Genomic DNA, 72089 nt, shown 5'->3' on the forward strand with positions numbered 1-72089 from the left:
TGCGAGCTTGGCACCCACTTTGCAGCCAGTCCAATGTCGGGGTCATGAAGCCCGCCTTAAAATTCAGCTCTTGTTCACAATGCAGTGCTATAGAAGATCATAGATGCAAATTTAATCCATGTATTTAAAATGAAGATAAATATTGACTTGAAAGGAGTACCAAAGAATATGGAGAAAATTCACTGGACTGAGATTAGGAAGATAAACAACAGAACCTACTCATTAGGCGATACAGCCTCTTGTCATTCCCAATGTACGATTGCATTGTATGAAGGGATGAAAAACGTGAAGTACTATATAGGTGGAATTATTAACATATTTATGACTTTTCTAATTGCTCAACTGCAATATTATGTAGCCTTGTTGATGTTTAGGGATTGTTTTAAAGATCAGTCTTATATGCGGGTCTCCTTCCATTATTCTGTTTGTCCACTGTAACGATTTAGCCATGATGTGAAGATGCCGGCGTTGGACCGGGGTGAGCACAGTAAGAAGTCTTCCAACACCAGGTCCAACATGTTTGTTTCAAACACTAGCTTTCGGAGCACTTCCGGGTTCACCTGAGGAAGGAGCAGTGCTCCGAAAGCTAGTGTTTGAAACAAATATGTTGGATTTTAACCTGGTGTTGTAAGACTTCTTACTGTAATGATTTAGACCAGGCCTTTGAGATTGTCCAATTGGAATATGAGTTCCCTGATTAGTGGGCCAATCAGTGAACCTCTTTCCTGTCTATAACAGTGAGTGTCAGATCCTCTGCACTCCCGGTGTAGACAGCAAGCTGAATGCACCTGGTTGTACGGCTGTTGGTTTTGTGAATAAAAGGGATTCTGGTGAAGGGACCTGCCTCTGTGAACTTAATACATCTACCATGCCTCAGCTTTATAACATCTGCTATTACTTCTGCTACCGGCACTTGCTTTATGTCACCGACAAAGCCTAGCCTAGTAACTGGTGGGCCAACATGTCCAGCTGCACTCCCCTTAGCCCACCCACATTGTCAACAGCAGCCTAGCTGCAGCAGTCAGCTTCATGTATTTTTTAAGCGTTAATGATCAATTTAGCGTTCAGCTCCATTTGTCACACTTTTAGCCTCTGTGACACCTTAAATGCATTCTTCAAGTTTCCATCAGACCTTTAAGTGCGTCCCTATGGCTTAAACATTATCTATTTATATATTGATGAAGAAGTCTGCCTGCTCATAATTCTTCCTCACATTCTGGCTTCACTCTTTAAATAAGTAAAAGTATGTCCACGTTCACACCTGTCAAGGACGTCCGGCTAGATATGTGGGAGCCAGTAACGCACTTATACTTTGGGAACTGTGTCAGTACTGGAACTGGGGCTGGTTTAGCACACTGGGCTAAATCGCTGGCTTTGAAAGCAAACCAGGGCAGGCCAGCAGCACAGTTCAATTCCCGTACCAGCCTCCCCGAACAGGCGCCAGAATGTGGCGACTAGGGGCTTTTCGCAGTAACTTCATTTGAAGCCTACTTGTGATAATAAGCAATTTTCATTTCATTTCATTTCAGTATGGTCACATTGAAAATGCATATCCTGCTTCTCTGAGAAATGTACTTCACGTCTTGATCAATACCTAAGTCATTTTAATTATTGTTGTTGTTACTGACCATGAATGAGCCAAAGGCTCAATGAGGGAAGTAGGAATCGTGTGTCACTTGTTCATGCCCCTGTGTTCCTGTGCCCTGGACCTAGGACTGGATGGTATTGGGAGACCAGATGCCGGTGCTGCAGGGGAGGAGGGGCAGCAGCACGATTCAACTCAATGGTTGTGTTGGGATGCCTTTGTGGACTGTTGGTGACTTTACTGTTTTAGACATGCAAACTCTCTCTGACATCCATGCACTGCTTTCTACACGCATTGCTTTTCTATATACATGTTGGACGCTTTTCCATTGATGTGCGGCTATTGTTGGAGTGGTGGGGGAGGGCAGATGCACTGTTTTAGTTGTTGGTGGTTTGCTTCCTGTTGATTATTTATTGTTTTTTTGTCTATGGTGTATCGTGGGTATTTCAGTATATTGTTGTTTGCTCTGTAACTGCAGCCCTGAACTTTTACTCAGGTTCATTCCAGGACTCGAGCTTGTGTGGCATATCCCAGCCAACAGCTCGGAAGTGTATCCATGAAGTCCCGGATGCCTATTTTGCCCGGGCAGCTGACTATATAAACTTTGACCTGAACCAAGCCCATCAAGATGCCCAGGCAGCAGGATTCTCCGCCATCGCCAGAATGCCCCAGGTCCAGGGGGTAATAGATGGCACGCATGTCACTTTGCACACACTGGGCAGTCCAGGAGCACCTTTCATTAACTCCCTGAACATTCAATTTGTGTGCAACCACCACCTCAAGACCATGCACGTGTGTGCACACTTACCTGGGAGTGTGCATGACAGCTGCATCCTGGGGCAGTCAGAAATCTACAGCATCTTCGAGGGACATCCCAGGATGAGCGGTTGGCTCTCGGGTGTAAAGGAAACCCGCTTAGGTCCTGGCAATTGCCACTGCAGAGGCCAGACACCGATGCAGAGACTTAATATAATGAGGCCCAAGTGGCCATCTGGGCTCAGTGAGCAGTGCATCAGACTGCTTAAGATGCGGTTCTAATATCTTGATCGTTCTGATGTGGAGAGCCGGCGTTGGACAGGAGTGAGCACAGTAAGAAGTAACAAACATGGTGGACTTTAACTTGATCGTTCTGGTTGGTGGTGCACTGCAGTACACCCCTCGTAGGGTCGCCTGCTTTGTGGTGGTCTGCTGTGCCCTCCACAACCTGGCACAGCAGCGGATTGATGTGATGGAGATGGACAAGCAGGAACATGCAACCCCATCAGAGGAAGAGAATGAGAAGCCAGACCAGGAAGGGCTGGAAGACGATGCCGAGAAGGACCCATGGGAGCAGCCGGAAGATGGAGGACAGCTGGCGGTGGTGAGGGTCCTGCATGCCTGGAGGGCCAATGAGGCCCTTATCCTCATCTCAGAGGATGTAGCTTCTTCTACCATCTACTTTCCTCCCCTACCCTCCCCTCCTCTGCCCACCTGATCCGCCCCTCTTCCTCCACCCCTCCCACCATTCCCCTTCCCCAGCCCCCCCCCCCCCCCCCCCCCCCCCCCCCCCCCCCAGCAATCGCCCTTTCCACCCTCCAGGGTGATGGACCTATGTCGGTACTGTCAGCGGGTCAATCTCAACATCAGTATCCGATCTGTTCTCGGCCACCTCCCAACCTCCAGGGCATGTTCTTGGTAGGGAATGAGGACTCAGATGTCCGGCACCCCACTGCCCATCTGGACCATTTCCCGTCTGTTGTGGATGAACTTCTCCGGCGACAGAGAGGGTATGTGAGTCACACGTTCAAGCATCGCGGGGTGGGGAGGGAGGCTATTGGGCCAGGGTCAGATGTGGGTGCCACTACTGGGCATGGGTGTGGTGTGCTGTTAGGTGCCAAGGTTTACTGGGGCACAGGGGCGGTATTGTGCTGTGGGAGGGATGGTGCTGTGCCAACCGCCGAGTCGGCAGGGCGGATAGCCAGGGGGGGTGGTAGGTGGCTCCGGTGCCAGGGGGTTGAAGCCAATGCACCCGTACAGCCCAGTGGAGGTTGTTGAGCCCTGGGGCGCTGGGTTGCCATCCTCCTGATCGCCATGCTGCCGGCCACTGCCTCCAGGTGGCATTGGCCGCCCTGTAGTTGACCCTCCAACCCCCTCGGGGGATCAGGATATCCCGCCTGTGCTCCACCGCATTCAACAGTCTGGCCAGGTTGGCATCTGTGAATTGTGGTGCGGCTCTCCCTGGTGGCATGGCTGTATGCTGTCTGGAGTTTGCAGTGCGGGATCCGTTTCAGTGTTGCTCCCCTTCATTAGCGGAGAGCTGCCGGGTGTGGTCCAGTTGAATGAGCTGGCGGGACAGTCATTTCCGATGTGAAGCCCGTGGGGCACCATTACCGGCCCTAATTGACTTTGGATACCAGTAGCAGTCATGCCGGGTCGGCCATCTGGAAATAGCCGGTAATTTCTCCTCGCAACGACACGGAAGCTGATCTGTTAGATCATTCCCTGTGTCACCAAGACAAGTTCCAACTGATGGCACAACTGTGCCATAGGCTCTTTCATGAAGGCGATGGGTGTGCTCAGGCATTGCGTGAATGCATACTGGCCTTCTCACACATTATCAATGAGGTATATCTGAATGGGTAAATGTAACTCGCAGGCTGAATCTGAGTGGGTGCCTGACACTAGTGGCATCAGTGCATCAGCTATTCTTCCATCAGCCGAAACGCTATCACCCAAATCAATGAGCAGCCACGTTGCCAAGGCCCAGTGCTATGTCAGTTCCGAGTATTATATTTATAGCTGAGGGAGGAAAGCTGGTGAGGAACAGTAGCAATGTTCAAAAAAAAGTCCTGAATTTCAAAGTGGCAGCAAACAACGGAGAGAAAAAAGTGCAAGCGCAGTAATGCTAAAAATAATCTTCCAAGCCCCAGCTTTAAGAATGGGCATTCTTCAATAAAACCAGGAACTACCCAATGTTTATTTTAAAAAAGGCAAGCAGCACACCGAGAGTATGCCTGTGGGAAAAGACAGCGAATTGAATGTGGTACATATTTAAATATATTTACATAAATTTAAGGGGCTGTAATGAGGCCTGTGCACACTGGCTCGTTTTCATGCAACACACAGTCTGAGCAGAAGAGCCATTCCAGGAGCTTAACATCATGGGATCAGTTATTAATGTACATTTTCTTAATGCCAACTTAATTTCAATTCTAATTAAAAGGCAAATATAAAAGGAAAATGTTACCATTGTACCGTTTCTCTTTATTATAACAATTTTCAGTCTCATGCTATCAACACTGTGGATAGCTGCCTTTCAATTTCTCCCACAACGTATCAATGCCAGACATCTGGAACTGGAAGATCAAAGGACAGAATATAAACTGACTCTATCTATAAAAAGGTGGATGCTAGAACGCGGCCTGCTTTTGCGTCGATAATTAGCACAGAATAGTGCATGTCAGCGTCTCGGTTTTCCTTTTGTTCCTTTAGGCACTGCTTTATTATTGTTTAGCAGGCCGAAAGAGGAAACCCAGCGTGTGGGAGGAATACAAGAACAGCAAGCAGACAGAAAAGGGAGAATATTTGGCTAAAGGGTGAAGAAGGGTTTAATAAGTCCACACCGAGTAAAGATCTTAGATTTGCTTACACTACGGTATATACAATGGCCGGTCGCTCCCTACTGGGCTCCTCTCTGGTCGGTGCCTTACATACATTGGTTAATTAGAGTTCCCTCACCCCTAGCTTGCATTCCGCAAGGACCTCAGGAAAGATAATCATTCCCACCCCGTAGGACCTGTGTGGGATAGCACATTCCTCCCCATCCCAAAGTCCAAAGGCCCCCTCAACGACCAATGAGGAAAAGAAGGGGGAACAGATGGAGTACGTCGGCTCCGGAAAATTGTCATTTGCCAGGCGCGCCGGATCAGTCGCGTATACGTCACCGGTGAACGTTGTGTGCGGCAGGAACGGCGTGGTGGCCGATCGGCAGGAGGCGGCTGAACTGTTGATTCGGCGTCAGATGTCAGCAACCTCAGATATCTGTGTCTCCATTTCAGAGCATCCGCATTTTGGCATTGGGAGAGACTGGATGTGTCACAGCAGGCCAGTTCGGCAATGGAGCTGGAGGATCCAAGACAGGTTTCTTCCGATGAACCTCATGAGAGAGCAACGTCTGTGACCGAATGTGATCCAAATTCCATCTCACTAAATGCCCCCAGACCTGAACATGGTAAGAGACTGTCCTGTTTTATGACCCAGAATCCCCGAGAGCCAGCATTGAAGTTACAAACAAACACCATGTCGTCAGGTGCAAAATATCGAAGAGGCCGACGTCGAACTGGGCAACATCCTTTCGAGTCTTAGTTATTGTGCACCTTCGCGCCATTGTCCAGGACAATCAAACTCAGTTGTGTACGAAGCCTGCGACCTATTAACATCTCAGCGGTGGCCACCTCCAGTTACTGTTTGCAGCGTGGTCCAATATGAGAACAGAAAGAATGCCAGCCTGGTGTCCATGGAGACTGAAGTCAATTTCTTTAGCCCGCCCACTTGGCCGTCTGCATGGCCAATCCATTCGATGCCAGATGGTAACGGGGCAGGGCGGACATGCTGAATCCTGTGGCTTTTTTCAAAAGTGCAAAAGTCCTTATTCCTGAAAGAGGCCCCTTTGTCACGAGCATCTCAGGAATTCCATGGGTGGAAAAAGAAATGCTCAACCGCTTGACGGTCGCCCAAGAGGTGATCATCGACATTTTGTGGACCTCCAACCAACATCGAACCTAGGAATGGGCCAATGAAATCACCGTGTGCATCAGCCCAACGGCACCCAATCCACTTCCTAGAGTGTAGAGGTGCTACCGCAGGGAGCTTCTGGTGCTCTTGCGGATGGAGCGCTGTTGGCCAACAGCTCGATATCCATGTCCAAACCCAGCCACCAGAGGTAGCTTCTCACCAGCATCTTAATTTTGGACACTATTTTTGGGAAGGTCTTTCAACACGAGTGCCTGGCCTTTCACCAGAACAACAACCCTTACGCCCCACAGGAGGATACCATCTTCCATGGCCAGCTCCAAGAACTTTGAGTGAGAAAGCCTTCAACTACCCTGGTAGCTGTCAATGCTTGCCACTGTAGAGCACCAGAAGTCGCACTTTGTTACATACTGGGTCGGTTTGTGTCCAGTAACAAATACACAATGCAGTGACGGGCAATGTTTCCATAAAATTCAGGACAGCGACTATTTCGTCTGCCATAGTGTGGTCTGCAGATTTGGTCTGCATGGGATGATGGCTTAATGCATCAGCACACGCAAGCTGTGTGGTGCTCCAATTCGTAAGCAGCCAATAACCAGGCTCAGCGCTGATTCCTTGCGGAAGCTATCAGCGGGATTGCCTTGTTTTCACAGAAGAGGCCAAGCAACAGCTTGTGATCCGTAACGATAAAGAAATGGCGGCTATTGACATACTAGTGAAACTGCTTTACACCAAATACGACCGCTAGTCCTTCTTTCTCAATCTGACCGTATTCTCTCTCAGCTGCAGCTGGCATTCGGGAGGCAAAGGCGATCGGACATTCATGGCCATCGCTTATCCGATAAGACTGGACTGCCCAATCCCATACGGCGATGCATGGCAAGTGATGAACAATGGTTTCAGAGGGTCAAAGTGCATCCTGGAGGGGACAACCACTGTTTCACCTTCTTAAATGCCTCATCCTGGGCCTTATTCTGTTTCCAAGGCTGGTGCTTCTTGAGGAGCAAGTGGGGGCCAGGACGGTCATCACATTTGAGATAAACCAGCCACAGTAATTGACCATTCCAAGAAAAGAGTTACTCGGGGAATCCTTGTTAGTTTCTTTTCCTCCGCTTGTAATATGCTTAAATTCAGCGGGTTGACACGTCTGATCTGAGGTGGTAACGGAAGCTCTTTGGCATCTTGTTGGGCAGGGACCATTATGATGGCTCTCATTTTTTCGGCAAACAGGTGCAGGCCGTCTCCATTCACCCGAGACCCCATACTCTGAAAAACACTTCAATACTGCCTCCAGCTTCTTGGTCTGTGGTCCCTGTGACTATCACGTCAGCTAAATAAACTGCAACACACAGCAATGTGCGCAGGATGTACTGCAGTACTCACTGGAAGGCTGCACCCGCTGAGAATACTCTGAATGGGAGGCGGGTGCACCCATAGAGTCCCTTGTGCATATTGGTGATGATGTACTTCCGTGATGACTTGTCAAGCTCCAGCTGCAGATAAGCGATGTTCATGTCCAGTTTCATAAATGTACAATGATCAGCCAATGTTGCATAAAAATCCTAGATGCATGGTGAATGATAGCGATCCAACCACAAAGCCGTGTTCACCGTCAATTTATAGTCTCTGCAGAGGCGGACTGTTGTATCCGGCTTCATGACGGGGACCACTAGCACCGCCCAATCAGCGAAGCACACAGGTCTAAAGATGCCCAACCTCTCCAAACGACCAGTTCAGTCTCGACCTTCTCCACTAAAGTGCAGGGAACTGGGAAGGAACAAAAATATCAAGACTGGGCCTCTGGCTCCACCTGGCTATTGGCCATGGCTCCTTTAATTGTACCCAAGTCAGGCTGGAAAACCTTGGTGAACTTGCTTATTACCACACTCAGACCGCCAGATCCCACTTGGAGGATATGTTACCAAATCAACTGCAGCTAGTGCAGCCAATCCTGGCCCAACAGGCTCGGCCCACTTCCCTGCATGACAATGAGGGGAAGGCGAACAGATTGGTGCCCATAAACTACTGGAATAAGAGTGGACCCCACAACATTCCGTCGTTCCCCCATATAAGTGGCCAAAAGAGCTGCCGTGTCAGGCAAGGTCAAAGTGTGCACACCCTGTTTAATAAGATCAATGATGTTCTGCAACACCACAGAAATGACAGCTCCCTTATCCAACTCCAATTGGCGCATATGACCATTCACTGTAACGGGACATATTAGGGGCCACAGGGGTGCTGCCCAAATAGTTCAGCTGCATCCCAGCCTCATCCTTCTGGGTCATCCAGATGCAAGGCTTGGTCCCAGAGCGGATGCCTACCTCAACCAGGGTGCCTGGAGTGCTGGCCCTCCTGCTGCCTGTCGTTACACCTAGACCAGTGCCTGCACATCACACCCGGGCCAGAATCACCTTCAGCCAAATCCAGGGACATCTCACATCCCAATCACCGGCTCTTCGCTCAGAAACCAGAGTCACCGCGGCGATCAATCCAGGCCTTGGGGATACCACGTGAGGAGCGACATCCCAAAATATTCACCTCTATCCCTTGTATCTCTTGGATGCTGCGTTCCGCACTTTCTTGGGACAAAATGATCTGCAGTGCCTGTTGAAAAGTCAGGAAGTTTCACCCAACAGTTTTCCTTATGTTTACACCGCAGCCCAAACGATCGCGGAGCATATCCGATAAAGCAGTTCCATACTCACAAAACTCGGCTATCTTCCGTAGCCATGATATTAACTCAGTGACGCACTCACAAGGAGTCGTCTATGCCATATTGAACGATACCTTTGAATGATCACTGATGGGGTCAGGTTACAATGTTGTGCCACAAGTGCCGCAAGTTGTTGGAACAAATGCACATCTGGCGCCGCCGGGTACGTGAGACTCCAGATCACCCCAAACGTATGCATGCCATCAATAGTATGACCGTCTGGCGCTCATTCTCCGTGATGTTGTTGACCCAGAAGAAGTAACGCATGCTTTCTGCAGACAGGTTTCAATCTTCAACACCGCCGCCAAATGCATCTGATCATCCAGACAGAGGCACGGCAAAATAACTTGTTCCAACCTGGTTCCAGAAAATAGGGAGGTGGCTCAGCCGAGTCAGTCGCAATGTCAACAGCAGACTAGTTTACTCCTCCTCGTCAGTTTAATAAGGATGCGGGGAATCCACACCGAGTTAAGAATTTAGATTTAGTTACAATACGGTATATACAATGCCCGGTAGCTCCCTACCAGATTCCTCTCTGAATGTTTAGCTTGCTGGTCAGCCTTTTACACGTTGATTAATTAGTGTTCCCCGCCTCTAGCAATGAAAGTCGTACTCCACGAGGACTATAGGGAAGATAATCATTCCCACCCCGTAGGTCCTGTGTGAGATACTACAAAGAGAAAGAAGGCGATTCAGCTATCGGCATGGATAAGGCAGAGTCCAAGAGGATTTGCATTCTGCCTTAATAAATTGTAAATGAGATGCATGATTCGAAACACATCACCTTATCTCCCTTATGTGTTAGTTGCAGTTTCCAACCAATTTAAAGTAGCCAGATATAAACAGTAATCCTCCAGCTAAAACATGTGGGTAAGGGGCGGCAACGAGTCTGATCTGTCAGGTGGAATATAAATAGAGCTCAGAAAGGGTTTAGTTCCAGGAGACTAAGAGAAAGGCAAATATCCAGGAATGATTCAGCGGCAGGTAAGCAAGAAGATAAGGGGCAGGGGGTTTAGATTAGATTTGAGGAAAAACCTCGGACTCTCTGCCTGAAAGGGTGTTAGTGGCGGGAACCCTCACAACATTTACGAAGCACTTAGGTCAGCACGTAAAATGCCAAAGCACATACAAGGCTACGGACAAAGTGCTGGCAAATGGGATTAGAATAGGTAGGTGCTTGTTGGCCTGCGCAGACACGATGGGCTGAAGGTCCTCTTTTTGTGCTATAAAACTCTATGCCTCCATGACTTTAGGACATTGAAAGGCGAGAAAACATTGCAACTTGTGTGAATTAGAGTGAACAAGAAGGATTCTGTTAGACGTGCATTGCAAGACCGTGACATTTTGTTAAACTCCCGCTCTGCTGCCCCCTCTCTGTTCTGTTGGGAAATAAAATTAGTTCAATAATGGCTGCCTGCTGAGAGTCCACATTCGCTCATGGTGTGGTACACAACAGAAAGATCATGGTGGATCAGGTGTGTAATTTTCTTTTATGTTTAATTCGAGAAAGTAAGTGACACATTTTTGGAACTCGTAAAGTTGATTTTGAGAAATCTTGAGCAAATTGAATGATTGCCTTACAATTCGAACTATGCAAATTGTAGCCACCGAAGTTGGCCATTCCCTCAATACAAAATGGAGGAACGCAAAGCTTGCAGGGTAAAATGGACAAAGTTTGCAGCAAAAGCAGGCTGCAACAAGCCACTGTGTATTCTGTCTGCTAAGAGAGCAGACAGCACCGAAACGAACATTCCGCATACTAATGAAGAAATCTCCGGGACAGTTAGCATGGTAATGGAACGATCCCAGGAACAAAGGACACAAATAGGGAAGTGATTGCAACATTGTATGGGAAGCCAGACACCCCGGCACCAGCGGGGTTCGAAGACAAAGCACCTGAAGACCCGCCCAGTAGTCGAGGGACAGCCTCAGTATTGGGGGGATTCAAACAAATCGATTGGGAAGAGACCCAATCGATTCTCCAGCAGATAGAGGGTCCGCCCAAAAGGGCGTGAAGCCCTAGGACCTATAAAAGACAGGTCCCAAACTTAGTTCGTTCTTCTTGACCAGCCCTCCTCTCTTGACCAGCCCTCTCGACCAGCCTTTACCGCAGAAGACCTTGACCGAGAGAGGGGAGAGGTTTGGACAGCAGCCGCCAGCAAGTAAGTGTCTCACAATGATCGCTACCAGAGATAGACACTCCTGACCCTTTTTAACCCTTACCAACCTGAAGTCTGCGGACCCAGTGCAGAGCAAGAGGCCATTGTTCCCCTGATCCAGCAGTTCCTTATTCAGATAAGAATTGGTCTATTTAGTGGTAGGAATAGTTTAGTCATCTTAGCGTGTGCATGAGTAGTTTATAATTGTAATATAATAAACTCATTTGTTTGAACTTACTAATTGGTGTATGGTTTTATTGCTTTGAACTTGACCTTGAAACTTGTGGCGGTATCTTAACAATACCTGGCGACTCCAAAGCTAAGTAACGAAACAGAGCCAAGTCGAGTGTTAAGCAGACTCACCCAGAACGAGCAACAAAATATTATTGAGGTATTCGCTGAGCCAGCACAGTATATCATTGAAAATGACACCAAAGACATATTTGGGGGCAATGGGGGAATTTATCCCTGACAAAGAGTAAACTGGTACAGTATAACTATAAACAAACATTTTACATTTGGCTGAGAGCAAATAAAATAAGAGCTGAGGATAAAGTAATTATTTCCTTCACCAGGATTGGACCAGATGCTTTTGAAGTGGTATCTAACCAATGTTGCCCATGAAACCTCAGTACTATGGACTCTTCTGAAATTAATGAGATTTTATACTCATATTTTGGCGCTAATAAAAATGAGATTGCACTGAGAGTTACTTTGCATGAAAGGAAGAGGGGCCAAGTGTGACTGTTAAAAATTACATCCTCAAATTATAGACTCTCTGTTGCCACTGTGGATATAAAGTGAACTTAGAAATCAGACTTAGATACACATTTATAGGAGGCCTAAAGAACAATAAAATCCAGGCCAAGCTTGTTGGCAGAGACAATAAGCTGACATCGAAGGAGGCCTACAAAGAATCCACAGCTATAGATGGAAATGTTTGAAGGAGATGGCTACTGATTGCAAAGGCGTCCATTTGCTAAGGCAGCAGCGGAGATCCACCAGATTTTGACAAGGTCCAGGCCACACAGCAGCCAGGTTTTCAGTCTCAGAATCAGAAATTTAGGTGGACCACTGAGTGGAAGCCGTCAAGCATTTAAATGCTCTAATTTCCAGTCAAAATGCTATGGCTATGGGAAATCACTCACATCCAGACAGTATGCAGAAGTAGAGGAAACGATAATGTTCCATGGCAAAGCTCCTTTTTGCTGCCAAGCACCAGGCTGAGGTGCAGCCAGATCCAAAGCTAGTTCAGAAGTCTGGAAGTCCTCTAGTGTGTATTTGATGGATGTAGGAACAGAAATGATGTTGCCGAGTGGCAGATCAAGAGTTGTACTCTGTCAAACAGCAAGAAATGACAGCACATGGAAGATGAGAGAGATAGGCCTGAAGATAAAATGCCAGTGTCCACAGTAGGGAGGAAGCACATATGAGTAAGCACTGTTTGCCGGTAAAAGTGAAGGAATGGCAGCTTCCAGGACCAGGAGGACAAGGGAGATTCTGAAAGAAACTGGCTGGAACATGAACCTAACTGTGTCTCGCTCTCTCTTTTTCTCATCCCTCGCAGAGTTCCTTTCAAGAGATCTTGGGATGGAGTCAGTGAAGCTAATCATAACTGCCAAGGGAGTAGAGACTCCAGCAGCTACGAGAGGCTGCACGCAGGGCGAGTCAAGTGCCAGGAGGCCAGGAGGGTGCAGGGCACACTCGAGGGCCAGCTGCATTTCAGGCCGAACAAGGGGCTCAAAGGCAAAGTCGAAGGTGACCGAGGGTTTACAGGACCCTGAGGCTGTCGGACAACATGTGTCGCTGGAGACTCTGCCTCACACGGGAGACAGTGAAGCACCTGTGACACTGTTCAAACTTGGCACCACATGGAGGAGGAGGGCACTCGCTCTCTGTGGCTGCGTAGGCCGTGGCAGCCCTCATCTTTTATGCCACAGGATCATTCCAGGGCTCAACAGGTGACCTTTGTGTCATCTCACAGTTATCCATACACAGATGCATCTGTGACATTATGGATGTACTCTACGGCAGGGCACCTGATTACATTAATTTAGACCTGACCAGGCCCATCAGAATGAGGTGTCTGCGGGACTCATTTCCATCGCTGGTCTGCCAAAGATGCAGGGGGGCATCGATGGCAATCATGTGGTTATACGTGCCCCATCGTATCAGAGAGTCCCATATATGAACAGAAACTGGTTCCACTTGCAACTGGTATGAGATCACCAGATGATGAGCATACACATTTTCAGAGAGTATGCATGACAGCTTCATCCTTGGGCAGTCTTAAATCCTTGGGATTTTCAATGGTCACCCTAGGCTGCAGTATGGCTCATTGTGGGAAAAGGGATACTCGCTGAGGTTTTAGCTGATGATGCCTGTACGGAGGCTTGAGAATGAGGCTGAGACTCATTACAATGAGGCTCAAAGTTCCACCCAGTCTGTGATAGAGTGGTGCATTGGACTGCTGAAAATGCGCTTCTGCTGCCTCGACGGGTCCAGTGTCATTCTGCAGTATAGTCCCCAGAGGATCTTCGTTATTGTCTGCTGTACCCTCTATAATGTCGCACAGTAGCGGGGTGACATCCTTGATGAAGAAGTCTAGGGTCATCACATTGTCCGACAGCTATGCAATACCACCCTCCCCCACCCCCGACTCCCAAAAGACTTTTGCGACCCCTTCCGCGACCAAGGTCTGCAACAAAAACATCTCATCAGGGTGCTGGGCCTGGGGAGTCCTTGAGCCTGCTTAGCCTGTCACTGCAGGAAGGTGATGATCACTCGGAGTGGGGAAAGCTCTGATGCTCCTCAGCTTTTGTTTATGTCCGACTGACTCCCATCTCTCTGCTGCCAGCACGCTGACTCCCCAGCTTATGTGCAAGTGAGGTTGAGGCCTACATCCCTTTGTCCCATAGCACTATGGGACTAGGCTTCACTGAGCACGAAGGGACCAGAGTTCACTGAATTTGCTAGATTCTTTCCATGATGTATGTTGAGTGGTCCTCACCATTAACCTTACATTGAGGGACTGTGGGAAAAGCTGTGTCCAGATGGTGTGAGGGCCTATCCCAGTGGGAGGATGGAAAAAGATAGTGAGACCTCAAGGCTGTGAACAATAAGAGGATTCTGTGACAAATGATTTTGACCCACAGCTATCAGTGTCTAACTTCACCCACTCTGTGCCCAGATAACTCCTTTATATTACGACCTCTTCCATTATGTCTAGGTGTATAACCCAGGATGCACATCGGAACTGGAGATGCCACCATGCCCATGCCCTGTTGCCTGAGATGCCCTTGGCAGGCATCCTCTGGAGAGCCTGGATCTGGAGGGCCCCACCAGGTTTTGGGTGGCTCTGATGTTGTCATATCACCCTGTTCAGCCCGCTGCACCTGAGAAGCACCGGTATCAGACAGATATAGTGAAAATTCAGCACAACACCCAAAGTTATTTTTGTCAAAAGAGGAGAATGTAAAAATGACAGGGATACAGACTTGGGGTTGGGGGAGGGGGGGGGGGGGGGGGGGGGGGGGTGGTTGGGGGAGGGGGGGGGGGGGTGGTTGGAGAGTGGAGTAAAGGGTTAACCACCAGCATACATGATGCTGGTGTAATAATTGTGTCAGATCAAATGACGGAGAAGTAAGAGAAGCCTGAAAGGAGGAGAATTTTTAATGTTGTACCAGAGGCCCAAATGTGTAAATACTTGCTGTAAACAGAAAGTAATTGTTTTAAGAAACTACAGGCCTGAGCAACGTACTTTGGGAGAAGACAATCCCTGAAACCCTCATCTAGATCCCAATGGCTGGAATTCCCCGGCCATTGCGAGTCACTTTTCCTGCCAGTGGCACACGCTCTTCGGCGGGGTTTGAGCAGCATGGGTTGGCTTTAATGGCGCATCCCATTGGCAGGCAGCGGGAGTATAGAATCCCGCCACCCAACGAACGGTGTGCCGTCAAGAAGCATGTGACTGGGGGAGGGGAGAATCCAGCCCAATGAAACAACAGCCTCAGATTGAATGTACGCTGAACAGATTTTGAAGACCTCCCAAACATCAATGTAAATGTTTCTGAGCTCAGTGATGGGCTGAATTTCTAAAAACGATGCTAAATCAGGGAGCCTGTCAGCAGACTAAACAGATGAATTGCATCCTAGCGTTACGTTCTCCTTTGGTGCATTGCAATATGCATTCCGTCTAACTCCTGTCTGCAGCTGAGATCTCATGAAAGTTGCAGAAGGTGATGGAAAATAATACTGCAGCATTTCACAGGAGAAGCTGGAGGGTAGCTGGAGAATTTGAAAAGGACGTAACTATTTTCTGTCGCTTCAGCAATTTAAATAATAATAATAATCTTTATTATTGTCACATGTAGGGTTACACTACACTGCAATGAAGTTACTGTGAAAATCCCCTCGTCGCCACACTCCGGCGCCCGTTCGGATACACTGAGGGAGAATTCTGAATATCCAATTCATCTAACAAGCACGTCTTTTGGGACTATTGGGAGGAAATCCACGCAAACACGGGGAGAACATGCAGACTCCGCGCAGACAGTGACCCAACACAGGAATCGAACCCGGGTCCCTGGCACTGTGAAGGCACAGTGCTAACCACTGTGCTTCTGTGCCACCAAAAACACTTAAAACCACCTTCTGCCACCTTCCAAAGACAAGGAAAATCATAAGTGAATATGTGGGAAAACCCAGTAAACACAGTAAACTAAAATATCCGGGAAACAGTAAAGCGATATCACTTCACTGTTCAATTATTGGACATACGGCATGATGTGAATCTTTGACCAGATTAAAGCCTTATGTTCACTGCAACAGAGAGCTCCAAGTTTACAGACAGAGAATAGCATGAGTTCTGTTATTGCAGCCTTGCAGGTCCAGACCACCATGATCAAATATTCAAATTGCCTCATCCCAGCAATTTGGGATGAGGTCCCGGAAAGGCCAAAGCAGCGGGCAGAAGTCCAATTACAGTGCAGTTTCAGGCTATTTCCAGGTAAGTTAAAATCCTGGGATCTATTATTTTGTTTGTCATTCTTTCATATTTCAGTCCACATATTTTGCCCACAAGTTTTAAGTAGTGTAATAAAGAGGGGATAATGCATCTACACTAAATATTATAGACCACCTTTGTCTCGATCTTCAAACAAAGTTGCTATTTCATTCCTCTTACATACTGTTGTATCATTTGTCCAAACATTATTGGGCCTGTTCTGTGCTGTACTGCTCTATGTTCTATTATTGTTTCTATTTTCAGTGGGTAACGTAAAAATGTATGTGCAACAAGTGACATCACAATTCCCCTACATGATGTGCGACATCTCAGCGAGACTGACAGACCTCAACTAGTATGTACAGAGGCACTCGACAATCAAAGTGAGGCTACTAGTGACTCCAGTGACACCACGTTAATTCAAATTTCATCCACCCGAGCCTCTCCACAAGAAAATGAATTCCTGAACGTTTTGTCTCCGGATGGGGAGCATCAAGACACCTCAGATGATTCAAGTGAACTTGAAATGAGTCCGGATGGGGAGTGTCAAGAAACCAAAGCTGATTCAGGTGAACCGGAAAGGACTCCAGATGGGGAGCATTGACAAGCCAAAGATGATTCCAGTGAACCGGACATGACTCCAGACGGGGAGCGCCAAGGAATCAGAGATGGCACGCTCAATGAAACAGCACATGCCACAAAGGACACTGACACAAGTAACTTTGTGAAGGACTCGACTTATCCACAGAGGGTGGTCATTGAGTGCAACAAACACAACAACAAAACCTACAGAAACAACAACAAAGACAACAGCAAGAAGTGGACCAAAGGCACCAACGTCAACAACAAGCACGACAAAAACAACAACACTGGAAAAACGACTGGTATGACATGGTACAACTCTGAAAATGCAGGACAATGTGACAGCACAGCTCCTAACACTGGCAAGAGTACAGCCATACTATGGCATGACAGCAAATCTCACCGATTCAAGTTTCCTCCACTACAAACAAGCAAACCAGCTTTCAAGGCTGATGAGAGTGCTCCACTACGACCAAGCAAATCAGCTTTCAAGGCAGATGACATGCTGCATCAATATCGCAATCACAAGAAACAGTCCAGGTCGCATCGCTACCACAAGCATAGAAAAAAAGAGTCCAAATCAGACAATGAAGTGATTTGACCATTTGAACACCTCCTGCTAACTTCTTGGTTCCTTAAGCACAGGGGCACAGGAGCACAGGTTCACAAGGAAATGACAACATCAACATCGACACTTCAATAACAAAACAAGAAAGCCACTCAACTATATTAATTCATGAACTTTGGACTCATGCATATTATTTGGTATTGTATAATCATCACTGTCATCATGATTTGTACATATCATCACTTATCTACTTATTTTGTTCAATTTTCTTTGACACAGTACAGAAAATATGTAACACGAAAAAAGGGGGATGTGGTGTTATGCATCACTGTAAATACATAAGGGGTTAACGTAGATACACTACAACTAAGCAAACACTAGAGGGAGCACCAGAAATATCATGACATGCAGACATACAACTAATGAACACATAGAATAGGACACGACCAATGGGCAGTCAAGACACCTTGAGGTGACACTACCACAAGGGGGCAACCCATATAAAAGAACAGGGCACACATGCTCTTTCTCTTTCCACAGGTGACACTTAGTGAGAGACAGGGGCAGATCGGAAGCATCGCACCCATCGCATGTCTCAGAGCAGACTGGTTAGTTAGATTGAGTTACTACGGCAAGATTAACAGGAGAGTCAAACTCAAGTAGGAGAATTGTTAGCTTTAACACATTTATCTAACAGTTATCTCCAAGTCTGAACCTTCCTTTGTCAGAGTATACATCAAGGAAGCAGCTTATGCTACATGAAGAAGCATAACAAAACAGTGGGCTGGATCACTTTTTAGAAAATCTGCCTGTTAGAGTGAGACAACTAGTCTAATCTGCATTCCCATGATCTACCTACCCAAGGCGTGGGATCTAACCCCCTTCCCTTTGAGATCTTGGGTGAAAACCGTTCAACGCTGGTCTCCACAAAGGTGGGGTACATGGAACGGCTACTCATGGGGGGTCTCCCATGGGATTGGAAACCCCCAGGTGCGTTCCCTCTGTCCAGGATGGCACCCTGGCACTGCTGGTGCCACGTGGGCACTGTCAGCCAGGCACCATAGCAGTGCTACCTGGGTGTCAGCCCTACCAAGGTATCAGGCTGACATTTTTACCAGGCTGTGGGTCGGACCTGGGGGCAGCCCAACGGGAGTGGGGGGGGGGGGGGGGGGGCAGGGCAGCCCAAGGACCCACTTGTAGGTGAGTTGGGACTTGGGAGGGTTTCAGGATTGTGGCGTGTGTTGATCTAATTCTGAAACAGAAAACGGGACTAAGTGCGGCCTCAGGCACACATTCTCCGCTGAGGCCCCGCATCTACCAGAATGGCTATTCAATAGCACGGTGTTCCTCCATACGGCAAGCGCCAGGAAACACCCGGCTAATCACGCGCATTACAGGACTCTATTCCCATTCAGGGAGACCACGCTCAATATTTCTATTTTGGAACTGTCTCTTTAATTTAGGATAAATTGGAGGAATGAACAGGTCATGTGACCTGTCCAGAATTCTGCCCAACAACACGTTTGGGGGCTCAGTTGTTAAAGTTTAAGCTGGGGGCGGGTGAGGGTGGGGGGGGGGGGGGGGGGGGGGCTGGTGGTAGGTTGTTCTGCTACAAAGAAGGTGCAAGATGTTCACACCCATGAACATATTGTGAGGCATCCATGATGACTGTGGTTAGGCTGTTAGGACCGGACCTTTGTCTCCCAATGGAGGTGTGGATCAGGTCGCAAAGTGCTGACCTAGTTTTATTTGCTGGGAAAACAATTTCCTTCTGCCTTCCTGACCCGATGTCATTTTCACGTAGCCCTTGCACCTGCCAGGAAGGCCTTGGCCGTGAAACACACATGCACCTCTGCCAAGGTCAGGATCCCCATTGTGAGGACCACAGGAGAGGTATATTTCCTCTCACCATAATTGACATGTGCTGGTATGGGTTTTTGGAAACCCCAAAGAACAAAACATCCACCTCTTTGGAGACTTTGTGACCACTGGGGGAAGCATGCTGAAGAGTCAGGAACATTCCGAAAGCTAAGTTTAAAATGTTTTGACACTTCTCAATTCCATTATCAGATGCTGTATTTTAATGTAGATTTGTGTTTAATGCAGTGATTTACCACAGGGATCTGTGCTGCAACGGTAAGATGACCCTAACATTAACCACCAGTGTGTAAGTTTTGTTATGCATTGCAGTACTTTTGCCATTCAAGAAAGTGGCATAATAATGTCCTGCCAGCCTCCAGCTGTCATATTTTGTGCTGTGATTTAAAATGACTGGTGGCTCTTGTTATTTAAAAGGCCCTACTCCTGAAAGCTCTCAACATTTCTTCCTCTGCTCCCCTCCATTGATAGACAAGATCAACATGGAAATGCAATATTATTCTGTTCTGGAAGTTTCAAGCAATACAGCTGGAAGCTTATTTTCTGACATTGACGGGCATTATGGATGGTTGACTGGGTTTCAAAACCGTAAATAGCCTCAGTTCAGCAGGTGATCTATATTAATGATTTGAACGAGGGAATTAATGTGTTGGGCGGGGTTCTCTAGCCCGCCCCACCAGTTTTTCTGGTACTGCACTCCACCGCCGGCAGCAGCATTCTCCGTCCCACCAGCTGGCCAATGGTGTTTCCCATTGTGGGCAGCCCCACGCCGTCAGGAAATCCTGGACAGGGGTGCGCTGCCGGTGAGTGGAGAATCCAGGACAGTGGAGAATCCAGCCCATTATCTCCAAATTTATGATAATACAATGTTAGGTTGGAGGGTGAGCTGTGAGAGGATGCAGAAATGCTCAGGCGGGATATACAGGCTGAGTGAGTGGGCACACGCATGACAGATGCAGTATAATGTGGACAACTGTGAGCACTGTAAGAAGTCTTACAACACCAGGTTAAAGTCCAACAGGTTTGTTCGAATCACTAGCTTTTGGAGCACAGCTCCTTCCCGACTTTAACCTGGTATTATAAGACTTCTTACTGGGCCCACCCCAGTCTAACGCCTACATCTCCACATCATGGATAAATGTGAGGTTATCCGCTTTGATAGCAAAAATAGGAAGGCCGATTATTATTTCAATGGATGTAAATTGAGAGAGGTGGATACTCAGTGAGACCTTGGTGTCCTCGTGCATCAGTCCCTGAAAGTAAGCGTGCAGGTACAGAAAGCAGTAAAGAAGGTAAATGGTTATGATGGTCTTCATAGCGAGAGGATTTGAGTCTCGGAATAGAGATGTTTTATTGCAATTGTATAGGGTATTGCTAAGACCACACCTGGACTATTGTGTGCAGTCCTGGTGCCCTTGGGCGGGATTCTCCTGTACCCGGCGGGGCGGGGGGGGGGGGGGGTGGGGCCCAGCGGGATGGAGTGGCGTGAACCACTCCGGCGTCGGGCCGCCCCAAAGGAATCGTCCGAACCTCAGGGGCTAGGCCAGCACCGGAGTGGTTTGCGTCCCGCCGTCCGGCGTGGAAGGGCCTTTGGCGCCACACCAGCCGGGGTCGAAGGGACTCCGCCGACCGGCGTGGGTCCGCGCATGCGCGGGAGCATCAGCGGCTGCTGACATCAATCCCCGCGCATGCGCAAGGGGGGTCACCTTCGCGCCGGCCATCGCAGAGGCTTACAACGGCCGGTGTGTGGGATAAGAGTGCCCCCATAGCACAGGCCCGCCCGCGGATCGGTGGCCCCGATCGCGGGCCAGCCCACCATGGGGACACCCCCCCCAGGGTCAGTCACCACGCGCCCCCACCCCCCCAGGGACCCCGGAACCCGCCCGCGCCACCAGGTCCCGCCGGTAAGGGACCTAGGTCCAATTTACGCCGGCGGGACCTGCACAGAACAAGCGGGACTTCGGCCCATTGCGGGTAAGAGAATCACTGGAAGGGCCGCTGTGAGCGGCCACCGACTGACTTGGCGTGATTCCCGCCCCTGCCAATTCTCCGGCGCCGGAGAATTCGGCGGCCGGGCGGGGGAGGTATTCAAGCTGACCCCCGACCCCCCGACGATTCTCCGACCCGACGGGCGGTGGGAGTATCCCGCCCCTTATCTGAGGAAGGATGTTGTTGCTAGTAGGGAGTGCAGCAAGGTTTACCAGGCTGATTCATGGGATGGCAAACTGTCATCTGAGGAGAGACCAAGTCAGTTATGATTATATTCATTTTGAGAGAGGATCTCACAGAAAGGTGCAAAATTCTAACAGGATTAGACAGGGTAGATTCAACAAGAATCTTCCCAATGTTGGGAAGTCCAGAACTAGGGTCATAGTTTGAGGATACGGGGTAAACCTTTAGGATCTGAGGTGAGGAGAAATTTCTTCACCCAGAGAATGGTGAATCTGTGGAATTCACTACCACAGAAAGTAGTTGAGGACAAAACGTGTAATTTCAAGAAGGAATTTGATATAGCTCTTGGGGCTAAAGGGTTGAAAGATTATGGCGGGGGGAGGGGGAGGGCCGGGATCAGGGTATTGAACTTGATGATCAGCCATGATCATAATGAATAGCAGGGCAGGCTCAAAGGGCCAATGACCTCCTCTAGCTTCTATTTTCTGTGTTTCTGTGATCCAAGAGTTATTGAAAGGTTAAAGGGTCTATAATAACAGAACATGCCTTTGATGTGGTTTCTTGTTTGGTTATTTGCTAGCAGACATTAACATATTACAATATATTTTGCACTAGAGTAGGGTTATTTTTTCTTCTTTCCAGTATCAATTTGGTGTATTTGAACTCGGTATTATTTGCATGTTCGAGGCTTATTATTTTCCCAACTGGTGAGGCAGGACTATTTTCATGCCAATAACAGAAGTAACCAGGAGATCCCACAACCAATGAATCAGATCTAAGCTCTGCAGACCTGCCAATCATAAATGGTGGTCGACAATTAAACAATGAAGAGGAGGAGGAGAGGCTCCACAAATATCACCATCCTCAACAATGGGGAAACCCAATACATCAGTACAAAAGAAAAGGCTGAAGCATTTATAACCATCTTCAGCCAGATGTGCCAAGTGGATGATCCAACCTAGCCTCTTCCTGAGGTCCCCAACAGATGTCAGTCTTCAGACAATTCAATTCACTCTACGTGATATTAATAAACAGCTGCAAGCATTGAACATAGAACATAGAACAGTACAGCACAGAACAGGCCCTTTGGCCCTCGATGTTGTGCCGAGCAATGATCACCCCACTTAAACCCACGTAACCCGTATACCCGTAACCCAACAATCCCCCCATTAACCTTACACTACAGGCAATTTAGCATGGCCAATCCACCTAACCCGCACATCTTTGGACTGTGGGAGGAAACCGGAGCACCCGGAGGAAACCCACGCACACACGGGGAGGACGTGCAGACTCCACACAGACAGTGACCCAGCCGGGAATCGAACCTGGGACCCTGGAGCTGTGAAGCATTGATGCTAACCACCATGCTACCGTGAGGTCCTGAATAGGCTCTGAAAGCATTCTGGAAATAGCACTGGAAACTTGTGCTTCAGGACGAGCCACATCCACAACCAAGCTGTTCCCTACAGCTATAACACTGGCACCTGCACAACAATGTGGAAAACTGCCCAGGTGATTACTGTCCACAAAATGGAGGAACCGTTCGATGATGGCCAATTATCATTCTTTCAGTCTATTTTTATCATCAAAAATGGATAGAAGTATGAAGGCGAGATCCGACAGCCATGCTCCGCCGGAAAAGCAGCTTGCCACAGCACAGCATGGCCGTTGAAAGCCAGGAGACCCCACTCCTGGGATCTACCCGGTTCGCAATGCCTCGCGAGATTCAATGCAATCTCGCAAGACATTATGATGTGAAGTTTGCCCACAACGGGCAGGATCACCTATTAGCAAATCTACGTACTGGGGCAAGGCAGTAAGCCTGACTCTAGTGTACAGATTCCCGAGGTACCTGAGGCTTTGGGATTCAACCCCTTTGCCTCAGAGACCTCGGGCGAGCGCCGTTCTGCACTGGTCCCCACAAATGGGGACTAGACAGAATGGCACTCATGGGGATCTCCCAGGGGATCGGAGACCTCCAGCTGCATGCCCTTTGGGCAGGGTGGTGCCCTGGCACTGGTGGTGCCATTGGGTGCCAACCTGGCATTTTCAAGATGCCCAGGTGGCACTGCCAGCTGGCATGGGCACAACCAAGGTGGCAAGCAGGCATTTTCCGCGCACACGGGATAGAGCTGAGGTTGCCTTCCGTGGGTGTTGTGGAGGGCAGGGCTGAGTGGTGTGTGAGGACCCTCCATATTGCTTTTCCTCTGGGTAGAGGCCGGAGATTGTTTCTGGGGCCTCGGAGATCGGGACACCATTTTTAATGCTACAATGGGGATGTCCGGTGAGCGGATCACCCCACTGTACAAAACGGGGCTATGTGCGACCTCCGCTGAGCTGGGAAACATGCGGCTAAACACGTTCGCTAGGGGACTTTGTTCACTTTGGGGAGAGTCACGTCCAGAATGTTTGCTGATGATTGCACAATGTTCAGCACCATTCCCAACTCCTCAGATACTGAAACAATTTGTGTGCAAATGTAGCACGACCTAGAAAACAATCAGGCTTGGGCTGATAGGTGGTGAGTAACAGTTGCGACATACAAGCACTACGCAATGACTATCTCCAACAAGAGAGAATCCAACCACCTCCTCCGCAAGGGCAATTCGGGATGACCTAGCCAGCAATTCCAACATTCTATGAAGGAATTTTAAAAATAGCCTAAATTATCTGCTTTTGTGGCTCTGAACCCAAGTCCTCAGAGCTGTATCATTCAATGATTTGATAACAAACAGTTCATAGATTATCATAGAATTTACAGTGCAGAAGGAGGCCATTCAGCCCATCGAGTCTGCACCAGCTCTTGGAAAGAGCACCCTACCCAAGGTCAACAACTCCACCCTATCCCAATAACCTAGTAACCCCACCCAACACTAAGGGCAATTTTGGACTCTAAGGGCAATTTATCATGGCCAATCCACCTAACCTGCACATCTTTGGACTGTGGGAGGAAACCGGAGCACCCGGAGGAAACCCACGCAGACACGGGGAGGATGTGCAGACTCCGCACAGACAGTGACCCAAGCCGGAATCGAACCTGGGACCCTGGAGCTGTGAAGCGATTGTGCTATCCATAATGCTACCATGCTGCCCCTGATTACAGTTTCCTGATTACAACCAGACCATGACTCTTTTCTTGGCGTGAAAACCGAAGACATGGGAACTGATGCCAGGGGAGTTAAAGTGACCAAAAAAACAGTTTGAAACAAAAATAGAAGGACGTGCACGGGCATACAAGTGAGAGGGGTTCAGGATTGAACAAGGTGGCAACATTTTACATTGAGTGTGAGATCCAATTTCACAGTTCTCAGGTGAGTGGCATTTTAAAGAACAACAAAATACCAACTACTTTGGAATGATTCTGGGGGAATTCAATTAAAGGTAAGCGCAATTAATACCTATATTTCTGAGATTAACAGGCAGGTATGCTGAAATAGACAGGAATGATCCTAAAAATAGAAAGTGCAACAGGAAGTAAGTTATTCCTACAGAATGTGCATAATGATACAAATTAGTACAATTCCTTATAATTTCAGAAACATATTCCAACTTAAAAAATATTATTTTCCAAAATTCATATAAATTGCCGTCAGATCTTGCATAATAATTTTGATGCTTCAACATTTGATGGCCGGTTGGCGTGGCGCCAAGCCCTTCTGCGCCGGCTGGCACGGCGCCAAACACTCCGGCGCCAGCCTAGCCCCAGAAGGTGCGGAGGATTCCGCTCCTTCAGGGCAGCCCGATGCTGGAGTGGTTCCTCGGCGCCGAAGTGGCCTGCCCTACCGGTTCGCAGAGAATCCCGCCGCTTATTTGCTGGTAATACTGAAAATACTAATACCCTTAGTAGAAGGGAGATATCTCATTATGTGATCAAATAAATTCATAATAATAATAATAGTAATCTTTATTAGTGTCACAGGTCAGCTTACATTAAATCAGCAATGAAGTTACTGTGAAAATCCCCTAGTCACCACACTATGGCAGCTGGTCGGGTACATTGAGGAAAATTCAGAAAGTCCAATTCACCTAACAAATACGTCTTTTGGGGCTTGTGGGAGGAAACCGGAGCACCCGAGGAGAATGTGCAGACTGAACAGACAGTTCAATCCGGGAATCGAACCGGGCCCCTGGCACTGTGAAGCACTGTGCTACCATTCCACCCATAAACTAGCTTTCAACCATCACTTGAATCTCAAGGCTAGATTACAGTTTTGAAACATTGCCATAATTCTTAATGATATTGGTGTTTTGACTTTCTCTCTGGAGCTTAATTCCTTTTCAGGCACTGAGAGATATAATGATGATAGCAAACCAAATATACTTTGCATATAACAGCAAAAGTGATCTTGGAAAATGGGCTAGCCCGTTGCAATGATATTGGAAACAGGTAAAATGGAAGAGAGTTTTGATTTCTCAAACATTGCATAAAACATCCCGCAAACCTCTGCATAATTCATCGGCCCTCGATGTTGTGCCGAGCAATGATCACCCTACTTAAACCCACGTAACCCGTATACCCATAACCCAACAATCCCCCCATTAACCTTACACTACGGGCAATTTAGCATGGCCAATCCACCTAACCCACACATCTTTGGACTGTGGGAGGAAACCGGAGCACCCGGAGGAAACCCACGCACACACGGGGAGGACATGCAGACTCCACCCAGACAGTGACCCAGCCGGGAATCGAACCTGGGACCACTGGAGCTGTGAAGCATTGATGCTAACCACCATGCTACCGTGAGGCCCCTAATATTTGTGTTGTCAGAAAGCATCACATTCATATAGTCATAGGACAATATCCAACATCTAAGACGTCAGTGGTAAACTTTGACAAACAAAATATTCACAGTGACAACAGGCTGTAATTACAAACAATTTTAAACTGCAAAACTAGCGTTTCAGCAGAGACTTATGCACAACTCTATGTCACCATGTCAACTGCTGTGGTCAGGTTCCTTCAGGCCCATTGATTAGTCCGTACATGCCTCTACCAGGACTGAAATGGTTTCCACAGCTAAAGATATTGGATCAGTTTATTGAAAAATTGGTCATCTCACATCAATCATTAAGACAAATAATTAATGGATGGGTATTCGGGGGCAATTCTGTAATTATTTTCACATTGATGCAAAGTGGATTGGGTGCGCATCAATGCAATGGTAACCATGTAACTCAGTACGACTGAATTCACTTACAGCCGTGACATGTGAGACACCAGCCTAAAAATGTAATAACATGGCTTGCGAGTAAAAACAAAAGGTCCCTGATAGACTCCAAAACAATGTTTAGCTTTTGATGACTCTGGCTTTCCACACATTTACGGAATAGTGGGTGCCCAATACCTTTAAATTTTATCAGAAATGGATAGCATTGAATAAATTAACCGATAATGCCACCTCACATAAATTTAATTTACCTTCAGATTTGATGCCTAATTGTCTGATGCCAAAAGGTGAGTCTCCCACTCGCTTTCCGGAAAACTGTCCACCAAAGGAAGTCATTATGAAACAGAGGGTGAAGAATCCAATCCCAGCCACAAATATCCTAAAACCAAGCAGAAAGTATGTCACACCAAAATACTTTCAACCAAGATAGTTTATGTCTTATAGTTTCCATTTTAACAATAAGATGATTTATTTTATTATGCGATTACCAGAAATATAACAAGTTCTATGTTGTATAATTAGTTGTACACAAATAATGATAATATACATTCTTGTTTTATTAACCTGCATACTTTGAATATTTGTTTAAATACACAATGCACTTCATTCCAACTGAAAAACAGAAAATAATCAGATGCAATAATATAGATCTACTGTGTGACCTTACATAAGACACTAGTCAGATCTCTGCTGGAATATTGTGTACAGTTTTGGGCGCCACACTATCAGAAGGATGCGAAAACATTGTAGAGAGAGTAGAAGAGGTTTACAAGAATGACTCCAAGGATGAGAATCTTCAGTTATGAGGATTGGTTGAAGAAGTTGGGACTGTTCTCTTTGGAGAGTAGAAGGCTAAGAGGGGATTTGATAGGGACGCTCAAAATCATGAGGGGGATGAGCAGAGTAGATAGGGAGAAACTGCTCCCACTCGTTAAAGGATCGAGAATGAGAGTAGAGATTTGAAGTGATTTGTAAAAGAAGCAAATGTGTTGTGAGAAAAAAAGTTTTCACACAACGGGCGGTTGGGGTCTGGAATGCACTGTCTGGAAGTGTGCTGGAGGCAGCTTCAATCGAGACATTCAAGGGCATTCGATTATTATTTGGATAGAAACAACATAGGTTATCATAGAATTTACAGTGCAGAAGGAGGCCATTCGGCCCATCAAGTCTGCACCAGCTCTTGGAAAGAGCACCCTACCCAAGGTCAACACCTCCACCCTATCCCCATAACCCAGTAACCCCACCCAACACTAAGGGCAATTTCAGACACTAAGGGCAATTTATCATGGCCAATCCACCTAACCTGCACATCTTTGGACTGTGGGAGGAAACCGGAGCACCCGGAGGAAACCCACGCAGACACGGGGAGGATGTGCAGACTCCGCACAGACAGTGACCCAAGCTGGAATCGAACCTGGGACCCTGGCGCTGTGAAGCAATTGTGCTATCCACAATGCTACCGTGCTGCCGAAACATGCAACGGTACAAGGAGAAGGCAGGGGAATGGCAGTAACCCATGATGCTCGTTTGGAAAGCAGGTGCAGACAAGATGGGCTGAATGGCTTCCTTGTACGCCATAACAATTCTGTGATTCTGTAGACATGTTGAGCGGTATATTGTATTACAGTCCCTGGACTTCCGACTATACACATATCAAATTTTAGCAGTTTACATGACATATCAGAGATGGAATCTGTTAATTGGAACAGATTTTACGAAAGCACAATTTATAATTTTATTTTATGTTCAATACAGGCCTTAAAAAGAACAATACCATTTTTTTTCAATCAATACTTGGGCTCAGTTTCAGTCTAGCCTGCCCTTCATTTATATTGCTGGTTTTCAGACAAGGGATGAAGCAAATGAATTATTTAAAACATGAGGGAGATGGTGTAGAAGCACATCCCCAAATTATTTATTCTGACATATACCAGATTCAACCCAGGGTAGGCATAGTAACAGATATAACAATGATGCTATTACTTTTGCCACCATAGCACATGTTGCCAATGAAATAGGATCAAGTCCAGCTCTTAAGTAATATGTCGGTATTGAGTACCTCAAACTGAGTCTGGAAAAGGTGCAGAAACACTCTCTTATTTTTATATTTTGTTATTTTAGAAATATTATCCTTAAAAACAATTCCTAAATTCACAATTTTCAATATCTAGTATTAACAGTCAGGATCACTCCTGCATATTTGTCTACAGTGAAACAAATTCAATTTTCTGTGCTAATTAAGCATGTTTTCTTATATTTCTTAACAACACCCAAAAATAAAATGTCCAGTAAACATTGAAAATCGCACTCTAGAGTATTCTTTTCCAATTAATTCCCCAAGCTTAATGAAGTGGATTTGAAACCCAGGAACAATCTAATCCTTCATTAAATTCACTAATTTAAGAAATAATTCTGTCTTTGCCCTGCTGCATTTAATATTAATGTAATAACAGACAACATGTTAAAATGTTTCCTTTAGCTTTAATGATTCACATATTTACATGGCATTTATTCCATTAATATTTGGATGACTTTTTTGAATGCTATTCGGCAAACATCAAGTAACTTGCAACCACAAAGCCCGCCCTCCCTCCCCCGCCACCCCACCTCGCCAACCTCCCAGGACATATGCTCAACATGATCACCCCGTGGAAATATCTGACAAAAATGAGATCTATCACTGCAGACTGTGTTCTGAAAGGCAAGCAGCAGCTCATAGTGGGAATGTGCGTGATCCCAGTGTGATGAGCCAACCACCTGGCTCCTGCTACCCCCACACTTCACCCATAACTCCACGCCTTGCCCTTTACGTTCAGAACATAACTTTCTGTGAAAGAAAAACATGGTGAAGAAGCTCTCGTGTGTCTCTCTTAGACTCGTCTCAAGCCTGATTGCAAAATTCAATAGAAAGCACCATTTGATTCAGTGTGCTAACAGAGCATTGCGGACATCAACCCTTCGGGTTTGCTAGCTAGAGATCTTTCCTTATTATAAAGGGAGAAACAGTCACCGAAATTCATAACAGTGCAACACAGCACATCAGCAGTTACAATGAGGTTAAAGTGCAAGTTCCGCTTTACACAAACATTGAACACAGGAGTTCCACATTAGTCACATCAATCATCTGTAAACAATGCAAAATAATTTCACAGATGCAACTGAAAAAAACTGAAGATTAACTTACCTGAAAGGCCTTAAGGTGACAAGGAACCTTCTCACCATTATTTTACCATCTGAATTTGCAGAATTTTTCGAAAACAAAAACATCTTTGTGACTGAGAAACATAAATAATATCTAATATAAACTTGTCTAATGTCAAATTATTTAATTATTCAATATCCGACTTTGCTGAGCGTACAGAGTTAGAAATGATTCAGGTCAAAGCAAATAGAATCCATCCATAACTTTTGATTTGCTGATTTAAAATGAATCTGCCAGGTTTTCCATCTCCTGAGTGAGTCCTTGTCCAAGCTGAAGTGATGTTGCTCCTAGCTTAATGGTTAATTTTTCAGAAAGTAGTGGTGAATACAAGAGATCGAAGATAGCCCAAAATTAACAGCTAAACAAGAGTCAAGGAGACCGCAGGTAAAAGAAAACACAGTTTAGTTGCTTGAAGCTTTCCTCCTCTCATGATCAGAGCTTGCTGCTATTCACAGCCATATGACTATTGCACTGGCACACTTAGGCAGGGCATCCTCAGAGTCCCCCGGGGTGAGAATCATACTGATTTTCTGCTCAACCGCCAGGTCTAATACAGGCAGCCACCAACAACCTCGGCAATCAACCCTTTGGACAAATGATTAGGGTTGGGGTTAAGCGGCTGACTGACAGATCACAATCCAACCAGGATAGCTAGAATGCATCAGCCTCTCTATCATAGCTGCTTTATTTCTTTCACAAAGCATGAGATGTTACGTTACCTTGGCGCAAAAATAGTGCTGCAGCATCACCTAGTGTTCTGGGAACAGTTCTGTTGTACATTAGTTCACTTCATATTTTAACTCAATGTGTTCTTACCTAAACAGGTACTGTGTGTTTTCTTTATTACGGACGGTGCTAGAATTCTGAAAAATACAAGGAAACAGGATGCCATAAATGTCCACAGCAACACTATCAAAAGGAAAAAAATCTGAAATCCCCATTCATATTTTATGCAAAAGGTTACCTTTTATCATACTTCATCCAATAAAAATCTTCTCATCTCAGGAAAACAACATTATTTTGAATTTTCTTAAAGAATGGTCCTATTTTATATTTATATATCATTATTTATGGTTTTAAATCCTGGTTCATACTCACCCTCATGCTACCTCTAGTATGTTCCTGCTTCAAACTGGGAAGGAGAAATGATCCTTCAAATAACTGTTCACACTCCACCCTAGCATAGCCGTGGATTAGGTAGAGTAGTAGACACGGTATCCAGCCTATTGCATTTGTCATGGCATTATCAGCTGCCACTGATGCTGAGCAGGCTGCAGATGGCAGTAATGTTCAGCCACTGAACTTCTGGGCCTGAATGAAGAGCAGAAACACGTCTGTTTCTGCACTTCTAATTTTAAAGGTACATTTTTGGGTTTAAAAAAAAATGACCAGTGTGCTTTTATGTTTTATTGGTGACAAAACTTCAATATTATGCTTTATTTATGTGAAACTCAGGCATAGACTCGTGAATAAGATGTCAGCGAGTGGAACATTGTTTACTGAGAGGCACTTTAAAAATAAATGCCAATGCTCCAATTTTTTGAGACCACAAAAATCACTTGTTTGTAATATGCATGTGTTCACATTGGCTGCAGGGCAGGGGCAGGGTGGGGGTTGGAGGGGGAGGGGGCTGTTTCTGACCTGACCCAAACATTTGAAAGGGTCAGTTCCTCCTCTTCATTAAAAGAGGCTCCCTTCAACTGGAAAATATGTGCAGAAGAGGTCTTAAATGGTTGCCACTATGCCCTAAAATGAATCATCTGCTGCCAATAAAATGGAGACAAAATTCCTCCCTCTGAAGATGATTTGGAATTCCCATACAGGAATGCAGCAAGTTCTTTTTGAACCAGAAGCCACCTTCTTTGTAATTGCAGATACATGATGCGTAAAGTCAAGTTGGCAAAGCCCCAGGTAACCACAGGCTACTTTCCCCTTTGAGGAGGGAGAGCTGACTGGTGGTGATTTAACCTGAGGATTATCACACCCCGAATGAGGGACAAGGTTGAGAAGTTGGGCCTTTATGAATAACCTGACCAGGACGGGAATTGAACCCACACGGCTGGCCTTACTCTGCATCACAAACCAGCTGTCCAGCCAACTGAGCTAAATCAGATACTCATGTGTCAGTGGGCATTAGGTCATTGCATCCATGCGTACTGCACATTGGTGCAGGCACATCAAACCCGGGTGAGCAGGTGACAGGGGAACAGAGGTCCGGGGGCATCGACATTGAGAGCAATGCTGGAGGCCAGGATCAAGCTGAGTTAGAGGTAGATGACAAGCTTCTGGAGATGTCCATCAGGCGGAAGATGTTTTATGTCCAGCGGGTGTGCAGGTAGATCTGACAAAGATCTATGAAGGTCTGTGGGTTTAGCACTTGAGCGGGTGACGCGCACAGCTTCTTCCATTGACAGAGTGGCGGCTCTCATGAAGAGGCTGCTTCAGGGACACCCTCAGTGGTTCCAGTGGTCACGCTCAGACCTGCAAGCCAGCACACTAGCTGAGCCCAACGAGACAACAGGCACTGGCAGCCAGAGCATACCCACCAACAATATCACGGCCACCACGCCAGCAAAGTCAGCAGGCTGCCTCCAATGCTGCTTCCAGCGAGGGGGAGGGGCAGGCATTAATAGCATTCAATACTTTGAGGTTTCTGTTTGTTTTGGAATATTTGCACGCTGTTTTTATGTGAATATGAAGTCACATGAACATGTTCCTCAATTCATTGGGCTGAATTGGATGCACGCTTTGTACACTGGCCAGATGTTGCACAAGCTTGTAAGCTGAAGGCTTTGTATGGTGCAGGATTCCTGGGTTGGGTTCTAAAGGGAAGCTTTATTCCAAATGAGACATTGCCGTAGGATTGAGTCAGCCTAGCTGAAGGTTCGCTGAATCAATGTATCCCTCGCATCCCTCACCCCTCAATGTACATTTTATCTGCCTCAAAGTCCTCACCTTGTGCATTCCCAGGCTCATTCCCCAACGCATCACTGGAGCCATCCTCCCTGACCTGTAGTCCTGCCTCGCTTTCCTTAAGTCTCCATTGGATTCTCCCCTTATCAGAGTTAGATTGTGCAGGCCGCAGAACGTAACAACTGTGAGGGAGACATGTTCTGATGGATATTGCAACAATCCCCCGATTGGTCAAGGTATTGGAAGCGCGCCTTGGGCAGCCCCATAGTCCTCTCCACAGCCACTCGTGTATGCATGACTTCTGTTATATCTCTCCTCTGCCTCAATTCCTAGGTGACAGAATGGGGTCATTAGTCACCTCTTCATTACATAGCCGTTGTCACACGGCAGCCATCCATCCAATCTTGCAGGAACCATGAACAGCCTTGGTACCTGGGAATGTTGCAAGACACGTGAATTGTGTGAGGTCCCTGGTGGCGGGCACGGACCTGTAGGGTAGAATTCTCCAAAGCCACCCATGGCTGGTTTGGTAGTGGGCGGGTGTGAAGAATCTGCTGAGAGGCAAGGGGCGCGATTGAACGGCCTCTTCGTGTCTGACTCGGTGAGGCGGTGAAGCAGTAAATCCCTCGCGAGATTTGTGACGCTCAGAATGCCTCACGAGATCTAATGAAATATTGTAAGATGTTGCGACCTGGATCTGCCCGATTCTCTTTACATATGTCAGCGCCCGATTCTACCGAGGCCGGGAAATAAATTCCCAAACCTGGGAGACTTCACCATGACGCTATTTAGCACTAGTCCACACAAACCGAGCATAACCGCACCTGGGGGGGGGGGTCTCCTCGGGCATTGGAAGCCCTAGGTGATCGAGCTCTGAGAAGGGTGGTACCGTGGCACTCTCACTGCCACCCGAGCACCTTGACATTGCCACCTTGGCACTGCCACTTGGGCAACCTGGGAGTGCCACATGGGCACCCTAGTACCACTAGAGTGCCCAGATGACACTATCAGACTGGCTGGGGCACTGCCAGGGTGACAGTGCCAAGGTGTCTGGGTGCCAGGTTGTCCATGCCAGGGATTGGGCCCAAGGGTGTCCTGCCCTTGAGAAGTAGGGTGTGGGGGGGCAGCAAGGAAGCCCTAAGAGGTAGGTTGGGGCATGGGGGGTGTCCAGAGGCTGCGCTGGGTAGTCTGAGGGACAGATCAAGAGATCAGGGCGGGAATTCACAAATGGTGCCCCAATCTCTTCCTGCAGGAAGTGAGCTAAATGAGGCCTTGACGTGGTGTTCATCACTGAGGCCAAAAAACAACACCGTCTCATGTGATAGCGGGATTGTTCTCGGCACCTGCTCGCTTTTAGCACCCAAAACAGGACTTTTTTTGGGGGGTTAAATTGTGCCCAAAAAGTCAAAAACCCGCGGGTGCAATAGCAAGTTGCAAATCACCTAATGGCGGGTCGCTTTTCCTGCTGGTCGGTGGTGCAAATGCCATTTGTGTCCATTTGCATCTCGTGAATGCTCATTAAAACAGCCACAGGAATCTGGTCAGGCCTTACCAATCTTGCGTCACGTCAGCGGGACTTTAAAAATATATATTTAGAGTATCCAATTATTTTTTTCCAATTAAGGGGCAACTTAGCGCAGCCAATCTATCTACCCTGCATATCTTCGGGTTGTGAGGGTGAGACCCACGCGGACACGGGGAGAATGTGAAAACTCCACTTGGACAGTGACTCGAGAACCCGGGTCCTCAGCACCATGAAGCAGCAGTGCTAACCACTGCACCACCGTGCCACCCCTGTGCCAGTGAGAAATTACGCTGCTACTGACTGATGGCCATATGCGTGCAGTCTCTCGCACCCTGGACACAGGAGACCCCAGACATCGCCACAAACCCTCATGCTCTGGCTGCCCTCGTCTGTCTGGTAGTTGATGAAAGTGCTGGTGTGCCTGGAAATGGCATCTGTCACTAGCTTGACACGACCCTGTGCGGCTGCTTGTGAGAAACACAGTGGGAGCGATGCTTTCTTTTCAATTACCTCTTGGTTTTCAAGTGACTTTCATGTAATGTGTCATTGTTGTTCAACGGGGGAATAATCTGTCCCCCAGTTGTTTAAATTGACAATGATTTGGGCTGGTCTATCAGAAACCGTGGCTGGATTCTCGGTCCTCCAGCCGTGTGTTTCTTGCCGGCGCGCAGTTCACTACGGCGGAATTCTCTACTCCCAGTGCTTGTCAACGGCATTTCCCGTTGAACCCACCCCAATCCACTGGGAAACCCATAGACTGGGTGTGCGCAGGATCCCATCGGCTGGGGAATTCCGGCCCATTTTAATTTGAGCTGCCATACAATCCTACTTTAAAAAAATGTTCCATACAAAAATAATTTTAAAGCGTTTAACCTTTTTGTCTATTTTTAAATGACACGCAGCGCACCCTTTCCTCAATGTGTTCTCCCCCATCAGTAAAATAGCAAAATGAGCATTTGTTCTTTGAGTCTGAACCAGGTGCTAGGAGGGAAATATAATGATCTGGTCTGACTCAGCTGTTTCTTCATTCCTCCCTATGCAAAACCATTCAGCCTTTGCTTGTTGCCATTCCTCTGGTGATCAAAATATTTGCTGTGCTTCGCAGGATTAATTCCAATTAGGGTTAATATGAGAGCTTCTGTAAGACTCCTCTGTGAGATATTTCGTGGCAAAGTTTGTATCCGGTGCACACCTTTGCATGCAATAAGTCCAAATTTGCAGCAGCGAACTGAAGCTCTCCATAATTATAAATTTGAGATCAACCTTGGGCTCCAGACAGAAAGATATTTAATAACTCAGAAAAATTCTTAATGCACAAAGCATATATTTTACAATTTTGGTTCCATTAATTCAGTCGGTTTCTATATGGGATGCGGGAAGATCTTCAAACTTTACATTAACATCTGTGATTGGGATGGTAAAATCAATAGCTCATTTTTGTTAGACGACTGGCTTTAGATGGCTCACAGCTAAATATACCGAGACCTGCTGTTCCAAAACAGAAGGGTTTTATGTGAGAGGAGCTCAGAATAAATCAACTTTTCTTCATGGCCATCTAACAAATTGAACCCTTCCACTGCTGAAACCCTCACCCATGCTTTGCTTACTCCCAGATTTGGCTAGTCTAATGTCTCCTCGCCAGTCTCCCACATGCTATATTTTGTTAGCTTCAGCTTATCCAAAGCTCTACTGTCCAAATCACACCCAGTCATAGAACAGAATCTCTAGAGTGCGGAAGGAGACTATTTGGCCCATCAGATCTGCACCGGCCCTTGGGAAAGCACCCTACCTGCTCACATCTCCACCCTATCCCCGTAACCCAGCAACCCCACCGAACCTTTTGGGCACTAGGGGCCAATGTAGCATGGCCAATCCACCTAACCTGCACTTCTTTGGACTGTGAGAGGAAACTGGAGCACCCAGAGGAAACCCACACAGACACGGGAGAAAAGTGCAAACTCCGCACAGATAGTCACCGGAAGCCGGCATTGAACCCAGGTCCCTGGAACTGTGAGGCAGTAGTATTAATCACTGTGCCACCTTGCCGCCCATATCTGTTCACCTATCATCCCAGTATCTGCTGGTTGCTCCTAGTCTGGGAATGTCTCATCTTTAACATTCTAATTCGAGTACTTAATTCCTCTCAAGGCCTCCCCCCTGTGTATCTCTGTAAACTCCTCACCGAGCTTCTCTAATCATAGCCCATTCGCACCTCCGATTCTCATCGCTCTATTAGTGGGCATGCCTTCAGCAGCTTAGGCTCTGGAATTTCCAATGTAACCTTTGGTGCCTCCTATGTAATATTTATGTAGCTCGGTGGCAAATATTGTCCAATAACTTTCTTCAGTTATTATTTGTTTTTTTTAATAAATTTAGAGTACCCAATTCATTTTTTCCAATTAAGGGGCAATTTAGCGTGGCCAATCCACCGAGCATGGACATCTTTGGGTTGCGGGGGCTGACCCCACGCTAACACGGGGAGAATGTGCAAACTCCACACGGACAGTGACCTTGGAGCCGTGAGGCAGCAGGGCTAACCCACTGTGCCACCGTGCTTGCCCTTTCCTCAGTTATTATTACAGTGCTGTAGAAATGCAATCTTTTGCTGTTGGCCAAACAAAATAGTTTTTTAATATTCTGCTGCAAAACTTAAAAAAGATTTCCACTTCCCTTAGCACCCTTATAACAGCAATGTCTGGTGACAAAAGCTTGTGGAGAATCTCAACAGTAAGCGGGAAAACATAACCTTTGAAACTTAGTTTTCCTGCATACTTGGATAAAATGATTTTAAAAAACAATTGTCAGAAACTTGAAACTGGAGGAGTCTTGTGTGCGGAATTTTCCCTCGTGCATTCTGGAGGAAGGAAAAATTTCATTGACAACTGCCAAGATTTATTCACAAGATCGGCAAAAATCAATTTCAGAAAAATTATTGAACTGCTTTGAACCAAACAAAACCAGCCACCTTTTCTGCATTTCACTGGATGCTGATGTTGTGCTTTATCGGTGATTTTTGGAGTGAAATTGTTGAATTTTATAGACTTTTAATATGCCGTTTGGAAAAATGCACTGCGTCAGCTCTAGGTTGGATATTATCACATTTAAAAGATTACAATTTTTAAGGTTTTTATTGCAGAAACAGAGAAACATAGAAAATAGGAGTAGGAATAGGCCATTCGGCCCTTCGAGCCTGCACCACCATTCAATATGATCATGGCTGGGCTGATCCTGCAAATTCAGTATCCCACTCCCACTTTCTCTCGATACCTCTTGATCCCTTTAGCCGCAAGCGCCACATCCAGCTCCGTCTGGAATATATCCAACGAACTGGTCCTAACAGCTTTCTATGGTGCCGAATTCCACAAGTTCATAATTCTCTGAGAGAAGAACTTCTTCCGATCTCAGTCCTGAATGGCTTATCCCTTATTTTTAGCCTGTGAGCCCTAGTTCTGGGCTTCCCCAACATCAGGAACATTCTTCCCGCATCTAACCTGTCCAGTCCCATCAGGATTTTATATGTTGCTATGAGATTCCCTCTCATTCTTATAAACTCCAGTGAGTACAAGCCCAGTCAATCCAGTCTTTCTGTCAGTCCTGCCATCCCAGGAATTAGTCTGGTGAATATGACCATGGCTGATCCTTTATCTCAGCACCATACTCCCATCCTGCCCACCCACCCCTTGATACCTTTAGAGTTTAGAAATCCATCTGTTTCCTTCTTAAATATATTCAGTGACTTTGCCTCTATGGTTTTATTGTACTTACCAAAACATTCTGAAGTTCAGTACGAGTTCAATTAACTCTGCAAGTGAAATGAGCATGTAAGGCAGAGCAAGAAGACTAGGCAGGGAGTGCAGGAATCCCCTGCAATGGTTACTGTTGGGGGAATAAACTCTCAGGGCAAAGCAGCAGCAGTCAAACTGGTTGCACCATGGTTGGATCTACTGTATGGGAGACGAGTAAATAATCTGCTCGCTGTTGCTCAGTTTTGGTTTCAGCTACTGACTTCATTACAACCTCAGTTCAAACATGGACAAATGAGCTGAACGCAAGTAGCAAGGTGAGAGTGACTGCTCTTGACATCAAGGTAGCATCTGATCGAGTACAGCATGAAGGATCCCTAGCAATACAGGAATCGGAGGAAGACTCCGCTGATTGGAGTCATAACCAGCACGAAGGAAGATGATCATGGTTATTGGAGGTCAATTATCTCAGTGTCGGAACATCACTGCAAGAGTTCCTCAGGGCAGTGCCATTGGCCCAACCATCTTCAGTTGCTTCATCAATCACCTTCCCGTCATTATTAGATCAGAAGTGTGTATGTTTGCTGGTGACTGCCCAATGTTCAGCACCATTTGCGACTCCTCAGATACTGAAGCAATCTGTGCGCAAATGCAGCAGGACTTGGACAATACTCAGGCTTGGGCTGATAAGTGACAAACTACAATCGCGCCACACAAGTGCCAGGCAATGACCATCTCCAACAAGAGAGAATCTTGAATGGTATCAAAAACTGTGCACCCTCCTTGGGCTGGCCTGCTAGAGGTATACGGGTGATTGGCGGAGTGGAGGTTGAGCAGCAGTTCACCCTTGGTGTCTTCTCCGATGTAGTTCCCAGTGTGCCTTGCTGCAGCTCCTCCGCTCTGCGGGTGCGCAATGGCATCTGCCTGACTCCTTGAGGAGAGGAGCTAAAACAATATGTTCACCAGAGACCCTGAAGCTCTGCATATAGCTCACAATGGCACTGCTTTGTCCTGCCGTGAATTCTCTTGAGCAGTTCTCTCCAGCAGATTCAGTTGTGAGACCCTAGTCTGTTTAGTCTCTGGCTCGCTCCTCTTTATTACCAAAAGGCCCATCTTCAGTTATTCACAGAGTACTCGTTGCTTTCTTGCTGGCAGCTATGAAATGGAGGAATCCCTGCCCCGTGATTTGACCCCTAAACCACGGACGTGCAAGGCGTGTGACGTCAGTGTAAGTGCCGGGCATGTGACATGCTCTCTGCCGCCACTTCTGACGGGATGACTCCATATTTTGTATTTAAAGGCCGGTCGCGGACATTCTCAACTTAAAAGCCTGTCCTGGCTGTTGGGCGCTTCTCCTGCGATTGGGAACACAGTGGCCTATCGCTATGCGACCCTCCCGTCAGCCACCCGTGGCCCATCCATTTTGTCCCGCAGAGTGTTAACGTGGGTTTCTGCTTTACTAGTCCAGTGGTATTACTAATCCACCACCATCTCCCTCAAATGCTCAGTGTATAAAATGAGAATAGAAAGTGGTTTGAGAATGCTTAGTGAATAAAGTGTTTGGTTCCCCAATTTTCCCCTTACAGTTTTGAGAACCTGTACAATTTGTTTTCAATGGCATTACTTGTTCACGCTTAACCTGTTAGGTACCATGAAAGTTTATTGAATGAGTTGTTCTTGTTCACCAGTTAAGAACACTTGTAACCTGATGGTTTTAAATTTCAAGTTATCTTGCCCTGTGCAATATCTTTACCCATGTTACTTTTGCTGACCAGTTTTCTGTGTCCAATAAAAGTTCTCAGCTCATCCAGTTAGTCATAGGGAGAACAGTTTTCAAAATTCCAGTGGACTTTTCTCGAGCACCACAACCCGCACGCAAATCTGGTACTGTACTTAACCAAAACACATTGTGTGGCTTTTTCGCAAATGGGGCTGGTGGATGATTCATTCTGAGGAAGTAATTATGGATGCAAATTATAAATCTGGGGATGTTGTACTCCAACAATTCTTGAGCTAATGCCCTTCCTGCTCTAAACAAATTCTAGCAAACTAAATACGGAAAAGTAAACAACATTTGTTTGTGAATTGTTTGCCAGTTTGATAGCTTTTTGCATGGTCCTTGTTTAGTTCAAATTGGAATCTTCCTCACTTGCTGTTTTATCCAAACCTTATTAATTCTGGTTAATTATCCCTCTTGTTTCCCCCACCTGTCAAAATTCACTACTGTTACTCGGGCAGAATTTACCCCTCTGTCCTGTGGTGGTTGGGGGGGGGGGGGGGGTAAGTCAGAGCAACTCCCACCTCTGAGCCCAATGGGAAAACTGGCCAAATCACGGTGATGCTGCAATTAATAGTTTCCCTCAAGGTGTCAGAGAGGGGTCCACAGGTATCTAAAGTGAGGAAGATCATCAGACGGAAACCCTGGGACCGCCACTCAAGATTCTCCAAGGGTGTTCCAACATTCTGAATCAACTCTGGGCAAGCTGAGGGTCCACCTGCCCTGGAGCAGGAGACCCAAAGAAGGCCAGGGTCCTCCAGAGGACAGCCGCCAAGGTCATCAATGACAATAGGGCAAAGTGTCCACCCCTGCTGCAGATGTCAGGGAAGCACCTAGATGCAGTGTTAGGATGCACAAAATAAAAAGTTCTAGTTCACTCTGGTAGCATGGGTGTACAATCATTGTAAATTGTTGTACACTTGTAAATACATGTACAATTGCACTTTACGAAGGTGTACTAGATTTTATTATTTCTGTTCCTGTTGTCATCCCCACCCCTTTCTTTGGAAACATGTTTTTAACATAATACACCTGCAATTACTTTTGAAAGTCACAATGTTATTACTCAGTATAAGTTCATGTATAGCATATTTCATATGTTAATAAATAAGACTGAAGCCAAGGATGAACATATAATTCTCTAGTCCGGAGATTGTTTGCAATATTTTTGTTCTGTCGAAACATGGTGGATTTAATTTCATTTTCAATTGCCATTGTCTTGACCTACTTTTATTCAATAAATAAATACTGGTGCATTTTATCAACACTGCATTGCAAACAACAAATGCAGGAATATGTAGAAAAGGCTTTTATCAGTTTTGAGCTGCAGCTTATCTAATGTATACATTTAGCAATCTTCTATATTCTACATCCTTTACATTCAGCAGACCACATGCTGATAGGGAAGTGGATTGGTTTCTGATTCTACTGTTGTTGATGATGAGATCATATATAATGGGGAATTCTGAACATAATAACGAAACTAGTCTCAATTCCCAAAGAGTTTTGAAGCCACAGCCAATGAAGTCATTTTTTAACATAAAGAAGCACAGCCGCCAATTTGCAGAGTTGACATCGGTTGAGGGGTCAACATTTGTGAGGACACTGAGTGAACTCCAGTGCTATTTGACAAATAGTGTTACTGAAGCTTTAGCATTCGACTGAAAGGACAGACAAGACCCCAGTCTGGCAGCATGGTGGCACAATGGTTAGCACTGCTCCAGGGACCCGGTTTGAATTCTGACCTTGGGTGACTGTGTGAAGTTTGTATGTTCTCCCCGTGTCTGCATGGGTTTGCTCCGGGTTCCTCCCACAGTCCAAAGATAAGAAGAATCGCTTATTGTCACAAGTAGGCTTCAATGAAGTTACTGTGTAAAGCCCCTAGTTGCCACATTCCGGCGCCTGTCCGTGGAGGCTGGTACGGGAATCAAACCGTGCTGCTGGCCTGCTTGGTCTGCTTTAAAAGCCAGCGATTTAGCCGAGTGAGCTAAACCAGCCCCTAGCAAAGATGTTCAGGTTAGGTGGATAGGCCATGTTAAGTTGCCCTTTAGTGTCCAAAAGGTTAGGTGGCATTAGTGGGTTACAGGGATAGGTTGGGGGCATGGGTCTAGGTAGGGTGCTCTTTCAGAGGGTCGGTGTTGATTTGATGGGCCGAATGACCTCCGTCTGCACTGTAGAGATTCTATGATTCTATGAAATTGCATCTGAAAGACAGAACTTCCCATGTTCCCACTCTCCTAATGTTCTACTGAAATGTCAGCCAGAATTAGAAGAAAGACAATGGAAAGTAAATTGTACAATTTTAAAGGGGGTGCAGTAACAGTCCCAGGTACACAGACAAATGTCTTTCAAAGTGGGAGAACCAGGGGGAAACGCTTTTCCTTTTTAAAAAAAATGATTATGGGATTTTTGGCTTTATTAATAAAGGCATAGTGATCATTGTTCGGCACAACATCGAGGGCCGAAGGGCCTGTTCTGTGCTGTACTGTTCTATGTTCTATGTTCTATGTACAAAATCAGGGAAGATACTCTAAAACTTTATAATTCATTGATTGGACCCCAACTTGAATATTGTCCAATTCTGGCTACAACACTTAGGAATTTGAGAAGGTCCAGTGGAGATTCAGTAGAATTGTACCAGGGATTCAGTTATCATAGAATCATAGAATTTACAGTGCAGAAGGAGGCCATTTGGCCCAGCAAGTCTGCACCGGCCCTTGGAAAGACTTAAGCCCACACCTCCACCCCATCCCCGTAACCTGGTAACTCCACCTAACCTTTTTAGACACTAAGGGCAATTTATTATGGCCAATCCAACTAACTTGCACATCTTTGGACTGTGGGAGGAAACCGGAGCACCCGAAGGAAACCCACGCAGACATGGGGAGAACGTGCAGATTCAGCACAGACAGTGACACAAACCAGAATTGAACCTGGGACCCTGGAGCTGTGAAGAAACTGTACTAACCACTGTGCTGCCCTTACATGGAAAGAAGCGAGGTTTCTTTTTCTTAGAACAGAAGATTAAGGGCAGATATAATCAAGATGTTCAGAATTGTGAAAGGTTTTGTTGACAGTAAATAAGGAAAAACTTTCTACAGACAGAAAGGTTGATTATTGGGAGTCATGGATTTGTGACAATGACACATTGCGACACATCCGCCCCTTGCGGGCAGCACGCTGGCACAGTGATTAGCAAAAACCAACACTCATAAGGACATCATGATGATTGCACAGGGATGTCACACAGCAGTTTGGGTTGCAGCAGTCACCAGAATATTGGGCATCTGCACAGAATTTGTATCAGCTACTTCATACTCTCAACCTTTTATCAGTTGCAGGACATCCTGCTTTTTAATGACTTACGAGGGAGGACTCAGCAGCTGCTACAGCATGCCTGCTCTTGAAATGCTCATCCAACCATTGGAATGACACTCAATACTTCTGTTGTTCTGCAGGCCCACAACAATTGGGTGTGGACCCGGACCAAATGCAGGATCCCAAACACCCTCACCCTTTTCGAGCCAGGATGGAGCAGTACCATGCCTGTGCTGAAGACGTACTAGGACCCCAGCCTCCCTACCCCCGCCCTTCCTACCCCCAGGAAGCCAGTGAGGAAGCCGCCAGTCTGGTATTGCGTGCTCCCGTCTGCATCATTCACTAGGGCAGATACAGTCAAATCAATGGGTCCTCATTCTAGAACAGGCTTGGAATTACAATACGGTGAGCACATCACTGCCGTGGGTCCCCAGCTAGCAGAGGGAGTGACAGCTGCATTCTCAGACCAGGCCCTGCTCCGACCTGTGCAGATGACTCAGCCCTAAAAGACATGTTGAAGATACAGAGACAGGCAGGGAACATCAGGCAGAGTTCCCGTGAGGCCATTTGCAGACTGGAGCGAAGGCTGGCGGAATCTGCCCATGTTCTGTCTGATGCCATGGCTCCAGTATATGAGCTCTGGCTGTCTTCAGGGAAAGGATGGTGACCACTTTCAAGATCCAGGTTCAGCAGAATACACAGTGGCTGCCATATACGCTCTTGGACCTGCCTGGTCTAGATGTGGGTGCACCGCTGCAGTGGTTAGACAAGCTAGGAATGGGGCACTTGCCCCAAGTGCTCCTTCTCCACAAGACATCAGGAAGGTGCCATCAGGCACCAACAGAGGAGGAGTGTCAGCTGGGCACCCCGAGGGTTTCAACCCAGGATACTCCAAGGATGCCCTGCCACTTCACTTCCATTCTGCCAGTGACCCCAGCAGCTCCAGCAGGTCAGACCAAGGATGATGCACCTGCACCTGCACCTGAGCAGGAGACACTTAGTAGGCCAGGTCACCAGAGGACATCTGCCAAAGTCATTACAGTCAACAGGGCATAGCAGTCAGCAATCTGCCTCCACCTCAGCTGTGGATGTCAGTGCTGCACTGAGACATAGCAACAGAAAAAGAAAGATAAATAAGTTTTGAAGTCATGCAGGTGACACGTGAGTACAGCCATTGTATGTACATTTGGCACTTGTAAACGTATGTTCACTTTATAATTTAGAAGTTTCCTGGATTCCATATTGCAGTTAGTTGCTTCAATGGGCACGGGCATTTAAAGGTGTAGAAGTTGGACCCCATCAGGGTCTGATAATGAACTTCAATAGATTCAGTTCTCTCACATTATCAACATAGTAATCCCACATGGGCATGAGATAACACTGGACATCATTTGGAAGTGTGCAGGTCACCCTGTTCTGACCTCCGAAAATGTGTTAATCGAGGTCAACGTATCTCCTGCTGCTGTTGCCCTAATGTGAGGTATGGGTGGATAAACTCCAGGGGAGTTCAACCTGATATGTCACTGGTGAAGAACACTGTAGGTGCAGTTTCAGGGCTGAGAGAGTCAAGTCCACAATTTCTTCTCAACAGTAGAAAACGAGAGGCTGCTATACATGACTGGATAAAGCTGTGGTGGGCTTTGTTAATGACCATTCTTGGTGATTTGTTATTTTGAGCTAACATGCAGGTGAAGGCAGTATGGGAGGCAATGAGCAAGTTAGCCTTTATTACAAGAAGGATTTGAGTGTAGGAATAAGAGATGTGCATGCAATTGACTGAAGCCTTTGTCAGACATCACATGGAGATTTATTTGACCTGCACAAGTCTCCTTATCAAGGTCGGCAGTACCTCACATAAACGGTTTGTAACCAAAGTGGACCAGACCTCATTGAAGGACCAGGTTTTGGTCCATGAGGTGAGTACTCAATTTTTGTTTTCCAATTAAGGGACAAGTTGGCATGGCCAAACCACCTACCCTGCATATCTTTGGGTTGTGGAGGTGAGACCCACGCAGACACGGGGAGAATGTGCAAACTCCACACAGACAGTGGCCTGGAGCCGGGACCGAACCCAGGTTCTCAGCGCCGTGAGGCAGCAGTGCTACCCACTTTGCCACCATGTCAGGCTTAGATCCTTGAGGTGAGAGGGAGTAGAATGAGTTTGCATGCTGAAACATACCTAGGACTGTGAGGCTATCCAAGTGAAGCATCAGCAGCTCTAACAGGCCTCTGCGGTCCGTGCAGGAAAGACATTTACCTTGACTGGGATGTCCAGAATGATAGACCACAGTCTATCGTGATGGCCCCCTGTGGGGGACAGAATCGGGCATACCCCTGCTCATTTCACAACGGCATTTCACGAATGTGCGAACACTTAGTCTCCATTTTGAAGAATCGCCCCCAATCTGCGTGGAGCAGCGATCACGAGGGGCGAAATAGCGTTGTCACGCTGCTCAACCTGCCTATCTGGTTCTGCCTGATCTTAAAGCCATCCAGGACTGAGACTTGTAAGAGTCTCTGCGATTGGAGGGTCTGGAGTGGTGCTACTCAGTAACCCATTCTACAGGTGAAGCATTCTCAATAAATGGACTCCAAAGTAACCACAAAACCTTTCATCATGCTAAAGATGTCAAGGGATCTGGGTTTACTGTGAACCAACATGAACACAATGGGCGCGATTCTCCGAGCCCCGCGCCGGGCCGGAAAATCGCCGCAACCGCGCCACGTCGCCCGGACGCCAGTGCGCGATTCTCCGAGGTGCGGAGGGGGGAGGGGGGAGTGGGGGGGGGAGGAGTGGGGGGGGAGTGGGGGGGCCTCCTATGGGGTCTGGCCTGCGATCGGGGCCCACCAATCGGCGGGCCGGCCTCTCTCCAGCCCCCGGGCCTACTTTGTGGTGCTGCCGGCCCCTGAACCCTGACGCCATGTTGAGTCGGGGCCGGCGCACTGAAGAAGTCCCCCGCACATGCGCAGGTTGGCGCGGCCCAACTGTGCATGCGCAGGTTGGCGCGGTGCTCATTTGGTGCCGGGGAGGGAGGCTGGAGCGGCGTGAACTGCTCCAGCACCGTGATGGCCCCCTGTGGGGGACAGAATCGGGCATACCCCTGCTCATTTCACAACGGCATTTCACGAATGTGCGAACACTTAGTCTCCATTTTGAAGAATCGCCCCCAATCTGCGTGGAGCAGCGATCACGAGGGGCGAAATAGCGTTGTCACGCTGCTCAACCTGCCTATCTGGTTCTGCCTGAAACAGCTCTCTGCCAGGCCTGCCCGCCATTGTCAGCAGGTATGAGGTTGAGCAGTGCACCTCTGCCAATGTTAGATTTGACATTGCTTCTGAGTTGCCATGCAAACGGGCCTTTTGAGGGCATGGGTGGAATCACAACTCCACTTACAGGTCACGGGAGAATGGAGTGCTCTGCAGGTTCTAATGTGCGTAACTATCACCAGGACACTGCAAATTAGCATAATTTGATGCATGCAAAGGATCAAACCACCAGCAGGGCCGATGATAACTAATGCAAATTTATTTCAGCTATCATTAATTAAGATACATCAAAGAAAAGTATAGTGTGTGTAACCAAAAAGAAGCAAGGATCTTCCAGTCAATAAAGGATATAAAAACAAAAGATTAAAAAAATGTGTTGGCAGCTTACTCTGCTTGGAATCTGGTAGGATTGCCACAGGCTTGTCTGCTTCACCATACTCCTCTAATGGCTTCTGCATATGGTTTGGCAACATCCTGGCCCTCGTCATCACCATCCCCTTCACCATCCTCTACATCAGAGGAGACATCTCGGTCCTCCATGTCTCCCTCAGCAAGACATCCCCCTCCCTTTGCAGCCTTGGATGTGCAGGGCATAACAAACAGCAATCATCCAGGATACCCTCTGTAGTGAGTATTGGAAAGTCCCGTCTGAGCGACCCAAACATCTGAACCTGACTTTTAGGAGGTCTATCGTCTGCTCAATCATGAACCTGGTGGAGGCATGTGCATTATTGCCGCTCTCCTCATGCATCACTCTGCCGATAGTGAACTGGCGTCATCGGCCAGGTCCTCTGGGGTACTCATTGTCCACAATGAGCCCGCCTGCAATCGCCAAAGGTCCTTCAAAACCTGATTAACCCTAATTACCCCCACCCTTCACCTACCTCCTGTGTCTGGCCTTCACCTAGCTTGTCCGACTGGCACCAGATATGAGCCAAGTTGTGAGTGGTGCCCAAGCAGATCAAAACAGCATCAGCGCACATGAAGGTCATGAAAAGGTCAAGCCTGCAAAAGCAGTTGTAAAAGTGAACGTTCTCATTTCCGACTGGTAGGGATCTTAATTGGTAAGAGAACACAATTCCAGTGAGGTGGCCTTTCAATGATCATGCATGATATGCTAATACATGCAAAAAGGACTTCCTGACATTGTTTGTGGGGACGCTCAAACTGCCTTTAATCTTCTTTTCAAATCCAGAGAACAGAATTCCTAAAGTTCATCCTAACTTCGGGAAACTAATTTTTGACTTTGCATCAGATTAAATTCCCCCATCCGCCAAGCTTCGCGCTGCTGGGAACAGCGGATTCCGCCTGCTAACTCAGCGGCAAAGTAGACTGAGCAAGAGGACTAGGTTAGAGAGTGGGTTGGACAGAACACAAAAAAATGTCAGCAACAAAACAAAACTCTAATGTCTGCATTGATTTGTTGGTAAAGTAATGATAAAGTGGATAAAATAAAGGCAAGCCAGATTGAGTGAGTAAAATTGCATTTTAAAAGGAAACAAATCAGATGGACTAAAGGGAATCAGGGCAGAAAAGTTTTATGAGTTAATTAAAAATAACCAATCCAACAAGGAACAACTTGGCCATAAATGGAGATGGCCAATAAAGATAACAGCAGACGCAGGCTTCAGCATGTTTACAGCATGGCTGAGAATCAGGACAAACATTTAAAAACAATTTTTTTAAAAGATCATTGAAATAACTTTCAAAATGGGACAACTGTTAATGATTTAACGTTAAAAAGCAGTGGGGAGAAAGCTTAGATTTTATTTAGGAACATAAAAATATGGAAATTAGGAGCAGGATTAGGCAATTCAGCCCCTCGAGCCTGCTCCGCCATTCAATATGATCTCATCTCGGCGTCAGTTCCACTTTCCTGTCTGTTCTCCATATCCCTTCAACCCATTACGAATCTGTCTATCTCCTCCTTAAATTTATTCAACATCCCGGCATCCACCACACTCTGGGATAGTGAATTCCACAGATTCACAACCTTTCGAGAGAGGTAATTTTTCCTCATCACTGTTTTAAATCTGCCACCCCTTATCCTAAAACTAAGACCCTCTAGTCTAGATTGCCCCACAAGAGGAATCATCTGCTCTACTTCTATTTTGTCGATGCCTTTTATCATCTTATATACCTCAAATAGATCTCCTATCATTCTTCTAAATCCAAGAGAGTATAGGCCTAAACTGCTCAATCCCTCTTCATAAGACAAAACCCTCATCTCTGAAATCATTCTAGTGAACCTCTTCTGAACTACGTCTAAAGCAATTACATCCCTCCTCAAAATGAGGACCAAAACTGTATACAGTACTCCAGGTGCAGTCTCACCAATGCCTTGTTCAGTTGCAGTAACATTTCCCTTCTTTTATATTCTATTCCTTTAGCTCTAAAGGCCGAAATTCTATTTGCGTTCCTTACTACCTGCTGTACCTGCATGCTCGTTTTCTGTGATTCATGCACAAAGACACCAGATCCCTCTGCACCAAAGCACTCTGAAGTTTTTTTTCCATTCAGGAAATAAGTTGCCTTTACATTTTTCCAACCAAAATGGATAACCTCAGACTTATCTGTGTAAAACTCCAAACTGCCAAATTTTGCCCCATTCACCTGACCTATCCATTTGTAAATTAGTGCAAGTTACAGTCCCACCTATTTTAGTGTCATCTGCAAATTTGGCAACAGTACTTTCTGCCCCTGCATCCAAGTCATTGATATATATTGTAAACAGTTGGAGCCCGAAGACCAAACCCTGTGGCACCCCACTAGTTACATCTAGCCAAACAGAAAAGGACGTAATTCTCCCGACTCTCTGCCTACTGCCGGTTAGCCAATCTTCTATCCAAACTAATAAATTGCCCCTAATCCCATGTGATCTTAATAATAATAATCTTTATTATTGTCACAAGTAGGCGTACATTAACACTGAAGTTACTGTGAAAATCCTCTAGTCGTCACGCTCCAGCGGGATCCAGTTCGGGATACACTGAGGGAGAATTCAGAAAGTCCAATTGTTACCCTGTGTATTAACCTATTTTGTGGCACCTAATCAAATACCTTCTGGAACAAAGAACAAAGAACAAAGAAAATTACAGCACAGGAACAGGCCCTTCGGCCCTCCCAGCCTGCGCCGATCCACATCCTTTATCTAAACCTGTTGCCTATTTTCCAAGAATCTACTTCCCTCTGTTCCCCGCCCGTTTATGTATCTGTCCAGATGCATCTTAAATGATGCTATTGTGCCCGCCTCTACCACCTCCGCTGGCAAAGCATTCCAGGCACCCACCACCCTCCGTGTAAAAGACTTTCCACGCACATCTCCCTTAAATTTTCCCCCTCTCATCTTGAAATCGTGACCCCTTGTGATTGACACCCCCACTCTTGGAAAAAGCTTGTTGCTATCCACCCTGTCCATACCTCTCATAATTTTGTAGACCTCAATCAGGTCTCCCCTCGACCTCCATCTTTCCAATGAAAACAATCCTAATGTACTCAACCTTTCTTCATAGCTAGCACCCTCCATACCAGGCAACATCCTGGTGAACCTACTCTGCACCCTCTCTAAAGCATCCACATCCTTCTGGTAATGTGGCGACCAGAACTGCACGCAGAGTCCAAATATAGTACATCTACATATCCACTTGGCTTGTTACATCTTTGAAAATCTCTAGCAAATTAGTCAAACACGATTTACCCTTCATCAAACCGTGTTTTGACTTTCCAAACGTCCTGTTATTGCTTCCTTAATAATGGATTCTAACAATTTCTCAATGACAGACATTAAACTACATGGTCTATAGTTTCCTAAATTCTTCCTCCCTCCCTTTTTGAATAAAGGTGTTACATTAGCATTTTTCCCATTCACTGGAACCTTTCCCGCATCCAGGGAATTTTGGAGTAATATTATCAATGGATACACTAAGTTCACTGCCACTTCCTTTAAGACCCGAGGATGTAGGCCATCAGGTCCTGGGGACCTTCAATCACAATAGTTTGTTTAGCACTTTTTCCCTTTTGATAATGATTGTTTGCATTACCTCTGCATTACCTGTTACTATTGAGGATACTATTAGTGTCCTCTATCATGAAAACTGAGGCAAAATATTGATTTAGCATCTCCTCCATTTCTGTGTTCCCTACTATTAACTTCCTGGTCTCATTCTCCAAGGCACCAACATTCACTTTAGCTACTCTCTTCCCAGTTATATGCTCATAGAAGCTTTTGCTATCCTTTTTTATATTTTGGGCTAGTATTGTTTCATAATTTACCTTTGCTCTTTTTATTACTTTTATGATCTTTAAAATGTTCCCAATCTTCCTTCCTGCAATTGACCTTTGCAATATGATATGTCTTAGTTTTTGTCTTTATGTTATCTTTAACTCCCTTGCTTAGCCATGGATGTTTTTTCCCCCTCTTGCAATCTTTCTTCCTCTCTGGAATATATTTTATTTGGGAGGAATTGAATATCTCTTCAAACAACTGTTACTGCTTATCAACTGTCCTACCTATTAGTCCCCCTGTCCAATCCACTAGGGCCAAATCTGTTCCCATGCCGACATAATTACCTTTGTTTAACTGCAAAACACTAACATGGGATTCCAGTTTCTCACCCTCAAACTAAATTTGAAATTCTGTCATGCTATGATCAATCTTCTCCAGATGATTCTTAACTGAGGACTTTAATTAGTGCCTCCTCATTACACACGACCCAATCCAGAAAGCCCTGCTCCCTGGTTGGGTCCACAACATATTTCTCCAAGAAACAATCTCTGATACATTCAGCAAACTCTCCCTCAAGGCTACTCTTGATTAATCCAGTCTATATGCATATTAAAAGCACCCATGACTATTGTTGTATCTTTCTTACAAGCTTCCGATATTTCCTGGTTTATATCGTGCCCCACTGCGGAACTACTGTTTGGGACCAATAGATTACTCCCACCAGGACTTCTTCCCTTTGCAATTTCTTATTTCTGCCCAGACTGATTCCATGTCTTAATCTCCAATGCCTATATCATTTATCACGACAGTACTGATCCCTCCCTTTACTAGCAAAGCTATACCACCTCCTTTTCCTTTCTGTCTATCCTTCTGAAATACAGAGTATCCTTGGATATGGGTCTCCTTGTAACCATGTCTCAGTAATCGCCACCAAATCATATTGTCTCCATATGCGCTGTTAACTCATTATTGTTTTTTGAACACTGTGCATTAATACACAAAGCATTTAAGTTGTTCTATTATCAAATTTCCCTCTGCTTGTTTGATTCCTTGGTGCAATATGACTCACACGTTCTGTCCCTTCCTTTTATTTTCTGGTAACAATCCACGTCATCGCTAACCTGCACTCCTAACTTCCCCTTTAACTTTGATTTTGTAATTTTCTATACAACTGATCCCCCCCCCCCCCCCCCCCCCCCCCCCCCCACAAGTTACTAAACAAATTGTCTTATATGAAAAAGGTCTTAAATCACAATTGCCATTCTCATTCAGACTATGTTATAACTGAATATACATTCATCATTGAATTGTACCTGCCTACTAATCTATTTCAGAGCTTGGGCAGGATTCTCCGTCTCACCGCACCCATTTTCTGGTGCGGCACACCCCGCACCCCCCGGCAGAGGGATCCTCTGTCCTGCCAGTCGGTCAATGAGGTTTCCCATTGTGGGCCACCCCACGCCACCGGGAAATCCGCGGGCATGAGTGCACTACCACCAAAATGAAGGATCCTGCCAACGGAGAATCCAGCCCCTTGTTTTTTGCTTCCTCCCCTTCCAAGTCTTTGCCACTGTGCTCACTGTACACAGTGAAATTCTGGAACCTTCCATGAACCAATACACTCAGCCACTGTAATAATAGAGAATAATGGTGCCATCCGGGCACCCAGGCACTGCCAGCATGGCAGACTGGCAGTGCCAGCCATACAATGCAAAGGTGCCAAGATAACATAGTCAGCTTTCAGGGGCACTACCATGGTGCCATATTGGCACTGCCAAGGTGCCAAGTTTGCATTTTTCTGCAGAGTGGCAACCCGGCGGGGGTGCTGCGGAGGTGCAGCTAAGAGGAAATATTGGACAGGGTGGGGTTGTTCTCCTTGGAACAGAGGGGGCTGAGGGGAGATTTAATCAAGCTGTGGAACATTATAAGGGGCTGGATAGAATGGATGGAAAGGATCTATTTACTTTAGTGGAGAAATCAGTGACTAGAGGGCATAGATTTAAAGTGATTGGTAGAGGAATTAGAGGGGAGATATTGCAGGGGTCTGAAACTCACTGCCTGAAATGCTTGTTGTAGACAGCACTATTCTCCTCTTACCACTTGTCCAAAAGCAGAAGGTGTTTTGAATTATTTTTTAAAAAAGAATAAGCGGGAGCATATCTTCCAAGTCCCTCAGTATTCATGTGATCCAAATTTACTGTTAACTCCAAAGTAAAATCGAGTTAGGGTTAACTCAGAAGGTTAGTTTATTTCATTCATTCAAAACCCCGGAGGAGTATAAGCAATGTCCCACCCTTCATTCACACAGCATTGGATGGTCAGCTGGCTGGTGACGGATGTTGGGAGACTCACTTTTCCATATGCCATTAATGTAGGCATGCAGAGATGGCTTCAGTTTTGTACGCATACATACAAAATCTTCCAGCAGCATGATTTTAGATAGACCAGTGAGTCAACATGGACAGAGCTTGCTTCTGTGTGGCCTGCCAGTTGGATGTTAAACAGCAGGCAGGCTGCATAGTTCAGAAAGGTAATATTAAACTGCTCAGATGGCCAAAGTCTTGTATCAGGTGGATTCCTTCTCCACGATGAATTCAACAATGGATGTTGATCCTCAGAAGATAAAGATGCATTGCCTTAAGGGTAAAGTTGTAGCATGGATAGAGGATTGGTTAATTAATAGAAAGCAAAGAGTGGAGATTAATGGGTGTTTCTCTGGTTGGCAATCAGTAGCTAGTGGTGTCCCTCAGGGATCCGTGTTGGGCCCACAATTGTTCACAATTTACGTAGATGATTTGGAGTTGGGGACCAAGTGCAATGTGTCCAAGTTTGCAGACGACACTAAGATGAGTGGTAAAGCAAAAAGTGCAGAGGATACCTGAAGTCTGCAGAGGGATTTGGATAGGTTAAGTGAATGGGCTAGGGTCTGGAAGATGGAATACAATGTTGACAAATGTGAGGTTATCCATTTTGGTAGGAATAACAGTAAAAGGGATTACTTTTTAAATGATAAAATATTAAAACATGCTGCTGTGCAGAGAGACCTGGGTGTGCTAGTGCATGAGTCGCAAAATGTTGGTTTACAGGTGCATCAGGTGATTAAGAAGGCAAATGGAATTTTGTCCTTCATTGCTAGAGGGATGGAGTTTAAGACTAGGAAGGTTATGCTGCAATTGTATAAGGTGTTAGTGAGGCCACACCTGGAGTACTGTGTTCAGTTTTGGTCTCCTTACCTGAGAAAGGACGCACTGGCACTGGAGTGTGTGCAGAGGAGATTCATTAGGTTAATCCCAGAGCTAAAGGGGTTGGATTTCGAGGAGAGGTGAGTAGACTGGGACTGTACTCGTTGGAATTTAGAAGGATGAGGGGGGATCCGATAGAAACATATAAAATTATGAAGGGAGTAGATAGGATAGATGTGGGCTGGTTGTTTCCACTGGCGGGTGAAAGCAGAACTAGGGGGCATAGCCTCAAAATAAGGGGAAGTAGATTTAGGACTGAGTTTAGGAGGAACTTTTTCACCCAAAGGGTTGTGAATCTATAGAATTCCTTGCCCAGTGGAGCAGTTGAGGCTCCTTCATTACATGTTTTTAAGATAGAGATAGATAGTTTTTTGAAGAATAAAGGGATTAACGGTTATGGTGATCGGGCTGGAAAGTGGAGCTGAGTCCACAAAAGATCAGCCATGATCTCATTGAATGGCGGAGCAGGCTCGAGGGGCCAGATGGCCTACTCCTGCTCCTAGCTCTTACGTTCTTATTTCGCTTTGTTTTCAGGACTGATAACGGCTCAGCAATTATGGGTTGCAAGGGGTGCTATTTATGTTGAGGGTCTGGTGTTTGGGAAGTCATGGTTTCAACAGACCTACGGACTCCACTAATGAGGCTGGCTCATCAAATGCAAATGATATCCATGTAACTCCTTTTGAAATTAGTCCGTACTGTATTGGGTGGTCCTTAGACATAACGAGATCTAAGGCAAAACTCAGCGGAGAGTTATTTTGTCCTGGAGACTGCTGGGGGATAATTTCCAGACAGAGGGCAAACCATCATACTTGCCTTTGTTCAGCAAAGTTGTGCCATAAACATTCTCTGATTCTAGCCCATTGAGCAACTTTTTAGATGATGCACCTTTTTAAAAATTTGTATTGAGAAGTGTTCCTGGATGTATTTTTGAGTGGTGCAATTTTCAGTAATGCTGCTAAAAATGGAATTAACACAAATAAAGTGTCTTTTTAGTGCCGATTAATGACACGATTTTAAGTAACTGCAGTGACTTGAAAATTTATGCAGAGCTATTTGTTCACATTATTGATGTGCAGTACTCAATTTTTTACTAAATTAAACATTTTTATAATATTTAAACCTTTTAAAATGTGCATATCAGTGTCCTGGTGACTTAAAAGCAGCTTAATTTTAAAAGCCTCCTCGAAGGCCTGCAAATGACCCTAATTTTAACAGAACCCCATTTGATCGGGGAAGAGCATGAGCAGTTTTGTGGGCAGGACTAACTTCAAAAACGAGGTTACTTTACACCAGTGGATTGCAGAAATTAGATTTGCCCTGGATATAACTTTAAGCCCTCGATCTTTGAGCTGATTTAGCTGATTTGGAGTGAATCAAGCTGACCAAGTGAAAACTGCAGGCCAATTTCTTTCAAGGATACTTCCAGGGTCTGTCAAGATACTGGGAAATGTTACTACTCCTGAAAATTGTGCGAGACAATGTTCAGAATGTAATCAGTGTTTTGCATTTTACATATGTTATGAATATTTCCAAGATATGAGCCCGATTCTCCGACCCCACGCCGGGTGGGAGAATTGCGGGAGTACCGGGTGAATCACGCTATGCCGCCCTGGCACCCGCACTCGATTCTCCAACCCCCCAAAACGGCGTGTTGCGTTTTGCGACAGGCCGCTCGGAGAATCGCCGCTCCAGTCGAGCGGCGATTCTCCGGCCCGTATGGGCCGAGCTGCCTGCCGAAGCCGACCGGTTCACGCTGGCGCCAACCACACCTGGTCGCTGCCGGTGTGAACAGCGCGCGACCGCTGCGTGTGGGGCCTGTTGGGGGCGGAGGGAGAATCGAGCACCAAGGGGGTGCTCAGGAGGGGTCTGGCCCGCGATCGGTGCCCACCGATCGGTGGGCTGGCGTCTCTGAAAGACGCACTCTTTTCCCTCTGCCGCCCCACAAGATCAATCCTCCATGTCTTGCGGGGCAGTGGAGGGGAAGACGGCAACCGCGCATGCGCGGGTTGGCGCCGGCCAACCTGCGCATGCGCGGGTGACATCATTCAGGTGCCGCCAGCCGCGCCATTCAGGTGGCGCCCCTTTGACGCAAGTGTCAAGGCCCGGCGCCCGAGATTGACGCGCCGCCGCTCCTAGCCCCCTGGTGGGGGTAGAATAGGGGGCGAGGAGCGGCCTCCGACGCCGGAGTGAAACACTCCGGTTTTCACTCCGGCGTCGGCACTTTGTCTCCCTTTGGGAGAATTTCGCTCATACTTCCTCATAATGCCAGTCAAAATAAAGACATTGATTCTTGTGGAATGTTGATAGTGTGTGTGGGATGTAGTTGCATTGTACAAAGGGAAGCATTGTTGGATGGAGGTATTTTTGTTTCATTCTTGCATTAAATTGCATAAATATATATTTTTTAATTGTCAGCTTTTTTAAAGGCCATGTCAGCAGAATCTTTGAAGCTATTGGTGAGATGTTGTTTGTTTTCTAGACTTGCAAGTACGCATTAAAAATAAAAATGCTATTACTCATTCAGATTTTTTTTAAACGTGTTCCTGTAGGGGTTGAGACTCCACAGAGAGGCTGATAAGGAAGTGCTTTGGTGCCGAGCTTGATCATCATGTTCAGGATCAGTCAGGCAGGCCTGAAGCATTAAAAACATGAAGGTTGCTGGGTCATTGGATGTCCAACAGCGGGGAAAGGTTTTCTGGTGCAGTTCAATGCCAATGATAACTTCAGAACAACTTGTGGGAAGGTAGAAGAGCAACATTTTTTCCAGCAATGCAAATAACTCAAAGTAAGAGAGTTTTGGAACTGAAGGGGAGAAAAAACACAAATAAATAAAGCAACCAAATAATACCAAATTTAAAAGAGGCTGTAATTTAAATAATTAAAAACATGAGGGATGGGATTTTATGGAGTGTTGTATTCCCCACCCTCTTGCGACTAAAAGCTTGGAGGGTATGTGGGGGGGGGTTAAGCCTGCCCACAATATTGCTGGCTGCCCCTCAGCAATTTAATGCTGGGAGAAGTGTGAATCGTGTTCAGGCAAGACAATTCCTCCCTTAACCTGGGGGTGGATGTCCAGTTTTAGAAAGCTGCCAGCAGATCGGATGGCTGGGAGCTCAGTCCAATAGGAGTAGTGGTCATTGGTGAGACTACAGTCAGTCCCAAAGAGGATAAGCCAGGAGTCCAAGGTAAGTCAAGGGTATCTCCAGGACCAGGCAGGATCCAGGAAGGTGGCTAAGGGGGTTGGAGAGCCAGGTTTGAGAGATCAGGTCAGGGGGTAAAGACGGGAGGATGACATTGGGGTGGCAGCCTCCGATTAGCCATAGGAGACCCGCAAAGGAGGCCCCACCTCCCGGTTGCCTAACACCAGCTCATACAGCGGCCTAACTACCTGTCTGGCTTGCAAACCCCCTCCTCCACTGCCACCAGTAAAACAGCGCAGGGAGGGAATGGCCTTTGCACAGTCATTAATTGGCCAGTTAAGACCCCCTATGGGACCGAGGGTTGGGCAGGCCATCTAAATATTGCATCTACAGTTTTTGGAATCAGCAATGCTCAATATTCATGTCAATTATATGATGTAATGTTTTGTAAGCTTTACTAAGCCACAGGAATTGATGAACCAATTTTGTAGAATGTAGAATTGTAGGGGAGAAGCCTGAATGTCAACTCAGGTCAGAATTTGTGATATCAACTAGATTATACCAATTAATTTGGCCTTCAAGGTTTTGACATCCAAGTTACCCAGAAGGTGTGATGCACACTTACATTTCACAATTTCATTCGTACTTAAATTAGTTCACAAATTGAGATGTTCAGGGTGGGTGGTGGCATTAGAGCAAAGGAGCATCGTGATTTAATAATAATAATAATCGTTTATTGTCACAAGTAGGCTTCAATGAAGTTACTGTGAAAAGTCCCTAGTCGCCACATTCCGGCACCTGTTCGGGGAGGCCGGTACAGCCAGAATTATTCCTGGGCCCCGTCAGGAGGAGGGGGTCATACTTTTCCCTGCAATGGGCAAAAGGGAACATCATTTCTCACAAAGAAGATGTGGTTGGGGGATTTCCGAGGAGGTGACAGCAGGACTACAGTACCCATGTCTTGGATGAAATGTAGAAAACAGTTTAATGACTGAATCTGGTCAGATAAAATTTGTTGATTTAACTGCTTCCTGTGCTTTAAGCCCCACCGCCGAGAGTTCCTATATAGATTACACTGAAAATGTGCTCCAGGATGTTGCATGGAACTTCATACTAGGGGATATCAATAATAATAATCTTCATTAGTGTCACAAGTAGGCTTGCATTACACTGCAATGAAGTTGCACTCCAATGAAGTCACCTGTGCACCTCTTTCCAGTGCACTTCTCTCCTGTGCACCTCTCTCGAGTGCACCTCTCTCGAATGCACCTCACTCCAATGCACCTCTCTCCAGTGCACCTATCTCCAGTGGGCCTTTCTCTCAGCTGTGCTCCTCTTTCCCGTGCACCTATCTCCAGTGCACCTACCTCCAGTGCACCTCTCTGCTATGCACTTCTCTCCAGTGCACCTCTCTCCAGTGTATCTCTCTCAGCTGTGCACTTCTCTCAGCTGTGCACCTCTTTCCAGTGCACATCTACAGTGCACCTCGCTCCAGTGCACCTCTCTCCAGTGCAGCTCTCTCCAGTGCACCTCTCTCTAGTGCACCTCGCTCCAGGACACCTATCTCTCCGCTGTGCACCTATCACTCTGCTGTGCACCTTTCTCCAGTGCATATCTCTCCAGTGCACATATAGAAACATAGAAACTTAAAAGATGGAAGTAAGAGGAGGCCATTCGGCCCTTCGAGCTGCTCCACCATTTGTCACGATCATCCAACTCAATAGCCTAGTCCTGCTTTCTCCCCATAACCCTTGATCACATTCGTCTCAATTGCCATATCTAGCCGCCTCTTCATTGTCTTAGCCTCAGCTACTTCCTGTGGTAATGAATCCCACAGGCTCACCACTCTTTGGGCTTCATGGGAGCAATACACATAAGGTGATATCAGATCAAATGACCAAAATCTTGGTTAAAGAGGTAGGTTTTAAAGGAGGAAAGCAAGGTGAGAAGGTGTAGCGAGGATAGTCTAGAGTTCAATGCCAAGGTAACTAAAGGCGTGACCACTGATCATGGAGCAATTGAAATCCGGAACGCTGAAAAGGATAGAATTAGAGGAATGCAGATCTGTCAGTATGTTGTGGGGCTGGAGGCCATTACAGAGATAAGGAACGCTGAGGCCATGGAGGGATTTGAAAACAAGGATGAGAATTTCAATAACAAAATGTTGCTTGCTCGGAAGCCAATGAATGTCAGTGATTACGGGGTGAAAGTTGAATGGGACTTGGTGATATGGGCAGTTTTGGGATGGTCTCAACTTTTACGGGAAGTAGAATGTGGGAGACCAGACAAAAGTGCACTTGAAAAGCCAAGTCTAGAACTAAAAAAGACAAAAATTAAGGTTTCTGCAGTATTTGAGCTTACATAAATGAAGTGGTGCAATATTACAGAAATGGAAAGAAGCAATGATGGTGCAAAGACCTCAGAATCAAACATGATACTGACGTTGTGAACAAATTGGTTTAATCTCAGACTGATGCCAAAGAGAGAATGTAATCAGTAGATAGGAAAGCAGGAACTGAAGACAATGAACATGGTTTACCGGTCACGTCATGCCCAAACCGGGGCGCAACACGGCCGGTAGATCCCGGGAAAGATCTCTGCACCCAGTCTTAACAATAGTCTTTAGAGTTTAGAAGAATGGGAAGTGATTTTATCGAAGAATACAAATTTCTCCCAGGGCTCAACAGGGTGGATTCAGGAAGGATGTTTCCTCTGGCTCAAGGGATCTAGACCTATACAGTCTCAGAATAAGAGGTAAGCGATTTAGGACCAGGATGAGGAGGAATTTCTTCACTCATAGAGTGTTAAATCTTTGGAATTCTCTACCCAGAGGGCTGTGGCGTCTCAGACATTCAGTATATTCAAGACAGAGATTGATAGATTTCTAGATATTAAAGATGTCAAGAGATATGGGGAATAATGAGGAAAATGGTTCTGAAGTAGAAGATCAGACATGATCTAGTAGTCAAACGGCAGAGCACACTCACAAGGTCGAATGGCCTACTCTATTTCTATTTCTTATGTTCCTATTTTTTCCTATTACTTGGATTTAAGGCACTGGAGATGAGTGCTGTTCATAAGGGGGGAGGGGGGTAAAACCAGGATGAAAAAGTGTCATGGATTGTATATGGACGAGGCAATGAAGTTGGAGGTGAGGATGCAGTTGAGCAAATCAGTCACTGCAGAAATGTTGCGGCCAAAAGCTAGACTGTTGAGATCGGAATGTGTGATTGGAAGTGGATTAATGAGTTTTTTTCCAGGGATGGTTACAGAACGAATAGGCTTGGGGTGTGGAAGAGGGATTTGGAAGGTGAGCGATAAAAGGAAGCAATCAGAGATGGCCTTATCTGTCATTGATAAGATTGGACTAGCAAGAGCACGTGAGATAGCTTTAACATTCTCAATGCTTTTGCTTTTCAAGAAGACTTTTGGTATTTGCACAAATGTAAAACCTGACTTTATTCCTGTCAAGTGTGGTGCAATAGGGTGATGGATATCTCATATAATCTCATATTTCTTCAGAGCACAAATTTCCATTGTACCTTTTCCCAAGGCTCAACTTACATGAACAGCTCTGCACATGCAGATAAACAAACCAGGCACTGTTGAAAATGTAAATTTTTAGTCTCAGTCATTTCTGAGAAATACCAATTGGGACAAAGGACAAAGGATGTCCGTCCCTTTTCAATCTCACTTTATAATAGCGAAGGACAAGAATAAATAATCTGAAGTCTGAGAGGATTGCTAATTATATGCTAGGAATTGTTTTTCTTACAGAACGAGAGGGAGGTTTCGCAAGACAGTAAAACATCCAGGATGTTTTCATTCACACCAGTATTCACACAGGAAAATACATTGATTTCACCTCCGTTTCTGGTGATATGTGGCAACATCTAATAGTACACCGTGGTGCCAAGTACTGTACATCCCCTGCTGATTTCTCTGCAAGTATATTTGGATATATACATTTCGATACGAGATCGCATTTTATAAACTTATTTGTCATTCCCCCCTCCTTTTGGGAGTACATTTTCACCTGCATTCTGTGTATTTGGAATAAACATTGGGTGGAATTTAATGTCCCCCCTTGTGACAAAGACAACAACATGACGCATGCCAAAGACAACATCGTCGGCAGCAAGCATGACAAAGACTACACCAATGGAACTACAACTGGTACGACATGGTACAACTCTGCCCATGAGGGACACTGTTACTGCTCAGCTCAGTACAATGACATACCATGGTAGGACGATGCATCTTCCCAATTCACGTTTGCTGCACTACCAACAGGCAACCTGGTGTGTTTATCACATAATTCACCTCACTTAATTTCCTTTTAATCTGATAAGGCCCACAAAACCTAGCTTTTAAATGTTCACCTACCACTGGTAACAATACTAAAGCTTTATCTCCACAGGCAAAATGACAAACTTTGGATTTCTTGTCCGCTACCCATTTCATTACATTTTGTGCAACCTTTAAATGTTGTCTAGCCAATTCACCTGCTCTATTTAATTGTTCCCTTTGATATGTAATCCAATAATGTAATTTCCAATTTCTCACTCACCAATTTTTCCTTAATCAATTTAAGTGGGCCTATTACCTCATGACCAAAAATTAGTTCAAAAAGACTAAATTTGGTTGACTCATTCGGTGTACCCCCAATTGCAAACAGTACGAATGGAATTCCTTTATCCCAATCCTCCGGATAATCGTGACAATAAGCCTTCAACATTGTCTTTAATGTCTGATGCCACCTTTCTAATGCTCCCTGCGATTCTGGATGGTCCGCAGTTGATTTAAATTGTTTTATTCCTAAGCCATCCATAACTTCTTTGAATAGCCTTGAGGTAAAATTTGATCCTTGATCCAATTGTATTTCTGTGGGTAGTCCACAATCTTTTTAGCTGTAATATTACGTACTGGAATGGCTTCTGGAAACCTAGTAGACACATCCATTATCGTCAAAAGATATTGATTCGCACTTTTCGTTTTTGGAAGCAGTCCTACGCAATCAATTAGGACCCTTGTAAAAGGTTCCTCAAATGCTGGAATGTGTATTAAGGGCCCTGGTTTTATCACTGTTTGAGATTTCCCTATCACTTGACATGTGTGACATGATTGACAAAATTTAACTACATCTTCATGTAGTCCAAGCCAATAAAAATGCTTTTGTATTTTAGCTTGAGTTTGCCTTATTCCCAAATGACCTCCCACTGGTACCTCATGTGTAACTCGCAACACCTCCTTTCTATACACTACCGGCAATACTACTTGATGAACTTCTTCCCACTTTTCATCTGCCTGCATATGTAAAGGTCTCCATTTTCTCATCAAGAAATCACGTTTACGGTAATAACACTCTGGTATCCACTCAGATTCCTCTTCCGTGTATGCTTTCTGATACATCCATTTTATTTCTACATCTTACTGTTGTAACCACCAATTTTCCTGAACTAAAAGTATCCACCTCATCCTCCACCTGTTCTTGTTCTTTTTCAACCAGCTGATCAAAAAACGTTTCTGATAATTGCACTTCAACTTCATCTTCACTCTTTGATTTCTCCTCTTGTCTTAACCTGTGACTTTGTGACCTTGTTACTACACAATCCTGAAAAATCCCGGGATATTCATCCTTCAACACTTCAGTTCTCTGATTTTCCACTGGCTTATCAACCACAGTAGGCATCACTCCCACATGCGAAACAGCTATATCATTACCCAAGATAAACTGTATTCCTGGACAAGAAAGTTTCTCTATAACTCTTACTACCACTTCACCGCTCTTCAGTGGACTTTCCAACCTGACCTTATATAATTGAACGCTACTCCTCTCACTCTGAATTCCACGTATTACCACCTTTTCTGGCAACATTCTTCCCAAACTACATAACTCCTCATCTCTTACCATTAAAGATTGACTAGCTCCCGTATCTCTTAAAATTGTGACTTCTTTACCTGCTCCACCTGATACACTTGAGTAAACTTTACCCACCAAGTAAATTCTTTAAAGAGATCTGGAACCTTCTTATCAATCACCTCTTGATCAGGCTGTACAATCTTTATCACCTCCTTCGCTTCACTTGGGCTTTCCTATACCTCTTTCACAAACCCCAGCTTTATCCTGTTTTACCACATCAGCCTTCCCAGTGCGTTTCTTCAACCACCAACACTGTGACTTTACATGGTCTAGTTTATTACAGTGAAAACATTTGAAACTTTTCATTTCTTTTCCACCCTCCTGGATTTCTTTTTTAATCTGAGGTATACTCTCCTTATTATCTCCCATCAGATCACCTTTACCTTTACCACCTTTACCACTCATGTCCCCAGTTTCTGTCCCTCACAGGCTGAAACTGATGTTGTAAACCAAGCTTTGATTTATGAGTTAATTCACAATCGTCTGCCATTTCTGCTGCTAACCTTGCAGTTTTAGCCCTCTGCTCTTCCACATGAGTTCTCACTACGTCACGAATTGAATTTTTAAACTCCTCCAAAAGTACAATTTTTCTGAGAGCTTCATACGTTTGGTCTATTTTCAAAGCCCTTATCCACCTATCAAAATTACTCTGTTTGGTCCTTTCAAACTCCATGTATGTTTGACCAAAGTCTTTCTTTAAATTTCTAGACTTTTGTCTGTAGGCTTCAGGCAGTTCATATGCACCTGAGATGGATCTTTTCAACCTCCTCATACGACTCAGATACCTCTTCTGATAGTGATGCATACACTTCACTAGCCCTACCTACCAGCTTTGTTTGAATCAGTAATACCCACATGTCCTGTGGCCATTTCATTTGTTTAGCTACCTTCTCAAATGAAATGAAAAAGGCTTCCACCTCCTTCTCGTCAAACCTTGGCAATGCTTGTACATATTTAAATAGATTCCCACCAAGCCTTCGACTTTGACACTCTTCATCACTACCTTCATCACTATCATCCAACTGTATGTTTCCCTTAACGCCTGCCAATTTTAACTGACTGTCATGATTCATGGCCATTTTCTGAAGTTCAAACACTCTCTTTATCTTTTTCCCTGATCTATATCTCCCTTTCTCTTTCTTTTTGTTCTGCTAGGGCTAATCTTTCTGTTTTCCTTTCTTCTCTCTCTTTTTCCTCCTTCTTTCTCTTTCTTTTTCCTCTCTATCTCTTTCTTTTTCTTTTGCTGCTCCCTCTCTTTCTTTTTCCTCTCTTTTGTATTCAAACTGCTTTAATTCTTTCTCATGTTCCATTTGTTTAATTTGTAACTGAATTTTTGCCATTTCCAATGAGTCAAACTGTAACTCAGACAACTCTAAATGCTTAGTCACTGCCATAATTACTTCGTCTTTTCGCATTTTGTCAGGTAATGTTAATTGCAATGTTTTTTCCAAACTGACAGTCTTCTTTTAGTCTCTGTCCATGAGGTACTGCGTGTGACCTTCTCCACCCCCCCCCCCCATCTTCAGAGCCTCAGGAAGAGCCATATCCACAACATACTCCCCACTTAAACTAGAATACCACACCTGAAAAGCAACCACAATATAGTTGCCCCTCACTGTCTTTACGTTCACTAAGCCAATCCAATAGATAGACTTTTATCCCGGACGAGCCCCCAATTTGTTATGAGCCAGGGTCTAGAGAACCCCAAAGTTTATCATGGAGTTCACCTGACCCACATCTTTTAATAGATTGTGGTATGGGGAGCACATGGCCCACTCTACATGTGTGGTACAAGAGAAATGGAAAAGTATTTTTTAAAGCAAAACAATGTTTATTCTATGAACTCAAGTTAACCTTTTTAAAACATACAGTGAACATCTTCGCAACCATCAATTCAAATACGACCCCCAAAGAATACAACACTAAGTAATCCTTAATAACTTCCCAAACAACATCCAGAAGACAAATGAAACACCTATTAACAGAAGCACATCAGGTTTACATTCACTACTGAAAACATTTATAATTCCGAATTCACCAAATTATCAAGAGATAGTCTTTTCATGGCAGAGATATCAGCAGTACACCTGCTTTGTCTGGCTTCAGCTCCAACACTGAAAATGAAACTAAAACACACCCTGCAGCAAACAGCCTAAAACGAAAGTAAAAAGCTGGCAGACAGCCCAGCTCCACCCACTCTCTGACATCACTACAGTAGTAAATACTTAAAAGTATTTTCTTAAAGGTACTCTCACTACAGATATTTATATACACACCCATTTATAAACACCGATTTCTTAAAGGTACTCTCACATGACACCCCCACTCTGCGACTGGAATGACCCCGTCATGAAGACGTTGAGGGCAACTGCCACCTTAACGGCCATCGGGAGGGCATGTCCACCCCTGTCCCAGGTGCCATCAGGTGGCAGATGTGGGCGACGGGCACCCGGCTCATCCGGAGTCTCCTCCTGCATGCCCTGTCCTGGAGGTTGTTGTTCGTTCTGGGAGAGTGTGCTTTACACTCAATTTGCCTCTGTTTTATTCCTTAGCTCTAGAGTCGCCAGGTATCGTTAAGATACCGCAACAAGATTCAAGTTCGAGTTCAGACCAATAACTCAATACACCAGTTAGTAAGTTCAAACAAGACACGTTTATTATAATACAGTTATCTACTACTTATGCATATAAAACTACAAGACTAGGCTATTACTACCACTAACAGGCCAATACTTATCTGGAATAAGGGAACTGCCGGATCAGGGAACAATGGCCTCTTGCTTTGTCCTGGATCCACAGGCTTCCAGTTGGTGTGGGCTAAAGGGGTTAGGAGTGTCTACTATCGTAGCGTGCGTTTTATGACACTTACTTGATGGTGGCTGCTGACCAGGCCTCTCCTTCTCAAGGTTCTTCTACTGCAAAGGTGTTCTTCTGGGAGGGCCGGCTGGTCAAGAAGAACGAATTATAGGTCCCAGGGGCTTCGCTTCCTTCTGGGCGGACCCTCTCTAAACCTGCAATCATAGAACATAGAACATAGAACAGTACAGCACAGAACAGGCCCTTCGGCCCTCAATGTTGTGCCGAGCCATGATCACCCTACTCAAACCCACATATCCACCCTATACCCATAACCCAACAACCCCCCCCTTAACCTTACATTTATTAGGATACTACGGGCAATTTAGCATGGCCAATCCACCTAACCCGCACGTCTTTGGACTGTGGGAGGAAACCGGAGCACCCGGAGGAAACCCACGCACACAGGGGGAGGACGTGCAGACTCCACACAGACAGTGACCCAGCCGGGAATCGAACCTGGGACCCTGGAGCTGTGAAGCATTTATGCTAACCACCATGCTACCCTGCTGCCCCGACTGCAATCGATTGGGTCTCTTCCCAATTTGAATTTCCCCAATAACGGGGCTGTTCCTCGATCACCGGGCGGTGCCTTACACCTTATTGGTGTCCTTTGTCTTAGACTCCACTGGCGCCGGAATGTCTGACCTTCCATAGAATGTAGCGATTGCAGTTAACTGTTGTGTCCATTGTGCCTGGGAATCACCGTGAATCGCTCGCTTAATATGCGCAGCTCGTTAGTTACAATTCTGTCTGGTTTCTGTAGCAGCTAGAATACAGGGGATTCTGCAGACTGCTTGTTTCTTTGCCAATGTCCATTTTTCCCTGTAATCTTTGCGTTCTTCCATTTTGTGTGAGGAAGTGGCCAACCCAGGTGGCTACATGGTCCTCGAAGGACAAGCGGGGCTGGTACACACGTTGTCCCATCGGACGGCTCTGTGGCCGTGGTATGCCCTCCTCCTCTTCCTCATTATCCCCGTGCTATGGCTTCCGAACGGCATGGTGCTCCTCCTGCGCCTGTCGCATGTGCGGCCCTGCCGCCTGGGCGCCTTGCACGTGCCCCACTGCAGCCTGCTGCTCCACAGCATGCTCCGCCACCTCCCTGTCATGCCCATGCCCCAGCTCCCACTGGGCCTCATGCAGGGCAGCAGCCCCCACCACGGCGGCCAACAACACTGGGAGATGGTTAACCATTGTACGATCTGTAGTGGGTGGGAGTAGACAGGGTTTCAGCACTGGTATACCCCCCTCCACAATCAGGTGCCATGGACTACATGGCCGGCCCAGTTGCCAGCATGCACCCCACCCCTGCTCCCTCAATGCCCTGAGACCTGCCGCTCGTCCACCCTGCCAGGGCAACTGTCTGGTGTCACAGCCCTCACCAGGGGGGTGTCAAGTGTGCCAACCTGGACCTACCCGTTAGTGAGTGCCGCCAGTTTGGTGGGTGGGTGGGTGGTGGGGTCTGTCACACCAGGATGGCTGGGCCGCCTGCACAGCGACAGCGAACGGGTTTCCGTTCTTTCTGCACTTGAAAAACTACTTATTTGGCTATTAATTGCTTTGAAGGTAAGGGGGTGGGGGTTTGTGAAAGGCACTATATAAATGAAGGTACTATCTTTCTTCCTTAATTGTCTCCTATTTTGTCCTAAAGATGAAGGGCGGCACAGTGGCCCAGTGGTTCGTATTGAGGAATCACAGCAACAGGGACCCGGGTTCAATTCTGGCCTTGGATGACTGTGTGGAGTTTGTCCTTTCTCCCCGTGTCTGCGTAGAAGAACTCCGGATCCTCCAGTTTCCTTCGGCAGTCCAAAGATGCATAGGTGAGGTGGATTGGCCATGCCAAAATTGCCCCTTAGTTGTCCAACCATGTGCAGGTCAGGTGATATTATGGGGATAGGGCAGAGGAGTGGGCCTAGCTCGGGTGCTCTTTCAGAGGGGCGGTGCAGACTTAATGGGCTGAATGGCCTCTTTTTGCACTTTAGAGACTATGATTCTATGCTGACTCTTGTTTGGTTTGGATTCAATGGGTGGGATTTTCTACTCCCAACTATGGCAGGTGTCATGGTGGGAGGGAGTGGAAATATTGCAGGGGTGAAAAAAAGTTAAACATGTGTTTAAATTCGTTGCGATTGTCTGCTCCAGATCATAATCGGGGCATGCACGCTTCATGCCACGCCATGTCGGGAACGCCATCTGAATATTACAAATGCTTATCATCTTTCAAACTCATCCCGGCTGTGGAGGGGGTCGCGGTTTGGAATGCAGGGGGTGAGGGGAAGCATCCTTTGGAATGGAATGAGGGGGGAGTTGTAGGATTGAATTGGCTTTAACTTGGATTTCCTCCCACTTAGTTACAGCTCAGCTGAACACAAAGACCTGCAGACACATCAACTCTGGTTAAGACGGCTTTATTTCCAAACTTGGGCAACGTATGAGGGAGAGTGATTTGGATAAATGTCGAAACCACTCTACTTTGTACTGGTGCAGATGCCCCAATTGTACAATTTTCCAAAAATCAATAGCCCACCCCAGTTGGACTTGATCCAATCCCTGGAGCTGTCAATTTTATATTGACCAATGAAATTTACTTTAAGCAACGTGATGACTGTGATCAGTTCATGATTTAATCCCCTCTTGCCACTTCTTGTTCACCAAGATACTTTATCGGTTATGTTTTGTTTTACTGCCATTCCCATGTTACTTATCTCAGCCAGTTCCCGCCCACCTCTTGTTCGTCTGGTTGAAGGATGTTGAAGTTGGTTCCTCTTTACACCATGGATTGTCTGAAACAGGATGTTGAGGCCACTGATAAGAACTGCTCACTGAGCTGAATGTGTTATTGCTGACCACATTATTTCTGTCTAATCCTGTTTGTCGTAAAAACATGGGCAAATTGGCTAGCTTCAATCCCGATCATGCATAGTGGACACTGCTTTTAGCAAGAGTTTAAATGCTTGTGACTGCTATGTCCTAAAAATACATGTTTAATTGTTAATAGTGATTACTGGGTATACTTTCTATGTTTAGTCTCAATCCTCAATAAACAAACTTATGTAGGACTATTGCAGTGTTATCCTAGTTATCTGCTTTTAAGGGGTCTCATCTCAGGTCACCCCCCCCCCCCCCCCCCCCTTCAGAAGTCTCTTACAGAAGGACACAAGCAAGTTGGACCAGAATGGGAGGATTGCAGAATGAAGAAGCTTTTCAGATTATATTGTTGAGCTTCCAAAGATTGCCCTTGTCGCACGCCCGGGAAGGGGAGGATATGGCAGTCTAGTTTGAGTCGAGCCCAGCATCTTGTACACAAAGCATGGTTATTGGAGGGAGGGAAATATGAACATTGTGCTCCTTCAGGATGATGGGAGGGATTTCACAGGCACATAGGGAGGGTCTAAACTGGTCTGGTTGGAAAACCGCAGCACCACCATCTTGGAAGTTGAAGCGACGCACAGTAGGAAATTAAACTGAGAAATAACTGGAGGGTTCTGAGGGTCTCGAGGATAAGTGTGCACTGCATACGGGTATCCAATCAAAGGGGCAGCCAACTGAATGGCATAAAATACAAAATAAGGAGAGATGTGCAGCTGAGAAATAATAAGAGCCTTTCAATGTCAATGTAGGGAATCAGGAATGTTAACTGATAAAGCTCATTTCCTTTTAATAACCTCTTGGTCCAAACATGGAAATTCTCCGGAATGATAATGAAGTCAACAGCAAGTAGGCGACTAGACAAGCTGCAGCTTGTTAAAAACTCTTAACTTTGACGCAGATGGCTCTTTCCAGGACTTCACTGGGGAACTCTCTGCAGCATGTTTCAAGCTTCCATTAAGAAATGCATGCAGGAAGTAACTGACGCCCTTTATGCCAAGACCCACAATTACATGCAGTTCGTTAGAAATCAAGCCAGCCAGAATGCCAAAGCACCGAACTTTGCTGCTATTTCCAGAGCCCCAAAGCTGCAGGGTTCCATACACTAGCAACAGGCATTCCGATATGGCAACAGGAAAGAGTTCCACTTGGTCAATGTGCAGCTGGTCTGTAACCACAAAAAAACAGAGCATGCAGGTTTGCTTGAGATACCAAGGAAGCTGCCAAGACTCCGACATCCTGAGTAAATCAAAAATCCCAGACATTTTAAAGGACCACTCAGGACCCAGGGTTGGGCAATCAGTGAGAAAGGAACATGGCTGATGGACCTGTGCAGCAGACAGAAGATGCACCTGAGAGAAGGTACAATAATGACCATGCCACTATCCAAACATTGATGTCTTCAAGATGCGATTCCTTGACAAATCTGGAAAAGCCTCCCATGCCGCAGTTTATGGACCTCCTTCGGCCATCATGGGGGTCGAGCGTTTCCCAGCTTTCCTCTACAGCGGTCAGAAGGTGGCGCAGTGAGGTGACCCTGAACTTGGGAGTAGAGCTTTAGGGGACCATCTCTCGCCTGGACCAGTCCTAGGATGCAAACATTGATAAAGCTGTGCATGAGTGCAATATAAATTTGGTGCTTGGAGCGATAATCTGCTGACGTCATGGCAGAGCTGGAGAATTAGAGGCTGCCTGTCCTTGATCACAGAATCACAGAATTGTTAAAGTGTAGAAGGAAGCCATTTGGCCCATCGTGTCTGCACTGACTCTCCGAACGAGCATCATGAATTCTCCCTGCCCTCCCGCACACAGCTTCTATTTAAGCAATCATCTAATGCCATCTTGAATGCTTTTACTGAACCTGCCTCCGTCATAATTCCAGGCGGCGCATTCCAGACTTGCACCATTTGTCGTGTGAAAAAGTTTCTTCTCACATCACATTTGCTTCTTTTGATTCGCAAATCACGTTAAATATGCGCCCTCTCGTTCTTGATCCTTTCACGAGTGGGGACAATTTTTCTGATCTGATGTGTTTCCTGCTGATTCGCATTTAATGAGGGGACATTACTGCACAGAAGTCCGCAGTTGCGGGTGACGGGCCGCTTTTCCTGCTGCCACCGCACTTAGTGAGGGGAGGGGAACATCCCCACTCATAGCTGCAGATACCAGTTACATTTTACATCTTGCACAAGTGTCCATTTTTGATGTTTAAATTTAGGCAGGGGGATCCAGCAAGGAAGTGAACCACAAGAAACGTGATGAACAACTTATTTTTTGATTTACCGAACGTATTGGATACACACAAAATAATTTCCCTCAACCACCCCAGAGATTTTTATTAACACCATGGCTCAGAGCAATTGAATTTAGCTGAATGGAGATCTTACAGTGCTGGCGTCTAACGTATTGCTGTCATTGGTGCCGATGAGCAATGTTTTACTGGTAGTGACGCCAGCTGAATGATGTTTTGTTAACATCGATGCTGCTGAATAATGTTCTGCCGGAATTGTTGATCCCTTACCAGTAGCAGCAGCATTTGATTCTCACCAGAACCAGTATCATCAGCAAATCATTATTAACTCACATCAGTAGCAGAACCAAAATATTTTAATATACAGTTAAAGTGAGCGAGTGGCTGTTCACTGCTGGGAAGCAAGTTTTTACTGATGCCAGTAATTAATGTTGTGTTGACCCTGATCAATAATACTATGGCCTGCTGAGGGATAGGTTTCAGCTATTGTCAGGAAACCAGAGGTAGCTTAAAGGCATTTATATTTGTATTGTTCAATATTAGAAATAAGATATAGATTTAAGTGGGTTTAATTTAGTGGTTCTAGAAACGTAGAAAATAGAAGCAGGAGGAGGCCATTCGGCCTTTCGAGCCTGCTCCGCTATTAATTATGATCAAGGCTGATCATCAAGTTCTATAGCCTGATCCCGCCCTCCCCCCATATCCCTTGATCCCTTGAGCCCCAAGAGCTATAACTAATTCCTTCTTGAAATTATACAACGTTTTTCCTCAACTACTTTCCGTATTAACGGATTTCACAGATTCATCATTCGCTGGGTGAAGAAATTTCTCATCACCTCAGTCCTAAAAGAATTACCCCTTATCCTCAAACTATGACCCCTAGTTCTGGACTCCCCCACCATCGGGAACATTCTTTCTGAATCTACCCAATCCAATCCTGTTAAAATTTTGTAAGTTTCGATGAGATCCACTCTCATTCTAAACCACAATGAATATAATCCGTACATAAAAAGGAAGAGGGTAGCCAGGGAAAGGGTTGGCCCACTGAAGGATAGGCAAGGGAATCTATGTGTGGAGCCAGTGGAAATGAGCGAGGTACTAAATGAATACTTTGCATCAGTATTCACCAAAGAGAAGGAATTGGTGGATGATGTTGAGTATGGAGAAGGGAATGTAGATAGCCTGGGTCACATTGAGATCTAAAAGACGAGGTGTTCGATGTCTTGAAAAATATTAAGGTAGATAAGTCCCCAGGGCCTGATGGGATCTACC

This window comes from Scyliorhinus canicula, chromosome 18, assembly GCF_902713615.1.
Source record: "Scyliorhinus canicula chromosome 18, sScyCan1.1, whole genome shotgun sequence".
Taxonomy (NCBI): domain Eukaryota; kingdom Metazoa; phylum Chordata; class Chondrichthyes; order Carcharhiniformes; family Scyliorhinidae; genus Scyliorhinus; species Scyliorhinus canicula.